Consider the following 72,089-nt stretch of genomic DNA (forward strand, 5'->3'; position numbering starts at 1 on the left):
TCCTGTAAGTCATTACCACCACAACTGCTCGTTGCATACCATGTTACAAATTTGAGGGTATATAACTTCATTGAAAAGTTTAAAATAACCAGATGCAGAATTTAAAAATAATTTCCCCAGAAATTCCTAATTTCTGTATATCCAGACAAATGGACGTGTGTTTGGCCTGCCCATACTGTGACATGAAGTATAACATTCATTACTTCTTTCTTTCGCCTCAATTACACCATCACCAAGCTTTATCATTTGTTTGAGAAAGCAAACAAAAATGGTTACATGTATAAAACAATTTTAGTTCAACTGAAATTAAGTATAATCTAAAAACCCCTAAAACTATATATGTATATATCAAAAATAAGTGACTGACAACAAACAAAAAGAATATGAATATCAGTTAAAAAATGGATATGTCTTGATATGAGGAAAATGAATGGGAAAACTCATCAATCATGTGACTCTTATGTGATCAACAGATTTACCACACTTGATTATAGAAGAAAGACATGCAGGCCCAAAATGCATTTCTCATTATGGAGATGGTTTATACTGGTGACACCAGTCTCCTGTGAGATGTGAGTCGCAGGTCAGAGTGGTCTTGAACTCATAACCGCCACTGTCAGCTGAACAGGAAAATATACGTGTCCCCTGAGTTGGACGCCGGGAACATGATCCCAGGAGATCATCATAGTACAGATCCTCATCCCATAATTCAACATACACATCAGTGTGTGTGTCCACCTTTTTAAGAAAAATAAGATTAAAAATAGGATTTAATATACTGTACTGTTGTCCTTTAAATAATAAGCTGGAGATTTTGTACCGTAAACAACAGTGACAACGGTAATTCCCTTCTAATTCATAAAATGTAAATTCTGGTAGCACTGTAGTGTTTTTCGTATATCAGTAGCTGTAGCAAAATTTGCATTCAGTACCCTTATATGTGTCACGGTTCACTGACCTGTCCAAGATTAAAATAAGCATTCCACCGGGGATCATTTGATTCAATCATACGAGTTTGCTCAATGATGGAACCAAACTTCACCTTGGCATAGCTGTGAGCAGGAGAAAGACACGAAGATGAATAATATTGCAGATTTAAATATACCATTTCTAAATCCTAATCCCTAACTATGCTCGTCTCACCTGTCAGTTGAGCCAAGATAATCTCCTGCCAGATTCCAGGCTCGGGTGATTTCCACAGTTAGCTTCCCCCTCCAGGCATTTCGAGGACAGCAGTTGAAATCTAGGTTAGGATTGCCCCGCCAACAATTATGTTCACTGTGTGATGTATGCACAGTGTTGTCTGTTATGTACTGCTCTATGGCAGCCTTCATCCCTGCCTTCTTTGTGCCTTTCGGTATCAGCTGATACATTGGGCGAAGGAAGTAGGAAGCAACATCTGGATGATCCTTCAGGCTGTTCAGCCAGTTTTTAAAATCCAGGGAGTCATCATATGCAAGCGAAAACTCTCCCAACCACCCATTACCTCCTACCACATCCGTGTAGTGTTGGTGGAGACCAGAGCTATACCTAGTGGCAACGTCATGGTTTCCCAGCATGTTTTTGCAAGATTGCGCAACAGAAGATGGATTAAGCTTTCCCAAGCCAATGGAGACACCTATCGACAGGCAGGAGTGGAACTAGAAGACAGGGAGGCAAGTGGGAGGATGACTTATTAGGAACAAGCAAATTTTACGAACATGGTGGAAAGAATGATAAGCTTTTGGGTAATCAGCTGTGCAGAATGAGGGCTAAAACAAATCATAAAAGGAGTGAGGGCGGACAAACGAGAGATGACTACAGATCAGAACGCAATTAATGATTACTGTAAATTCTATACAGAATCTACAGTTTTTGATACGGGCGACACGGGCGGTTGCCCGCGGCGGCATCACGGGCATCGGCAAAAAAATTTGCTCGTACTCATGCTGTCCCGACATCAGCGAGCGCATATTGGGAATGGCATAGCATAGGCACCGATTGGCTTTCTATCGCCCATTTGATGGGAGTAAGGGCGCCCTCCGTTTGCGAGGTGCACCCGCTGCTTGTGGCACAGGGAGGAGAGGGCGGGGCAGCGGGGGATTCTCAAAATAAAATAAAAATAAAAACAAAACAGCAAACACGAAAACACCAGACATTATGATACAGAACTATAATTTGCACCGATGTTTTTTTTGAAATTCTGTACGTGAAAAGTGAGCGCGAGAGCCCTCGGCGCGCCTGCTCGCTGCTGAAGTCAAAGTAAACTTTATTGTCATCTCGCTACATAGTTCAGTATATAGAGAGACGAGAAGACGAGGCTTCAGGTACAGCAGTGCAAGAAAACAAACAATAAATATAAGAAAGGTAAGAAAATAAATATGCACTTTAGGAATAGGGGTAAAGGGATCAATAACAATTTAAAATTTATAGTTTACAGTGTGATGATTTTCACACACAACCCGTCGAAAGGTGACAGAGCCGGCTGCTTCCAAATAGAGCACATTTCATTCATAATGTTGTAAATCCAAGACCATTATGTATTCATGTTTTGAATCCTGGGTTGTGTGAAATCCCAGAAATACACCTTAGACCAGTGGTTCCCAAACTTTTTTTGCTGGGCCCCCCTTTGTTTTACAGGAAAACTGTCCGCCCCCCCCTCCCCCCCCCTCCCCCCCCCTCCAACCACACACAGCCATATTTTGCTCCATTGCGGTTTATTTCACACCTCAAACGTTTAGTAAACAATTAAGCAAATACGATTAATCTGCAATAAATTACAGGTAGTAATAAAATACACTACGCTACGTCCGCACCTACACAGGTATTTTTGAAAACGCAGCTGTTTTGTCCACACGTAAACGGCGTTTCGAATCACCGAAAACTGAGATTTTTTTTAAAACTCCTTTTTTGCGTTTACGTGTGGACGAGGAATACAGAGTTCGTCAGGCAACGTCAAAGGTATGTGCCTTTTTTCACGTCATGCTGTGCGCCACGTTATTGTTTACATGAGATGAATTGCAGAATGGCAGATAGAGACGAAATACTGTTTCTGTTAATCTGACTATCTGCAGGTTTTACACGCTTACATATACACACGCAGTTGCTGTCCCTCCATTTAGAAAGGAGGGAGGCGTCATGCTGTGATTATTTTACGTGTAGTTGTTTTTTTCTTGTGTAATAATATTCAACATTGCTATCAATACATTTTTCAAAAAATGCCTCTCTGTGCAAAATGGGTTCAAAAACATAAACAACTGTGGGATACTGTTTGTCCGTGATTTGAACTGGGGAACAAATCATGGCAGGATCAGCCTGATATTATTTGTATCCCGCTGTAACTTTACTGTATAAAGAGCTAACATCTCCAAAATGTCAGGAGTAGTTAGTCATTACAACAAGTGTTTGTGAACTAAAAATCAAGAATGTGGGATACTGTTTGTCCGTGATGTGAAGAGCCCAGAGCGTGCTCCCGACGCAGGGAAAACCAATTCTGCAGGGGAGACCTACCTTGGCACTTGTGCAGGTGAAACCAAAGGGAAGATATGCTTCACCATATTTTCTAGTCTTTGGCTTAGAATGAAGTTGGTTTGGAAACATATTCAGCGATGCTTCATCTCCTGCTTTGTGTTTGTGTGGGCGCCCCATGCTAGCAGTGTCCAAGCGTTGCTTTTTTTTTTTTTTTTCGCTTTCCATACCGCGCCCCCCCTGCAATGGCTCTGCGCCCCCCCTGCAATGGCTCTGCGCCCCCCCTAGGGGGCGGCCCCCACACTTTGGGAAGGTCTGCTTTAACATATAGCGACTTTTTAATATTATTTATACCCCTAACCACGATGTGCCTGAATGCCTTATTACTATGAATGCGGAAAAAGCATTTGATAGAGTGGAGTGGGAATATTTGTTTTTCACTTTAGAAAGGTTTGGTATGGGCCCTTTAATTTGCTCCTGGATTAAACTTCTTTATGCCAGTCCCACGGCTTCAGTGATAACTAACTTTGCCACTCTGACTAGTTTAGGCTCTATTGTGGAAGGTGGCAGGGCTGTCCTTTAAGCCCTTTGTTTTTGCCCCGGTAATTGAGCCATTTGCAATTGCAGTCTCCGGCACTGGGGCCATACAAGGGATATGGAGGGGAGGCAATGAGCATAGAGTTTCACTGTATGCTGATGACCTTCTTCTATTTCTTTCCAAACCGCTTACCTCCTTACCTGCTGTACTTAATATAATAAATGGTTTCAGTTAACACTCGAGATATAAAACCAACATGAATAAGAGCGAATTGTTTATGATTAATGATAGGGCTTGAGATCAGGATCTTTTAAATGCCCCTTTTAAAACAGTTACTGATCCCTTTGTGTACCTTGGGATATGTGTCACAAAACACCTGAATCACTTGTTTAAAGAAGAATCTCCTTCCTCTGCTGAAATAGTGCAAGCATATATTGTCTAGATGGTCCCCCATTATCCTCATCTTTAATGGGCAGGATTAATTCCGTGAAAATTATGCTACTTTCAAAATTCCTATATGTATTTCAGTGCCTTCCCATTCTGATTCCGAAATCCTTTTTTAAAATCTCCAGATTCCTTAATCACTTCATTTAACATCCAAAATCGAGGAAAGCTATTCTTCGAAGTTTAGCCCTTCCCAATTTCCAAAACTACTATTAGGCCACCATTATCAAATGTATGTTGTATTGGAGACACTACCACCTTGAACCGTCATTACCAGTTTAGGTCACCATGAAGTTATATTCGACCAAGGTGATTTCTCTACCCGCGACTTTCGGCTCATCACTCCCTTTTGCCTTGCCTTTATCTAGTAATAATAGGGTAGCCCAGCAGTATCTCAGAATCTGATCTGATCTTGATCTTCAGCCTGTCTTACTTAAAAACCCAATTGCAGCAAACCACCTTTTTGTTCCTTTAGTGACAGATAGTGCTTTTCACATCTGGCACAGAAAGGGACTAAAATCTTTTGTAGACATTTTTACAAGTCAGACACTATGTGCAGACTATGACAGTAAAATTCCCCCCAAACCTCCAGACAATCCGGTAGATTTTTTTTTTTTAACGGTCAAGCCAACATCTAGGGGCATAGTATCAGCCTTGTATAATTTAATTTCCAACTTACAATGTTCTTCAGTAGATGCCTTCAAATCTTAAATGAAATCTAAACGGAACAGAACCTTAACTTTCATATCACAGATGAACTGTGTGACTCTAGCCTAGGCCAAGTTCACAACATATCAATATGTGCTTGACACATACTCATTTAATTTAAGTGTTCATCAGGTGCACTGGTCCAGGGCTAAGTTGGCACGCATATACTCAGCGGCGGACCTCCAACCTGTAGAAGGTGTGGAGGTGCTCCTGATACATTGCTTCATATGTACTGGTCCTGTCCTTTGTTGGCCAACTTTTTGGAACTCTGTTTTCCATACAATGTCTGAAGTCCCATCAAATTAAACCAGAGTCACTCTGTGCTATGTTTGGTGTGGCGCAGAACCTGAAGTTGCCTCCAGACTCAAAGCATTAAACTTTTCATTGCTACTGGCCAGACATGCTATTGTACTTAAGTGGAAAGACTCTTCTCCCCCATCGCATGTGCAATGGGTAAAAGATATAATGTCATGGATTTAGAAAAAAATAGATATACAATTTGTGGATCAAATAATAAATTTTATAAACTGTGGTCCCCATTTCTGGACTCCTTTGAAAGGCCCACAACTATTGGCTATGTCCACACGTGTACCCGGGTATTTTTGAAAATGGAGAGTTTTCTATGCGTTTGTACCTTTGGTCCACACGTAAACGGCGTTGTTGGTCACTGAAAACAGAGATTTTTTTTACCAGGGTGGATATTATCGAAAACTCAGTTTTTGCATTTACGTGTGGATGAGGAAAACGGCGAAAATGCAGCGTCAAAGGTAGGGCTGCACGATTAATCGTTAGAAAATCGCGATCTCAATTCATACTTATGTGCGATCTCATTTCCAAATGACAACGATTTAAAAAAAAAAAAAAAGACGACGATTGTACCGCATTTTGATCCGGGACGTAATCTGCATGAAAACAAGCGCTCACTCTTCCTGCTCAACAAATGACAAGGGCGGAGCCTTATACCACGTGATACAGAAGCTGGCTGCTAAAATTTGCAGGGAAAAAACAACGGAGAGCACGTCAGGGATGACGAGAAAGTGACTGGAGAAAATCCGTCCCGGTCAACCACCCAAACATCAATAACGGGAACCTTATACAGCGCTTCCCCATACCTGTCGAACTCCCGCAGGCACAAAGAAATTACGGAGGCTATTACTTATCACCTGACCAAAGATATGGCTCCCATCAACACTGTGCAAAACGAGGGATTTAGAAAAATGATCAACACCCTAGACAAACGCTACACAGTGCCGTCCCGCAACTATTTTTCTATTATTGCACTACCTGCTCTATACACGCAGTGTCGAGCAACGGTGGAGACGAAATTTCAAGCAGTACAACATCTTGCGGCAACGACAAAATGTGAGACATTTGTTGTTTTTATGTTCATTTATTGTTTTTATATTCATTCTCAAGTGTTACGAAGTTGATGTGCAGTTAATAAGTGCAATAAATATTTATATTGGAAAAGAAAATCGTGAGAGAATCGTGATCTCAATTCTAAGTAAAAAAATCGTGATTCTCATTTTATGCAAAATCGTGCAGCCCTAGTCAAAGGTGTGCGCCTTTTTTGACGTCACACTGTGCGCCACGTTATTGTTTCAGTGAAATGAATTTCTACAATGGGGGACTTAGACAAAATACTGTTACTGTTAATTGTACTCTCTGCAGTGTTTAAATGCTTACATATACACACACAGTTACTGTCCCTCCACATATAGGACTCAGTTCTGCTTCCATGCGCCATAGAAGCAGAACCCACCAAGGCCTCTAGACTTCTGATTGGCCAACATTTCTACACGGTTAGGAATATACCACCCCCTGTTGCTTTGGCATGTTCCTAGCAGCGTTTTTCCTTCATTTTTGCATTTACGTGTGGACAAGATTATTTTTTAAAACGAAAAATCTCCGTTTTTAAAAACACCCATGTACGTGTGAACGTAGCCATTGTCTCTGAGTAGCAGAATAAAAGTTTTGTTTTTGTTTGTTTTGTTTGATGTTTTGTTGTCTGTTTTTCTTTGTGTCTTGTTCTTGTGTCTTTGTTTAGTTAGGCAGCTGGCTGCCAGTTATTTAATGTTTAATGGTCAGGGAGGGAACCATAATGTGAAAATTCCGAAGTACTTTGTATTGTACGTTGTACGATATGAAACCTTTGCCTAACAAAGCAGACTTTTGAAAGAAAGGTACAATGGTTTCTTTCACTTTGATCAGTAGAACAACTGAGATGATACCCTTTGGAAGGGAGTAAGGACATTGCATTTATATAAAAATCTAATAAAAATTATATTACTATTCAATTGTTGAAAAAAAAAAAGAAATTATTAACACGTATCACTTTTACTCATATGGAGTACAAATATGCAGTCTGGTGACTGTGTATGGACATGTGTTCTATACCCCATCTGAGGAGAATCCATTCAGTCTGGACAAACAAGTTCGTACAGCTGTGACTCGCCTAAGACGACCCCCGAGATGAACCTGTAATGAAGCATAACATTTTAGTAAAGTGTTTTTGCTACTTAAATAATCTAATTAACAAGTTTGTGTGTGTGTGTGTGTGTGTGTGTGTGTGTGTGTGTGTGTTTTAACCTGGCGAATGTAATGTGTGCCGTAGGTATCTATGACCTCGTTGTACTGAGCTCTGGTGGAGGAGTTATAGTGACTTGGCAAACTGGCCACATCCCTGCTGAACTCAGAGCTAAGAATCGGTGTGCTTGATACCCGGTAACTAGACAGAAAGAAACTGATTAGTACATTATTAAAAACTGAAATTATACATTGTTAATCCAAACTTGTGGTATATGTGGTAATGCCAGGATTTTCACAGCTAACCGATAATGGCTACAGGTGACCGTGTGTGTGCTGAAGGAGTAGTGGTCCTCTCTGGTCCTTTTTGAAGCAAATGCATACGCCGTGGAGTGTGTTCCTCCCATCCCCACAGTAGTAGATACAAGCTTATTTATACTTAGTCCAACCTGATAAATAGAAATGTAATTTCATTACTATCTTTATTTGTTTATTTATTTTACAATATTCAAAATACACTCTTATGAATTATTCAGTCAAATGCTTTGAATTTAATACTTTTTTCAGCACTGGAGATAAAAAATACTAAATTGAAAAAAATGACTTAACAAGACGAGGAATTCCTATTTGATATATCAGTTTGTTTGATTCAATGCACATTCAGTTTGTAAAAGAACAAAATTAAGAAGTCAGCAACCAAAGTTGCTTATATCTTTTAATAACTAGTTATCACAGTAGCAGTATTTTTTAGTTTGAAACATTTATTTTGTTTCAAACAGTAAGTGCAAGATGTTTCCTACCTTCCAGTCGTTGATGTCCTGGGCAGTATAAGTGTTAAGTAGGGAACTGTGGACATAATTTGAAGGATAAGAATTATTTTCTTATGTAGTTGTTTCAGTTCTTTAATTTATTTACAGTCAAGCACATAGGTGGAACCATTATGTTTTGGGCATGTTTTTCTGTTAAAGGTATAGGATGATTACACTCAATTGCGGATCCAACAGACAGCGCCATTTACCACAAGATCTTGGATGAGAACCTCCTTCCATCAGCCAGAACACTTAAAGTGGGTCATGGATGGGCCTTCCAGCATGACAATGATCAGAAATATATATCGCCAAGGCAACAAAGGAGTGGCTAAAGAAGCCTTAAGGTCATGGAGTGGCCTAGCCCAATGGTTCTCCTACTTTTCACAACCACCTCATAAAATATATGGCTCTTGAAGTACCACCCTTATGACCGACATTAAAGTACAGTAGTATAGGCCTATTTAACACCATATACAATTTACACAAGACAATGTTATTTCTTATATGAATGTTATTTGTTTTAACTGTCATAAACAGGATGTGAAGAGTGATATAATAACTGTACTGCATTAAAACACAGCAGGTGGGATATCCGATCTTTAAGTCTGATGAAATCTGCTTCCGAGTCAAAACTACTCTGCATTTATCAAGGCAGTTATTAACATGTTTTAATGCTTTGTATCTTGCTCTATTTAATCTGAAAAAGCCCCTAAAAAAGTCATGTGATCACTGTCGGCCTCTCTCGTTTTTTTTCATCACTATTCATTTTAAAGCTCAGTTTTTAAAACTTCATGATGTTACTAATGCTCAGACCATGCAGAAGTATATTAATGACTAACCTCAAATGCAGTTGTTCTCCTGACTGAAGTTTTGTTCGTTTACAGCATGCTGACATGTAATTACATTTGTCCCTAACCATCGGGAAGCCTCATGTTAACGTTTATCATGTTGAAAAAAGTTAGTGTTCATCTCCAGCTTTACTGTGTTTATATTATGCTAACCATAGCTGTGTAGCTAGCCTCCATGCAGCACATCATTACATACCAGCTAGCCCAACTTCAGTAACTCTACAAACCCCACTGCTGTTTAGTTTTCTGTCTTCATTTATGTCGGAAGTGATAACAGAGCTGTACATTTTAATGTTTACTGTGGCGGTTAAGCTGCCGGATTTCTGGCTTCACAACCCTCCTTCATGGTTCGTGCACATCGAAGCTCAGTTTGCTCTTCGTGGCGTTTCAGCCGACAACACGAAATATCATCATGTGGTGGTCTTGCTGGATCCGCTGTCCACCCGCCGTGTGATGACCCTCCTCCTGTCCTTGCTAGGTACGGATTCCTCTTCACTCACGTCTTCCTCCGACAGTTGCCGGAGCGAGCTATCCTCGTCAACTCCCCGCTGCTGGCCGCGAAGGATTAATGCTCACTTACAGAAGACCAGGAGCTTCAGCATCCAGGCGATAGTTCCCGACTCATCGTCGGCATCTCCCGCGCCCCCACCGATTCTCCCAGGGGAATCCAACTCATGGATGGTGGCTAGGATCGCGGGACCATGGAAAAGGGCAGTGTTTTTACCATCAGCATGACAGTGCCGTGTTGCCTTTGGAGTTTTAATGTTATGAAATGGCTGTGTGCAGGCAGGAAAAGGACTCCGAAGACAAATGTGAACTCAAACAGCTTTAATGCTGAACTCAAAGTAACAAACTTCCAAATAAACTTCACTGGCAGGCAGACAGAACACACAACATGAATGAGGGTAGATAAGGGTAGATCGGTTCAGGGGGCCGACCCAGAGGTCGACAACACAAAAGACCAAAACAGTTTAGGTCAGGAGGCCGACCGCGCGAAAAGCAACGACGAAGAAGGTCCGGAGGCCCACCGCGCGTAATGCAACGGCGGTGACGAAGGCTGGGCAGGCCCCTCGGACCCTCGAGCGGGGGCAGAAGGCTGAACGAGCCCCTCGGACTCTCCAGCGGAGACAGAAGGCCGGACGGGCCCCTCGGACCCTCCAGCGGAGGCAGATGAAGGCTGGATGGGCCCCTCGGACCCTCCAGCAGGGGCAGAAGACTGAACGGGCCCCTCGGACCCTTCAAGGGAGACAGAAGACGACTGGAGCAGTTCTCCAGAACCCCCAGCGGGAACAATAGATGAAGGCCGGACGGGCCCCTCGGACCCTCCAGCAGGAACAGGTGGCAGAACAAATGACTGAGGAGAGGAGTGGCGGTGGCGAGGGTGCCGTTTCCTTCGGGATGAGGTAACAGGAACTGGTGGAGAAATGGAGATCTCCTCCTCATCCTCCGACCACAAAGCCACCAGGAAAAAGGCAGGCGAATGGACAGGTGAACGTGGTCCCGGCTGGCGTGGGGAGAGAGAGGAAGTCCGTGGCAGCATTGAGGCAGGTGGAAAGTGTGTGTTGTCCTGGGGCACCGGTAAAGAAGTGGAGGTGGAGATAGAGAGAGCAAGCTCGCCAGCTTTGACTTGCTCCCTCCAGGCAGCTATGGAGCTGCCCAGCACAGTGTCCGTAGAAAACGGAGTTAGCCGAGGGTTGCTCTGAATGACAGCATCTACTGCGCTTAGCCCAACCACCATGGTCCTCAAATCCTTGGCCTGGGCAATGCGGTCAAGAAGCTTAATCATCTGCTCCATCTCACTGTTAAACTCAAAGGCTGAAGAGTCTGCGGGGTCCATGTTCTGGTCAGGCACCCTAACATTTAATGCCCAGTGAAACAAGCCCATCAGCACTGTGTAGCGGCCACGACCAATGGCAATAAAGAAAGGCTGCTCTTCATCAAGGACTCAACCCGAGGATAATTTTTCTGATTGACTCGGGCTCCCAGAAGGGCCTTGGGAACTCGGGTATATTATTTAATCTTAAATTTTTTTGGGGAGATTTCCAGTGTACCACCAGAGAGAGCCCAAGTACCACTAGTGGCACAGTTTGAGAACCACTGGCCTAGCCAAACTCTAAACCTTACTCCTATAGAAAATCTGTGGAGTGAGCTGAAGCTTGGAGTTGCCAAGTCACATCCAAGAAACCTAAAGGATTCAGAGAGTTTCTATAGTGTGGCCCAGCAAATAAATATAAATCCAGTGTATGTAGTGAGATGTGGTTTCTATTCTGTCAGACTGTTGTTGTGCAATGGTGTATGTAGAAAAATACTAGTCACCCTCTCCATAAGATTTTGAACGGTCAGAAAATAGTGATGGGAATTCCGGCTCTTTTTAGAGAACCGGCTCTTTCGACCTGAAGAGCTCTTTCGGCTCCCAACCGGCTTTTCATGTTGTTTTGTTGCTTTAATTAATTTATTATCAACAACAATATAAAATTATGCACAAAAGAAATTACTAATGTAATAATGTGGATTTATTTATATGTTTACATATAAATATATATGGTGGCCCAAGAGACAAAGCATGTACAAACTCCAAAGAATGTACGAACTCCAAAACACATTTCTAGCGTTAACTGACTTTCCAAACAGAGCTACCTAGATAATATAAATTACACAATTGAAAGCATATGTACGTGCTTCTGAGTTTTTAGGTGTTTTGGAATTTGTACAGGCTTCGGAGTTTGTACGTATTTTGTCTCTAGGGGCCACCGTAAATATACTTTTATTTATTCACTCCTCATTAAATGTAATAAATAAATCATATAATACAAAAACCAACTATTTACATTTCAACTTTTAACTATTTAAATTTTCAGCTTTTTCCTTTTGAACAAAATTAAAGTGAAACAACACAAAACGCTGCAAACAACAACACAATTAAATATAAATCAAAATATGTAAAACAAAAAGAAGATGCACATTCTCTGTCATATAGACCTGCATGAATAAACTTTCTGAATCCTGATTACTATACCTTTCTAATGTGACAATGTTGTCTCCTCTTGTTGTCCCTGGCTCTCTTTCCCTCCTGCTCTGTTCCTGTGCTACTGCGAGTGTAACTGTCACTACCCGATCCGTACCGGAAACCCGATCGGTACCACGCATGTGTGAAAGGCTTCTACTTCCGGTCGAAGCATTTTACGATAGTTATGGGTCAGAGTATCTGTTAAGATGTTAAGAATAATAAGTATCTCTTAAAATGTTTGCAATAATGAAGTATTTCAGTACAATGTAGACAAAAACGAAAAATAAAAAGATAGTTACGGATCAGGGCTCCCCGATCCTTACTGCGCATGTGCAAAGTCGGACCGTGCAAATCAGGTCTACCCGATCCGTACCGCGCATGTGCAGATGTTTTCTTCTTCTTCTGTTTCGTTTAATGGCAGTTTACTCCCCAGTGTACGAGGATACCGCCACCTGCTGACCGAGCGAACAAACCCTATTGTAAACTGAATTAGCGTCATTTCAAATGCTTGTTAAATTTGATTTAGTGATAGTCGAGTGTGTTTATGCTTGTCTGTGAGGAGAGGATTGTTGGAATAGTGATGATGATGTCTGCTATTGCTGTCAATTGTCAGTAAACACTTAATCTGGCTGATGAATCTTCATGTGACACATTACTAAGTCAGTATTATTAAGTCTGTAATTAGGCGCCATTCTTCTTATTTTACGGTGCTGTTGTTCAATCGGGGGACGCTCTCTGTTGAGGAGAAAAGCACGAATTTGTTTGTATACGGATTATCCATTGTTTAAATGTCCCGGGCAGTCGAAAAGGAGGCAGAGCTGTTGAGAAATGCTAGGAGCTAACTGGGTGCTAACCATATCTTTCAAATATATTGAATGTCGCAATGTTGGCAAAGAGAGGAAGTGATGTAAGATTTGCGCATGCGGGGTACCGATCCGGTTTCCAGTACGGATCGGGTAGCGACAGTAACTACCGCCCCTCCCCCCTCTGCCCAGCGCAAAGCACAAGGCTCGCGTGCAGAGTGAAAAACGTGCGAGAGTACGGTGGCCCCTAGAGACAAAGCACGCACAAACTCCAAAACACATACAAAATCCAAAACACATGCAAACTCCAAAACACGTACAAAATCCAAAACACATGCAAACTCCAAAACACATGCAAACTCCAAAACACTTACAAACCCCAAAACACTTACAAAATACAAAACACGTACAAAATACAAAACACATGCAAAATACAAAACACGTACAAAATCCAAAACACATGCAAAATCCAAAACACATGTAAAATACAAAACACATGCAAACTCCAAAGCACATGCAAAATCCAAAACACATGCAAAATACAAAACACTTACAAAATACAAAACACGTACAAAATACAAAACACATGCAAAATACAAAACACGTACAAAATCCAAAACACATGCAAACTCCAAAGCACATGCAAAATCCAAAGCACGTACAAAATCCAAAACACGTACAAAATCCAAAACACATGCAAACTCCAAATCACAACGGAAGTGCTCCAGGACGCTAGGGGCAGTGTTGAGCTCGATTTCCAAATGGGACGGTCTAGTCTCCGTCGCGCTGCCCAGGTTGCCTAGCAACCATGATACTAACCGCTGGAAACGTGTCATACAACTTTGTTTGACAGAAATGAAGGAGAACATATTTTGTTCATGTGTTTGTTTATTTCTACAAGAGCTTTGTGTGATTTGATAAGTATCTGAGGCTGAGACCACAGGACTGTAAAACGTGATTTTTGGGCTTCATTTCTGTAGTGAACGGTCATTTTAAGATTAGCTAGTAAATAACAATTAGCTCATGTTTTTCATGAGACTAAAGTCATATCACTTTGGTAATGTAAATATAATATGGCCAATATTATAGTTATTCTATTAATCATTATTAGCTATTACAGCAGTGAACATGAACTCTGTGTCAAATACTGAGCCTCAGTACAGATTCAAGTTGCAGTTATTTATATGTCTTATCACCTTAAATCTTCACTCAAAGACAAGTATCTTTGACAGTGCATATATAGGTGTATCATATATAAGAGACAAATGTTGTTCCTTCAGTATGTTGGCATTACTAAATTTGGCTCATTGCTTACATATATTTATAAAAAGAAAATGTACAAGCTGTGATAACTGTTTCTGATAAAATGAAGAGTAGACTGATATATTGAATATTCCTTTATTGGGTGATAAAATCAGACCATGTCATAACTGCTTTAAGTCATACAGAATAGATATCAGAGCCTTAAACAGGCTGACTTCTGCTAAGATAAGATAAGATAAGATAAGATAACCTTTATTAGTCCCACACGTGGGAAATTTGTTTTGTCACAGCAGGAAGTGGACAGTGCAAAAGTTATGAAGCAAAAATTTGAATAAAATAAAATAAGAATAAATACAGTACACAACTGTACAGAATAGAATAAAATAGAATACTATATACACTAGAATAAAATAGAATAAAATATACAATAAGATAAAAATGCTATATACAACTGAGTAAAAATACAACGATGCCAGAAAAGATTATTGCACTTAGTGTTATTGCACATTTGTGGATGTGTGTGTTTGATCAGTTAAAGTCTTTGTTGTGGAGTCAAATGGGTCAAACTGGGCAGAAAGTATACAAACACATAACATCCTTATAGAATATGATGTAACACTATATATGAGGGGCCGTACAAGCCAAAATTCATTCTTTCACTCTCACACACATACATTCTTCTTTCACATACATATATTTTCACTCTCACATACATATATTTTCACTCTCACATACATACATTCTTCTTTCACACACATATATTCTCACTCTCACACATATATTTTCTCACATACATATATTTTCACTCTCACATACATATATTCTTCTTTCACATACATATACTTTCACTCTCACGTAGTTTTATTTTAATTTTTATATTTAGATATTTTATTCTCATGTTTACACATATTTAACACACACATTGCAATATTGTGCTCTCTTATACATGTATTCTAATCTACATATTTACACATTTGCACTCTAATATACATGCATTTTCATTTATGCATTCCTACATTTTGCTCTCATTTACATGCATTCAATATGCATTTAATCTTACAAATAATATATGTATGTAAGAAGAGAATGCATACATGTCTGAAGAAAATATATGTATGCAAGAGAATAATGTATGTGAATGAAAGAGTATAGTGGAAACGGAAGGAGTTTAATGGAAACGGAAGGCTGGGTGTCTGTACTGCTGTGATTGGCTGAGAAGCACGCGCGGGTCACTTTCAAGTGTCTGACAGCATGGAGGGGGGAGAAGAAACTCGAGTTCTTCAGCAAGCTATCGGGGTGTTAAGAAATATTTTATCATCTCCTGAAACAGTCACATCGTTGTCCTCGTCCTTTGATTGAGATGGGACGGGCTCAACTGCACCCAGTGTTACCCACAGCACGGTGGAAAGTGAGATGAGGGAACTTTTTAGACCAGCTAACACCCGGGTAGCTTCAACGTGCCAACTAGCTACACGGAGTTCGACTGGAGTGCGGCAATCTTTGCTATATCAGACCCAGAAACACTTTGGCAACTGGAACTGCAGATCAAGGAAAAGGTAAGAACAAAACAGATTGCCACTTAACTGTACAACTGCGAAATACAAAATACGAAATGTGCTTTGCTGATTTAGCAACGCACTTTGTTACCCTTATAAAATTTTAGCCCTAGCTAATTTATTCAGCAGCATCCACATTAAAAACAGTAAAGACCGTGGCATTTATTTCAATATTAGTGGCTGTTTGTACTTGTGACCCGAGTGTAAGTTGATGCTTACTTTAAGATTACTTTATACTAAATCTTCTTTATTAATGTGGGAGGTGGTAGCTACAGTAGCCTGCTAAATAAAAGGTTGGGTTAATTTTCTTGTTATTTTTGTTTAGTTTTGTATTTATTTATTTATTTTTTGGGGTAGAATTTTAATCTTGCTAGAAGACATCAATCCAACTCTGTGTTGTGAGTGGATCAATATCTGTACCACTGTAGAGGTAGATAAACATGGATGCCAAGTCATGCCTTCAGTCCAGTTTCTACAGTGTGTGTTTGAAATAAGAAAAAAAAGAAATATGATTGGTGTCTTTTTTGTTCTTTACTCAAATTAAAAAGTAATAGCAAATGTTTCTTTGTATGCCTCTTTGTAGGCGTATTTCATTTTAAAGAGCATTAAAAAAAAATTCCTTATGCAGTTTATTTTTTGAGCTTTTGTGATTGAGGGGGCCGCACTGTAATTGAACTGGAGCATTTAGATTTTCTTTCATTGTACTAATATATATATATATATATTTTTTTTTTAATTCAAGCTTCAGTGAATTAAAATGGTCAAGCCCCAAAACATTTTCTATATTACGTACATTTTCCATTTTTTCAAAGGCAATTTAAATGCATGCTATTACTTTATGCATTTTTTTCTTTCAAATTATGTTTCTGTTATTTGTGTTTGCTATTATACTCAACTCTTACATACACGAGCAACTTTAAACATATTCAAGTGGGCTAAATTGCTAGCTGTGATACTGTTTTTTTAATATGAACTGTGTAACATTTTATTTTATTTATAAAAGCTTAGCAACAGTTTAACGTGTAAGCTGGTCACTACCAAGTAGGGATGGGTATTGATAAGATTTTCACGATTCCGATTCCATTTTCGATTCTGTTTAACGATTCGATTCTTTATCGATTCTTTATCGATTCTCTTATCGATTCTTATTTTTTTTTAAAAAGAGAACACTAAGGTCGATTAGCTTAGAACTTTGTTTTATATCTTCTCTTTGAACAAGATAGAAATTTAGGAGTAACATGGCCTTACAAGCCCAACAGTGAGATCTTAAGAGATCCACAGCCTATGGCTCTTCAATGGGGTGTCACAGGGTCCCCGGGGAAAAAATTGTAAATGTAAAATAAAATAAATATTCTTCTGTAGCAATAACAAAGTATAACATAAATTATTCTGTAGCAATTACACAAGAATATCCAGTAATCTCCCTGCCTACAATTAAACACATTTACTTACCGAAAATCGGGGGCATCTGCTGTGGCAAATGGGTGCAAGCCTTTTACCACAAACTTAGTCACTGCTCGGTGACATTTGTCTATCCTGGCCTGAAAGGAGACGCTACCGGTAGACTGCAGCGAGAACTGCCAGCATCTGAGCCAGCCAGACTCTGTCTGTCTCTCTCATCATGGTCACCTAAATGCAGCGCACAGTAATGGCAGGTTTTGTAATAAGGCAGATCGCGCTAACATAATATGCACTGTTAGTTGATTATTTACCTGCCGCATTAACGGGAGAGGACGTGCAGACGTTACCGCTGCTGCTGGGTTGAGATTCACGAGTCCGGAGCGGAATTCATTTGAGGTTATCGCGTGTTTTGTGAGCAAATGCTTTTGCATATTCGTAGTGTTTCCTCCCTTAAATGAAATATCTACTTTGCAAGTATTGCAAGTTGCCCTGTTGTCATCCGTTCTCGTAAAGTATAACCAAACTTTTGAGTGTTTGAGCCGCTTAGGCGCCATGTTTCCTGCCAGGTAAATGACGCTCCGCAAAGTGGTGACGTCATTCGGGGCGACTGGAATCGATAAGGGAATCGTTTGCAAAAATGGCAAACAATTCCAAGGAATTGAAACAGTGGGAACCGGTTCCCAACAAGAACCGGTTTTCGATACCCATCCCTACTACCAAGTGACATTAGCAACTTTCTTAAGGAACTGATAGTGGTCTAAGTATAGGTAAATAAAACAAAGGATACATAAATCTGAATATAGTTTCTGTTTTGTTTTATAGGGCCAAGACACGTTATCATGATACTTTCAACAAAGATGTCATCCTTCTTCCATGGCCATCAAGCAGTGTTGTTGTCAAGCATCGCACAAAACAACATTTACATGAACAAGGGCATATATTGAATGGATTTGAATTCCAAAAATCCTGGGACCAGAAAACTGTCTCTGAACAAATAAGGGACGCCTTTGGAGATAAACTTTCTGTTGATGTAAGGTAGGTTGTGCTGGCAGTCAAAACCTAATGCGACACAGCTTTTGTCAGTAGTCTTTTCGATATCTAGGCATTTCAAAGCTTTACATAACGATTTAAGTCAGAGAACAGGTAGACATGAATCAGTAAACTAAACTAAAAGAACTAAAGCAGTTATCCTTTCTTGAACACTCCATTTTTGGCATACCTTTTTGACATTTGTATAAAGTTTACTTCTGTTACTACTGGTCTGATTCAAAGAGGAAAACAAGATTAGCTCTAAAAAAGTTATTGGAACAGTTTTGCAACAATTTTTTAAACATTTTACAACTTAACTGTTTTCCAGCCTGGAGTTTCTGATGGCTTGTGGCAACAGACTGATTGCGCCCAAACTGCGAGCAGGACAGGAGCTGGATACAAATCTCATACATAAAATTTATAAATCGAAAGCCCTATACATCAGACCATCAAAACCAATTTTGGTACGTTATTTGACTTTTGAATGAATCTACTTAGCACTGTACAGTAATAATATTAAGACCAAAAAGTGGTGCATAAACAACCTTTGAACTTTCTCATCTCTGTTCTTTTTAAACTTGCCTTTCACCTTTTGTAGTTGGATAGAATAGGTAGAATTTTTAAAATGTTAATCCTAAGCTCTGGTATTGACTAAATTTACAGCTGCTCTGTTGGACTGTTTGTGAATTATAGAACGTAAGACTACTGCTGTTCAGGAGATGTGTTACAATTTTGTCTGCCTAGTATGTAAAAGTAATTGTGAGAAAGATCTATTAACTCTTGAAATTTCTCACCCTATGGTAGCTGGGATAGGCTCCAACCACCCCACCTCTGATAAAAATAAGCAGAAGAGGTTGGATAGATGGTATTTAATGTTCAAATTCAATATATGTGAATTATCATTATTATTATTTTATTTCTAAGGATGATATTACAAGCTACAGCAGTGAAGAAAACTGTGAAGAAAACCCTGTTTCATCAAGGCAGCTGCGCTCATCATCTTCAGACAGTTTTGCCAGTTCAACAGCTGCCTTCCAACCAATCTCTGCTCCTACGCAATCTCCTGCCTCATCAGTTGGTAATGGAACATTATTAACGGAAACTCCTGCCTTGACCCATGAAAGTAGTATCTCACACAAGTACAGCAGCGCTTCAACAAACATTTCCTTCAGCCAGGTTACCAGTGTCTTCATTGGAAATCTACCCTTCCACTAGTCAGCCTTCTACCTCATCATCTGCATCTTTAAGGGATCCAGTTCTGGTCCTGACGTGCCAAAATACCTCAAGCTCACCCTACCAGACCAGGAATCCAGAGAATCATTGTTCAGCATTACCCTCTACATCAACACACAGTCAATCTGTAAACTACGATAACTACCTTTCAATCATGACTCCACTATCTGACATGTCTTCTGATGATGAGGAACTTAACCAGGCTATACTAGCAAGCCTGCAGATCGAAAGGTTAATTTCAAATACAAATGTTTTACAGTAGCCAATTAAACACACCATATTTGTTGCAATCCAATTCTGTAACCAGTGTTGTGATGCATATAAATATCCTCAGATATTTATATGCATATATGATATTTATATTTGCTGTTAACAAAACAGTTTTTTGAATAATGTCTACAGAGTCAAATGATAATGCTGTAATGCTGGCAAATTTTATTTTATTTGAAATAGGCAGCGAATTTTTAACAGAGCTAATCTGACAATGAAATTTACTTATTGTGCATTGAAACTCAAAAATATCATATGTTTCTTTGCTCTAGTGCTTTCTAGTTCTCCAAAACATATAAACAATATAAAAAGCCACAGAGCAATATACTCCTTTGTACATTTTGCTTATGATTATGATAATTTCCTTTAGGGATTGATAAAGTATGCTGATTCTGATTTTGACAAAACTTTATATGTCCTTGTAGCCCTTGTATGTGAATGTTTTTACTGATGTTCTTTTCAATATTTTTTCTTTTTTTTAATCCTACAGGACTTCAAGTTGTTTGGTATCAGCAAAAGATATTTTGGAGGAACTTTCTGCAAAAATAAACCAACAGAAGAAATGCAAGTTCAACATTAATAGATCATCAGTCCTTAATGGAGCAATTAGAGGTTTTAAACGAGCGACATATGATCCATGCCACACAATTTCTGTCAGGTTTTCTGACGATATGGGAGTACCTGAAGAGGCTGTTGACTTGGGTGGACCAAGAAGAGAATTTCTAAGACTTCTGATCGAAGCTTTGCCCCTGTCTCCAATGTTTGAGGGTGAAGAAGGCAAAATGAACTTGGCGCTTGATAGTGCTGGTATGTATTGATTTTAGGCTGATATCCCTGGAGTAATGCAATAAAAAAAATCATTTTTATGAAGTTCTTGTCAAGCGCTTTCATGCATCTATTGACGTGTAATGTTTTTCATTATTTCTAGCCATGAGGGAGGACAGGTACTTCATTGCAGGCAGAGCCATTGCAGTAAGCCTTGTACATGGTGGTCCACCAGCAGGCTTTCTGTCTCCAACACTCTTGCCTTGCCTTGTTGATGGCCCAGGTTTGGCTAAACCAGTTTTAGAAGATGTTGCCGATAGTGACCTGCATGAAAAAATTAAAAGGGTAAAACTGATTTGTCAGTTGTTGGATAATGTTTTAGTATTGTGTGCATTTCGTTCTACTCCATGTATTAATTGGGGCCCATTAATTTTTTATTTTTTTATTTGAAGGTTAAAGAGTGTAAATCCTTTGAAGATCTGATAGTAGCAACTGAGTGACTTCAGGAATACTTAGCCAATGCTGGCTGCCTGAGGCCGCTGCGGAGGCTGGAAGACAAGGATCTGCTTATACATGACATTCTTATGTTCCAAGTAATACACAGAGTCCGTGGTCCATGTGAAAGGTATGTATGTATGTATGTATTTATTATTGTCCAATAAGTAACTCAAACCCATGCTGATTGCCTTGTATTCTGGGAATTTTGTGTGACATTTCTTTATGTGTAGGTACACCATGCCTCCAAAGGTGCCAGCATCACATGAAAAATGCAGATTTGGGATATACACTTTTGATGATGTGAATAATCTGAAGTAAAAATTATTGTGTCTATGGCTATTGATGGAATTTTGGAATGTTTGACTATTGAGATCATGAATGAAAAAAAGAGAAATGTTATAATAAGTTGTATATATCGGACACCCAGTTCAAGTATTGACACTTTTAATGAATGGATAGAAAAAATGTTTGCTTCGGTGAACCAAAAATTACTATTCATCTGTGGTGATTTTAATATTGATTTGCTAAACCCAACAAGGTTAAAAGCCATTGATGACTTTACTGACACGATGTACAGCTTATCACTATATCCAACAATAACAAAGCCAAGCAGAATAACATCACATAGCGCCACTATTATTGACAACATTTTTACTAATGTCATGGATTTCCAAATTAATAGTGGCCTGCTTGTCTGTGACATAACTGACCACTTACCAGTTTTTACTTTGTGTGACTGTGATTTAAAAAAAATAGATACCAAGATTACGATAGCAAAGCGAACAATAAATGAAGAAGCAATTCATGCCTTCAATTTCGATTTCGCACAACAAGATTGGAGTTCGGTGTATGAAGAGTCAGATGTGGACAAGGCTTATGACAATTTCCTAGATATTTTCACTATGTTGTACAATAAACATTGTCCTGTAAACGAACATAAGACAAAGAAAAAAAAGATAAAAAGTCCTTGGCTCACAAAAGGAATTATCAATGCTTGCAAAAAGAAAAACAATCTGTATAAACAGTTCATCAAAGTAAAAACAAAAGAAGTGGAACAAAGATATAAAGCATATAGAAATAAATTGACTGATATTATAAGAACGAGTAAACAACTTTATTATAGAAGAAGATTATATGAAAATAAAAACAATATAAAAGGAACTTGGGATGTGTTAAATAACTTAATTAAACAAGGATCTTCTGTAACATCATATCCTGAATATTTCATTGATGCAAATGGTGAAAATCACAACATGAGTAACATTGTTGATGGGTTCAATAAATTTTTTATAAATGTTGGCCCTGAACTAGCAGCGGACATCCCGTGTCAAAAAAATGAAAATATCAGTAATATAAAATCAAATCCCTTTTCACTGTTCCTCTCAGCTACAAATGAGCAAGAAGTAATAAATATCACATTAAAATGTAAAAGTAAGTCTTCAATGGATTATCATGACATAAATATGTCTGTAGTTAAACAGGTTATTCTGAATATTGCTAGTCCCTTAACATATGTCTGTAATTTATCATTTAAGTCCGGTTGTTTTCCAAAAAAAATGAAAATTGCGAAAGTAATACCACTATACAAAAGTAATGACAAACACAGTTTTACCAGTTATAGGCCTATTTCTCTACTGCCTCAATTCTCAAAAATTTTAGAAAAACTTTTTAATTCAAGATTAAAAAAATTCCTTGAAAAACATCAAATAATAAATGTTGGTCAGTATGGTTTCAGACCGCAAAGAACCACTTCAATGGCGATAATTGAGGCAGTAGAAGAAATTACTGATGCACTGGATAAAAATAAATACGCAGTTGGTATTTTTGTTGATCTCAAAAAGGCCTTCGACACAATCAATCACTCAATTTTATTGGATAAATTGGAAAGATATGGTATTCGAGGGAAAGCTGGTAACTGGTTAAAAAGTTACCTAACGGGTCGGGAACAATATGTTAGCATAGGGCATTACCATTCAGAGAAACTTGGTATTACATGTGGTGTTCCCCAAGGGTCAGTGTTGGGACCAAAACTTTTCAATGTATATATAAATGATATTTTTGATGTTTCTCAAGTACTTAAACTGATACTGTTCGCAGATGACACCAACATATTTTTCAGTAGCGATGATTATACTGATCTTGTAATGACCGTAAACAGGGAGCTAAAATTAATAAAAAAAATGGATGGATATATGGGGAAACACAAATACTATGTAATTATTATTGCCTGTTACCTGTGGTAACGCAATTTATAATTAATATATTCTGTATTCAGTTATGAAGGTTCTATTTGTTGTTTGCGAGCTGCCGTTGAGATGCTTGCTTGTGCCCGGGGCTGTTGATGGGTTTGTTTGGTTTGCAACGATGGGCGTAGCTGTGGGAAGCTTATTGTTTTTTGTTGATGAGTGAGTATAGGGGTGGGATTTAATAAGTTTTCTTCGTCCCACTCCTTTTCAAGTAATTTTTGTTTTTTTGTTTTGTGCACTTTATGCTCAATATATGTATTGTTGTGCCTGAAATGAACAAATAAATGAATGAATGAATGAATTGTATATATAATTCATATGTTTTAGATTATACTTCTTGGATCCATTCATTTTTTATGTGATTTGTGATTTTAAAGGTAATTCTGATTATCATTTAGATTTCAGGATGGACTACGGACACTTGAGGTGCTGGACAAAATCCAAGCTCACCCAGAGAGTTTTCGCACCCTTCTATGCTGGTCACCTTCAGTGCTTACAGCTGACCTTCTTGACAGCCTCTTTACCATCCGCCTTTCTCCAGCTGGGAGCAATAAAAGGCATGCTGAAGCAGTTGTCATTAGTTTCTGGAGAGACTACCTAACAGATGCAGAAGGTAAATTTAGCGTTTTAAGCATTCTGTGTTCAATTTATAATGCAGTGCATCTTTTCATTGAATCAGTTAAAAGTAGAAATGCTTGCTGTGTTTTTTGTCTTTAATGCCATTTTTGACAGTATTGCTTTTCCTTTAGATCAAGACGGAACACAGAAGCTGGGGACAATTCTTGCCTTCGCCACTGGAGCCAACACTGTTCCACCAATTGGCTTCTCTCCACAACCGTCCATTGAATTTCTTAACCAAGAGCCTGATGCACAAACCATGTCTAAACTACCCATTGCAAACACGTGCATCAATTGTTTAAAGTTACCACTTCATACCTCTTACAAAGACTTTCAGGAGAATATGGACTTTGGATTAGGTAATACACATGGTTTTGGAATAGCTTAATTCCTGGTCAGGTTAGTATGCTAATCTGAGCTTTGCACTCAGTTAAATTAATGAGTGTCAATCATTAAGTAATTCTAAGGGGGTTTTTTTTGGTTTGAATATCATTGCATTTTCTTTCCCAGAAATCAAACAAAAAATGTTCCACCTAAAACACCAACTAATACACTTGAGACCAAGCTGAATTTACTTTATGTTGCCATATTTCATATTTCACCCACCTATTTTGTGATTGGAGGCTCTGTTTTTGCGTTGACCTTTTAACAAATGTTCATTTGCTTCAAGTCTTTTTGCTTGTCAGGGTACCTTTCTACAAGTATACAATAGTTATAAGGACTAACATAATTCAATTCAGTTTTTTTTTTCATTGCATTAATTTATGTGCATTGTGATTATTTTTGTTTTCTAGCTTTGTACTTGTTTGTTGCTTTTATTCTCTGGTGTTCTTCAATATTGTTTGTCTGACACTTCTATTCTATTTGATCAGTGATCCATGTTTGATGTATTTACTGACTGTATTAATGTTAATATTATCAGTTTCAGTCATCTTGTTCCAAGACAATACATCTGGTGATTGTGATTACCAAAAACCTCAATAAAATGTGGTTGCACAAATTTATTTTTTCTTTTAACAAGGTGTTTTAAAACAAAACATGGTTGTAAAATCTCAACACACTCACATAATACAACTCATAAATTCTTTAAAATTGTATACAAACCGTCAACATGCATGTAAAGGTTGATAGTAGCATTCTTGAAATTTAAAGCTGTGACTAAACTTCTAATAATACTGAACTAACAACAGTCTTGGCACTGTATTCTTTTTAAGCTGCACAACCACAATTACAGTAAATGAAATTTCTCCAGAGGCCTTATTGATATTTTAGGATTGTCTCTCAAGAAAACGAACAAGGTTGCAAAATAAATCTATACCGTTATTGCCATCGTCTTCAAATGGATCAAAGGTCTGTTGAAGTGTAACCATCATGGTGTCACTGATGGAAATGTTAATTGATGGAACAACGACATTATTGTTTGTCTCCAGCTCTGGCAGTGGTCTGCAATCATCAATACCAAAGTCATTTTCACAAATACCATTCATATTTGGGTTATGTATTCCTGCATTGTTGATAATGCCCCTTTGCCACAGCTGAAGAGGGGTTTGCCCTCCTTGTGTTGAAAGTCCATGGTTATTCCACTGGTTCTGAAATTCTGTGGCAGCTCTTTGAATACGTGGCAAATATATATAATGAAGACAAAATAAATGGACCTCATTAAGTGAATCTAATACACCATGCTCCTCCATAAAATTGAAAAGATTAACAAAATGATACGAGACCACTCGATTTAATTCTGCCCATAATCGCTCAATTCTTTGATTATGCACAGACCTGCCAGTGATAACACTATGCCTGTTCAGTCCTTGCCTGTAAAGCATGAAACGGGCAACACCAGTGTTTTCTAGTCCATGATCACATCTCACTCTGGATGGCATTCCAAAGTTCTGAACACCAACCATGAACAGTGACAAAACACTTGATGCCCTGTTGTTATCTAAACACGCAAGGTAGATGATGGTTCTACTGAAACCATCCACACAGCCATGGAACACCATCCTCCATCTCACAAGTTTGTGGTTTTCATCTATATGCCTATAGAAAAATGAAATAAGTATAAGTTATGTATGGGGAAACTATGACATGGTCAAGGATATGCACAAGTTTGAGTAAATAAAACAATGAGTTATTTTGCTTTAGATAATCCATTTCGCTATAGACTTAGAATCAGGACTGTTTTTCTGTTAGAATTTTCTCACCATAACTGATTGGGGAAAGGAACACTGTACAGTCGTCGAGGTATTGCATTGCGTCTTCTGAGGGAACGTCCAAAGGGGTCAATTTCTTATAGACTTTGTCTTACACGCCACCTTTGAATGCGTAACCCACGTGACCTCAAGCTGCCATGCACATATCGTTCACCTGCATTTGTGGTATACTGAAGAATTTCCCTAACAACCCTGTTCAGGTTTTCATCGGATAATGTTGCATAAGTCAGTGGCTCAATGCCAAGCTCCTCTCTGTGCCTGTACAGAGTACGGGAGCCAACCCCTAAGCATGTTGCAATGCTTTCCCAGTTCATTCCAAGAGATACTAAATGAGATATTTGCTCTCTTGAAATGCTGTATCGCAGTCTACCTTGAGAGTAAGTCATGAGAGGTGGAGGTAGCAAGACAAGTCTGTTCTCAGATGTAGTTCCTTGTCTGGTTTCATAAGCAGTCAGTAAAAAATTTAACCATCCATTTAAGGACTGTAATGTATTCACTGCTTCTCTATTTCTTGCATCGTCAACAAATCTTGAGATGGACAAAATTCCAGATAAGGTTTGAATGTGATCACCAAGTTCTCTATGGAGCCTCTGACGAACAAAAGAATCTGTAGCTTCTCTTTGAATTTGTTCCAAACATTCTAATACATTATTTTAAAAAGTTCTAACGTCATTTTCATTACTACTTACTCGACAAATTAACTGCAATACTAGCAAAGAAAGCAGGATGACTTTGAACAGCTTCATTGCTTGGTTCTTCTGGTTTAGGTCTGGGTATGTCAAGTAAGTTCTCCAAGTGTATTACATTTCCTGGTTTAAGAGTGACTTCCTGCTTAAAGGATGAACTTCCTGTGTTAGGAAATGCAGACGTGAATGTCAGAGTGTATGTATGCAAGGGTAAAGGATAAACACTGGGATTGTATGTATATATGAGTATAGGAGTACAAATATATATGTGTTGAAAGGTAAAGGGTATGTATATATATATGACTAGAAAGGGCTGCACCTGCAAGGAGAATAAATATATGTCAGCATAAAAATATGTAGCATTAAGAAAAATAGAATACATGTGTGTGAAAGGAAGATTAATGGATGTATGTGAGAGTGAATATACATGGATATGAAATAAGAATAAAGATGTGTGAGATGACAATATATGTATGTGAGAGTGAAAATATATGTATGTATGTGAGAGTGACAATACATGTGTCTGAAAGAAGAATATATGTATGTGAGAGTGACAATACATGTATGTGAGAGTGAAAGTATATGTGTGTGAAAGAAGAATGTATGTATGTGAGAGTGAAAGAATGAATTTTGGCTTGTACGGCCCCTCATAACTATAGATCAACTTACCTCAGAATATATAAAGCATATAAACAATTACAGCAATATGATGCAACAAACACAGCAGTACTACTAATCCAAAATACTCAAAGCTTCATAGAACTGAAACAAACATTTATTTTTAGGTCCATTCTGCTGCTGATACATACTTAAGGTTTCTGAACATTAAACTTTCTCCCTTTCATAGTGTTTAACTTGAAGGCCCTGAGTACTTTCTCCCACAATGAAAACACTCGAATGATAAAATTATTTGAACATTACCTAATAAGACTGATTCAGGACAGACAATTAGTTATTTTAAACTTTCCTAGCAGTCCTTCACAAACAGGGAACAGTCTGTCTATTCTCTCCATCTGTCAGCTGCTGCTGGCTCTTCCTCCTCCTCTTCCTCACACACTGCTGAGTTTGTCCTGGTGGATCATCAGGGGTGCAACGCCTCACAGATGATGTGCAGCAGTTAGTCCCTCAGTCTGTCCTCACACGACACTTGCAGTTGTCACACATGGAAATCAAATGTGTGATAAGCTGCAGGATTCAAACACAAGTGTAACTTATAAATACATGTTCATATTTTTATTACACAATCAGAGAGAAAGAAAAACAGAGAGAGTGCAGGACAGACAGACAGGTGACATTCTCAGGTGTATACACTGCTACAAAACAGCACAAGAGAAGGAGGATTTAGTGTTTGTGTTATTACGAGTGCTAAAAAAGAAGAGTTCCCAGATGGCACAGTGGACACATGTGTGACTCCTGTGATTAAAGCATCTTTCTTTCAGCTTAACGAGTGAACCGTCAGCTCGTTCAAACACACGTTAAAGTGCGTTTGGCTCAACACCACCGAACAGAGGCAGCACTATAACATAGCTAACATTAACAGTGCAGTGAATCCTGCTTGTGCCGTGATATTCAGGACTGCAAACTGAGCAGCATCACTGACTTTCAGCTTGTTGTGTTTGTGGATATATGACTGACTTTAATTTTCCATAAAATCATCACATTCTCTGTAAGATTAAAGTCAACTATTGAACGGCGTATATTTTGAAGTAAAGGCTTTAAAACCAAGTTAGTACAAACATCGCTAATGTCACATAACTTTGCCAACATGTGGCCAACAGTAATGTTTTAATGTTCTTCATTATTAAACATTTGCGCATAAATAAGTGACATAATATTCAGTACTTACTTTTGAAAGTTTACTCTTCGGCCGCTCCGCTTCCACCGTTTTTTTCGGCAAAATTATCCACACCACCGCCGTGCTATGAAGTCTGGGATATGTTTGGCCATGAAGGCTACACCGACCCATCCTTAAAATTCAGGGAAATGAAGGACGCATTTGAGGGCCGCATTTCGAGCAGCCTTCGTCACGTTGCTGTGACGTAATCGGCCTTAAAATGCGGCCTGTCACGGCCTTTAAGGCTGCAGACCCTGAACTGGGATACAGCCCAAATCCAGTCATTGGCACTTCCTGGCTTGTGTAGTTACTAGGTAACAAAAGCTCAACACTGCCCCTAGCGTCCTGGAGCACTTCCGTTGTGATTTGGAGTTTGCATGTGTTTTGTATTTTGCATGTGTTTTGTATTTTGTAAGTGTTTTGGAGTTTGCATGTGTTTTGGATTTTGCATGTGTTTTGTATTTTGTACGTGTTTTGTATTTTGCATGTGTTTTGTATTTTGTACGTGTTTTGGATTTTGCATGTGTTTTGGATTTTGTACGTGTTTTGTATTTTGCCTGTGTTTTGGATTCTGTACGTGTTTTGGATTTTGTACGTGTTTTGGATTTTGCATGTGTTTTGGATTTTGTACGTGTTTTGGAGTTTGCATGTGTTTTGTATTTTGTACGTGTTTTGTATTTTGCATGTGTTTTGGATTCTGTATGTGTTTTGTATTTTGCATGTGTTTTGTATTTTGTACGTGTTTTGTATTTTGCATGTGTTTTGGATTCTGTAAGTGTTTTGTATTTTGCATGTGTTTTGGATTTTGTATATGTTTTGTATTTTGCATGTGTTTTGGATTTTGTACATGTTTTGGATTTTGCATGTGTTTTGGATTTTGCATGTGTTTTCGATTTTGTACGTGTTTTGTATTTTGCCTGTGTTTTGGATTCTGTACGTGTTTTGGATTTTGTACGTGTTTTGGATTTTGCATGTGTTTTGGATTTTGTACGTGTTTTGGAGTTTGCATGTGTTTTGGATTTTGTACGTGTTTTGTATTTTGCATGTGTTTTGGATTCTGTATGTGTTTTGGATTTTGCATGTGTTTTGTATTTTGTACGTGTTTTGGATTTTGCATGTGTTTTGGATTCTGTAAGTGTTTTGGATTTTGCATGTGTTTTGGATTTTGTACGTGTTTTGGATTTTGTACGTGTTTTGGAGTTTGTGCGTGCTATTTGGAATTTGTAAGGGTTTTGGAGTTTGTACATGCTTTGTCTCTATGGGCCACCGTACGAGAGAGAGAGGGTGAGAGAAAGAAAAGAAAAACAAAAACATGAGCCAACTTGCATCGTTCATTTCAAAGAGTCGGCTCTAAGAGCCATTTTGTTCGCGACCAACACATCACTATCAGAAATAGTGATGGGATTTTCGACTCACTAAAAAGAGCCGGCTCTTTCGGCTCCGAACCGGCTCTTCAGGTTGTTTTGTTGCTTTAATTAATTTATTATTAACAATAATATAAAATTATGCACAAAAGGAATTACTAATGTAACAAAAGAAAGTGGTTTTATTTATATATGTTTATATATAAATATATGCGGTGGCCTCTAGAGACAAAACACGTACAAACTCCAAAGCACGAATAAACTCCAAAACACATTTCTAGCATGAACTGAACTTCCAAAACAGAGCTACCTAGATCACTTAAATTACACAACTGAAAGCATATGTGTATTGTTTGTGTATTTATACACAAACATTCATATATATTCAAATAATTTTTTTTAAAAAAGTTCATTTACCTGTTATTACCACACACCAAATCCGGTCGTTGGTACTTGCTGGCTTGTGTAGCCACTAGGTAACAAAAGCTCAACACTGAGCCTAGCATCCTGGAGAACTTCTGTTGTCTTTTGTACGTGTTTTGAGTTTTTACGTGCTTCTGAGTTTTTACGTGTTTTGGAGTTTGTACGTGCTTCATGGTTTGTACGTGCTATGGAGTTTGTACGTGTTTTGAAGTTTGTACGTGCTTTGTCTGTAGAGGCCACCGTTAATATACTTTTATTTATTCACTCCACATAAAATGTAATAAATAAATCATATAATACAAAAACCAACTAGTCACATTTCAACTTTTAACTATTTAAATTTTCAGCTTTTTCCTTTTACAAATTTAAAGTGAAACAACACAAAACACTGCAAACCACAAGAAATTAAATATAAATTAAGATATGAAAACAAAAAGAAGATGCATATTCTCTGTCATATGGGCCTGCATGAATAAACTTTCTGAATACTTTATCATCTGCAACTGAAAATAGTGATTACCTTTCTAATGTGACGTTGTTGTCCCTGGCTCTTTCTCTCTCTCTCCCTCCCGCTCTGTTCCTGCGCTACTGAGTGTAACTACTGCCCCTCCCCCCTCATCAAGGCTCGCATGCGGAGTGAAGCGGAAAAAAAGTGCGAGAAAGAGTGTAAGAGAAAGAAAAAAAAAAACATGGCTCGCGTCGTTCAAGTCAAAGATCCGGCTCTAAGCCATTTCTTTCGCGACCGACACATCACTAATCAGAAAAGTAAGCAGCAGGCTTACAAAACAATTAATAGTCTTTGATTTTTATTATAGCTTTCTTTAGTTGGAGAGCAATACAAAGCACCAACCAAAAATTTTTTTGTCTATCATGGCTAACCAGTATAGCGACAGACTAAGTAATAAGACTGAAATGTGATAGTACATAGGTTATTCTTTGCATCTAAAACACTGACTTTTATTTTCTTGGACAACTAAACAACTATTAATAATACTTTTGAATCAAAATATTGTTGCAGGCAGCACTAAAAAAAGGCAGGGAATATATTGTTATCATAGCTAAAGATAGTATGAATACACGTGATACTTGGTGTGTCTATTTCACGCTTTGCCTCTTCTCTTTGATTGGTCTCAGAGAATTTGAAGCAAAGAAAGAAAGGGAGGACTTGTTCTTTGATGTGTTCAGCTCACGTTCAGCTGAGTTAAACCGTTAAGTTTGGCTATTGGGGTTGATCTCTGTGATGAAATGCTTTCAGCAACAAATGTACTACACTATACTGTACCTAACAGTGGTGTGTGCACTGCTGAAGATATCGGCATTGCATCGGCTGATTGCACGCCAGTCCAGAACAGAGGCCGGCAGCTGAAGACAAAAAACAGAACACCATGATTAAGATGTGCACATAACCTATCTACTATAGTTTGCTGGTGATCACTGTTTATGTATTTACTTTTTGTACAGTTTTGTTTTGATGGCGGTTGGTGCAGAGAGTACATGTGCCATCTGGTTTGCGGTAAGTAGCTACATCAATCATGTAGGCTCCTTTTCGGCGCAGGGTGATGACATCAAATCCCTCCCCAATCAGGTTGTGGCCTGGTACAAATGGAGCAGACTCACACTTGCTGTTGTTCACAGCCTTACAGGAAAGAACAGGGGAGTTCCATGACAGAAAGAGAAGGAGGCTCAGGTAAAGGAGAGGTGGGGTTGGAATGGAGCGCATGGCTGAAGTCAAAGACAAAACAGACAAAATGTAGTAGGTAAGGATATCATTGATCACAGTAGGCAAAAAAACTTCCAAAGTAACAAGAGCTGCAAGGTTTTGTCTGGGTATCACAACAGGGGTTATCAAATCTCTTTATTTTATCTATCATTGTTCTGGACAAGATTAATTGACTGAGTGTTGCATACTTCAGTCAAGAAGAAAATGAAGCCACGAAAAATTCATTTAAAATATTGGTAGCACTTTCTATTACAGCTTGGTAATAATGTGGTAATAGTGAGGTCCTTTGTCAGAGAACAAGCACTCTGTGCTTTCTCCGCTAGACCTCAGTGCAGTGTTGAACACTGTTGAGCATAATACTTTATTACAGAGACTGAACACTTAATTACAAAAAATATTCAATAATACCAAAGTAGTTCTTGTACATCAACAGTGGTTATAGCTAAGAAATATTACACTGAAACGTATGTAATTGGGCAAAAACTGGAGACGATAATGTGGAAACAAATTCTTGCCTATGAGGCAAAACCCATTTGTAATAGTTTAGCAATATATGGGCAACAATATGACAACCTGCTGGGAATAAAATGGTCAAATCTATGCGTTAGAATTTTTGTATACTGACTTATGGTAGTAGCCCACAATAATAAGGTAATATTGGTTTATACTTACATAAGGATGCTATTACCGTATTATAATGCCGGCCAGCATTCTTTTTTGTTTGAAGCTAGCAATGTAAATATTATGTTTAATGTTGTGGCTTATTGTGTAAATATGTGTGGAAGTTTATGTGTAATAACCAGCAAACAGGGCTAAAAATTGCACAACAATTTTATTTGTGTAATGAAACAAAAATGATATATTGCAGTATCATGGGGTTTGGTTCTGGGTCATCACATGTGGCGACTAATTGCCAATATTATATCAGTCTCCATTTTAATATATAAATTTTTTACTTTTTCTCCTGCAATTTAATAAATAAATGCTCACTGTTGTTCATTTCTTACTGGGGTAAACTGATAAGGTAATTTATGCTATGCTAACCTGATCCGGAGCAGGTTGGGTTGCAGATTAGAGATTGACAGGTCATACCACTGCATAGAGAGTACGAGTAGGACAAAAGACACAAACACAACCAAACAATTTTATTTCACTGGCACAGGTATTCAAAGAATTCCACTCACTTAAACTCAACAACTCACACACACCTAAGTCAGCAGCCTCATACACAAAGAAGCCATCACACATGCGTGAGTGTCTGTTTTGCAGACATTGCAGCAGTTTCATGCTCTTACAGGTAACTCATAGATCAGTTCTTGAAACAAAGAACTTTTGACGGTCTGGAGGGCAGAGCCCAAAAGAAGAGGTCTGGTCTGTTTCACAGGTTCAGTTTACTGTGTTAAACTGAGTTTAACGTATCAATTGCTTCTTTGTCTGAGTGGCTGCTGCTGTGTTCCTGAATAAATCAAAGGTCAGAATTTCTGGAGCACCCTCTCAACTCACATTTCCCACACTGAAAGTTAGAGCAACATGTACAACCCCGAGTTAACGAAGATGGCGGCATTGAACGTCAACGGTAAAAGTGCAAACTTTTAATCTGTACTGCCACTGTTGTGCCTTTTCGACTCACTAATTAAGATATATGCAGAGGACCATATTCATGAATGTGCTTTTTAAGTGCAAGAAAAGGATACCTGAATGGTTCCACCTTGCCAAGGACCAAAGCAAATGTTGTTTTTCCTTGCTTTTCCTGGAACAATTCTCTCCTGAGTTACTAGATCTGAGTTCCGGGGTATCTGGAATGAGGAATTAGTTCTATTTGCGCAGGTTGTTGATTTTGCAAAACTGAAACTGTTCTGTTCAGTAGGGGTGGGTGGATCAATCCAAATATCGATAGTATCGATTTAATGCTGGTACTGACATTGAATTGTTACTAATGTGATCGGCTCGATGCGGTTCGTTTGTTTCTTTTATGTAAGTTCAGCATATTGCTCCTGATCATCAGAAAGGAGACATGTCTGTGCAAACTGCTCCCCTCTAATTCAGGCACACATTTGTCCGCTCCCTCCTCTCTGCCCAGTTGTTGCAAGCTTCAAGCTGCAGTGAGAAAAGCAGGAAAATGTATAGAGCTACTTTACAGTTGTGTTGTATTTAAAGATTATGGTGGAACGTAAAAATCACAGGGATTTATTGGTCACTACAATTTGACAAATTGATGAACTGCTTTCTACATACTCTGCCTTTATAAGTTGAAAGTGCTAGTATAGGTTTTAGTATCGGTAATACTGGCAACACTTGTGTAGCTGTTGGCATGATAACATTGATTATACATTTTGGATCACTATCAGGGTTCATGTCATTGTTGTAAATTCCCATATGGAAAAGAAATAGTAAAAACTTATATGATTTACTCATGAAAGTGGCCACTTTCATGAGTAAATCATATAAGGCTTACATGATTTACTCATGAAAGTGGCCACTTTCTCATTACTTTCATATATTGTTTTAGTAAGTATCCAAAACATACAAGTTTCATTTATATAATTTTTCAAGGGATCTTATATCTGTTTTCACTCTTGTATGCTTTTCATACAAGTTTCACACAAGACAGATACAAACTTTATAAGATTAATATATATCTTTTCCATATGGGTTGTTTAAGGTTTACATTATTTATGTTATGTTATTTTATGCAGTTCAAGTTATGGTGCTTTTATTTTTTTTATTAAGTCAAGCTTGCGAAGTCCCACTGTTTCCTTTTCAGAAGAAAAAAGAAAACCTGTAAGCGCGTAGCAAGAATGAACTTGTAAGGCTCTTTGTTAAAAGTCATGTTAAGTGGCATGGAGTTGAACTAGACACTTATAAGGAAACGTCAGAAGAATGATGACTAATTCCTTTTTTGCAGCATACAGCCAGCGAGGTATTTACTGATTTATCTTGTTTCGTTTTACAGTGTTATTTTAGGTGCTTTTAGTCTTTATTTTATTAATGCTATGTAGTTTTCACGGTGGCTTTGGAGAGAAGTGTTCAAATAAACCAGTGACAGAAAACCAATTGTGTCTGCCTGTGCTGCGAGGGAATTATAACCTGTATTTACTTTGCAGCATCACAGAACCCTATAGGAATTTCGTCTTAAAATTGGCTTGAAGTGTGACGTTTCCACTGAGTTCTTACTGTGTTTTTTAAAGTGCGCTGCAGATTCTCTGCAAATATGTTTAATATGTGCAACTTGTTAAGCCGTACCATACAAAAACTACCAAATGAAGTGTAAACTGTGTGTTGAATTTTCACAGGAATGTGCATGTATTCGTTTGGTGATTTAAAACATATATAAAATGTGATTATACTTGATTTTTATATAGTGTTTTTTTTCTTTTTAAATTTTTAATCTACTGGAATTTCAGAACACGCACCAAGAACACCTGTTCAGTCAATAAAGCAAATTTCAATTTTCGACAAATTAAAGCATAGTTACGCAGAGTTCTAATGTGCACACATCCCCTCAGGGGGAAAAAGTAGCACTGAGCGTGCTAAAATAATTAACTGATTTAAAATGTTTATTTAATCCAGTATTTCTCAATTATTATTATGCCCCCCCCCCCCAGGAAGAAAAAAACATTTCACGCCCCCCGCAACTTACGTACAACTTAAGTACACCTCTGTTTAACACTTTATCCTTATTTACATTAAAGAAAACAAAAAAGAAAGAAATATAGATCACTTTACAACAAAGAATAATATTATTAACATGTTTTTTAACAATAATAATAATAAATTCAAACTAAACAGCAACATTAACTCAGGAGCACAATATATTAAACACTTTAACCTACAAAACAAAAATGAATAAAACAATTTGCTGATTTTTTTCTTTTATCAAAATAACAAAGTCAGGATTAATGGCTACAATGAGCATGTTTTGTAGTGCACAGCTTTTCAAAGTGGGGTTTGAAGCAGGATATTGCAACTCTCAGCTCCTGCTCAATGTGAACTGCAGTCTCAATGTGGAGTCAGATGTCATGTCAATGAATTGGTTCTCCTCTGCAAAGCTGAAACCAGTTGGTGCTGGTCCTTTGAAAGGATCTCTCACCCAGTCATACTGGGAACTGTTTTCATGGAAGTATTTTTTGAAGTATCCGATCAATGATGAAATATGCTGCTTGATTTATGGAGTCACTGAGGTGGCATCATAGTCAGTAGTGTCAACAAATTCATGCAGGTTCTCGAATGAATTTGTGTTTCCTTCATCGAGTCGCCTGCCCCACATTGCAAGCTTTCGAGTGAAAGAACTGATCTTGTCTGTGACTTGAGGGAGGTTTTTATCTTTCCCTTGAAGCTATAGATTTCTTTCATTTAGCTTTCCAAATATGTCACTCAGGTAGGCCAGTTTTGCCAGGAAGCTCTCATCACTAAAATTTTCTGAGACTTCGTACTTGTGCTCCTGCTCCAAAAACATTCTTATCTGCTCTCTGAGCTCAAAAACTCGGGACAAGACTTTTCCTTGTGACAGCCACTTTGTGTCACTGTGAAACAGCACAGCTTGCTGTTCGGCTCCCATCTCCTCACAGATAGCAGAGAACACTCTTGTTTTTAGTGGTCTGGTCTTTATAAAATTGACTACACCAATACTTTCAGTCATAACCTCACTTAATTCAGAGGAAAGGTGCTTTGAGGGCAGTACTTCTCTGTGTATAATACAGTGTGTCCTCTCAGCTTTAGGTAAGACCTTGATGAGTGCCTGAAGTCATTTTGTCATCCCTGCCATGGTTTGTGCACCATCACTGCAAATACCAATGCAGTTCTCCCACTTTAGCCCATTCTCAACCAGGAAGCAGTCCAGCATTTGGAATAATTCTTTAGCTGTGGCTCTGTCTATGACGTATTTACAAAAAAGTTTATTTACTCCAAGTCATATCTCCCACTCTGTGCAGTATGTGTGCATACTCAGTGCAATAACATCATAGAGCTAATAGACCCGTCACTACCCGATCCGTACCAGAAACCCAATCGGTACCACGCATGTGCATAAGGTGTCTACTTCCGGTCGAAGCATTTTACGATAGTTACGGGTCAGAGTATCTGTTAAGATGTTAAGAATAATAATAGTCTTGAAATGTTTGCAATAATGAAACATTTCAAAATAATGTAGACAAAAACGAAAAATAAAAAGATAGTTACGGATCATGACTCCCCGATCCTTACTGCGCATGTGCAAAGTCGGACCGTAGAAATCGGGTCTACCCGATCCGTACCGCGCATGTGCAGATGTTTTCTTCTTCTTCTCTTTCGTTTAATGGCAGTTTACTCCCCAGTGTACGAGGATACCACCACCTGCTGACTGAGCGAATGAGCCCTATTTTAAACTAGAGATGGACCGATCCGATATTACGTATCGGTATCGGTCCGATACTGACCTAAATTACTGGATCGGATATCGGAGAGAAATAAAAAATGTAATCCGATCCATTAAATATCAAAAAAGCACCTCACAAAACTTGCGACATGGCGTAACTCGGCTCATAACCGTAGCACGTCGGAGCAGTATGCATCACGTGATAGAGCGGCTGTGGCGTGCGGGACCTGTCGGCGGTCTGGTTGAGCATTTGGAGCCTCACTACCAAACCGGCATTTCATCCCCAAACCAACACATAACAACACCTGCAGTGGTTGGGTTGCATATTTATGACCACAATTTGAGCCCATAGGGAACATTCACCATTGCTGTGTCATAAAAAAATCAAATGATCAATTTTGACGTTTGAAGAGTGTAGATCGATTGGTTCTTTACATCACTCAACACAAGCAGAACTGCATTACAAAATCAGAAGACTCATCGTCCACATTCAGAAGCACATCTCTGTATAGTGACAGTTCTTATGATTTAAACAGGCAAATGTTCAGCATTCAAACTACAGATGAACAATAGTCAAAGCTAGATGTTTCCCCCGTTATGTCGGTATCAGCTAGTCAAGTACACACCTACACAGTATGTCAACAAACCTTGAAAAAAAGCCACAGAAAAAAATAAACGAATGATTACTGGTAAGGGTCTCTATATATTAGTATGTACAACGGGTATGTTGTGACGTACCTTCAAAATTACAGTGGTCCCTAGCTATGACGCGGTTCACTTTTCGCGACCTCACTGTTTTGCAGATTTTTTTAGTGCAATTTTGCATGCTTTTTTAAAAAAAAAAATTATTTTTTACAGCGCATTGTGTTCTGCGTCCTGATCGGCTGTAGGCCATTGTCGATCTCCTCCGTGCCCTCTCTCATGTACAGTACCGCTGTATCAGAACCGCTACATCGACCGCTAGCGGTGTGACTGTGCTGTACTGTATGTTTGTAAGTTTTCTCCCCAACAAACACAGCAATGTCAATGAAACATTTTGCACTGTCAAAGGCACCTGCAGTAGCACTCAAAAGGCAGAGGAAGATAGCCATTGCACAAAAAGTTGGACTTCTGATTCATTGATTCATTAAGGATTTATTAATGTTGAATTCTCTGGCAGCTGCTCTATTCCCATGTTCTGGACCTGAAAGCAGGGTTTGATCTTTGTTTTCATTCTATAATACTGGACTTATTTTTCTACAAAGGTTTGAACTTTGAGAGTGTTTAAACAAGAGAGAAAAGTGTGAAAATGTTCATGCCTGTCTGAGAAAAGTGTATAAAGTGTGTAGTGAGGGGTTTTACACCCTTAACACATCTATAATAATTGTAAAAAATAAAGTTGGCTAGTTCACAGATTTCACCTATCGCTGGTTATTTTTAGAACATAACACCCGCGATAAACGAGGGACCACTGTATACAAATACTGAGAAATATAAAATTTGAATCCTTTCTCTCTTTTGCTCTGAGGCGCGGGGGAAAAAATATCAACAAGACGATGAACATCATCTACAGATATATTCGGTACATGCCCATCTTGAGAAATGATCGCCACTTGATTCATCCATTTGGTTGACTTGTTTTGGAAAACCCAACCATAAACAAGGAGTGAAACAAAGTGCTATACAGGAGTTTCCCCACCGGAAGTAGCGAAACATGCTAAGAGGAGAAATCCCGTATCCAAGGACAACGCCAGGCGCCATGCAGCCACTCAAATCACGTAATCAAGAATCGCGGAAAGTGTAGCGTTGGCTTATGGTTGGTTTAAAGAGTGTGCGCTTACACTGTGATAATATATTATCTATAAACTATATAGACTGTGCAAGAGACTTGAACTACACATATTTATATTCTATATAGATGCAATGATTTATTGAAACGTGTGCAAACATACATGGGCATACACCATATACTGTAAGGAAAAAACTAAGTTTGCAGAATTCCAGTGAGCTTGAAAGTCGACATTTAGTGTTCTGTCCTCACTAAGTATTGTCCTCATGAACGTAGACTCAGCTATACAGACAGCTAAACACTCTCCTAATTAAAATCCAATGAACAGGCTGATGTGTTGAGTTGGAAGATTTAATAAGGAAAAAGTGTGAAACTGTTGACAAAACCAGAAATAAACCAATAAAAATGTCGCATCAATATACAATATAACAAACACACCAGTAAGTCACATATTCAAAAATATGAGCACAATATTTATCTACTTAGTGAGTCCCTGAATAAAACATCAAATGAAATCACGCTCATGATCAAAATGTTAAAGAAACCACATGGCATAGGAGCTAGCTTGACCTTACTAGCTTAGGTGATACACCCATTCAAATAAAATTCAAACTACAAACTATATCACACTTTCACAACAAATAATAATGAACACAAGTTGACTCAATGATAACAAACAATATTACTTACAGATGATGCCGTTTATTAACTTGTGAAGACATGGATGGCAACAGAGGTGAAACTGCCTGTGGCTAGATCTTGCAGAGTAAAAATACAACCACTACAACAACACAACAAAACAACCACTAGAGGGCAAACTGCAGAACAGAAAATACCTAATGCCAGCATATTTAGTGTCGCCACATTTATTCCTCAACACAGCCTGAGCTCCAGGCAAGCTTTCTTGTCATTTCTATAAGTAGATTTTAGAACCAGTCTTCTTGAAGTTCTCCTTTGGATGTTGGCTGCTTTCCAGTTTTCTGTCAAGTAGAGGTGAGGCGTATGTCATGTAGTTTTGAACTTATTCAAGCAGTTTTGCTGAGTTTACCAAATAAAAAGGATATAAAGGAAATGAAACACCATGTTGAATTTGTTTTGATAGTTTTGCAGTTCATCATGAACTCTTGTGACCATAAAAACACAGGAGGGCAGATGTTTCCTCTGGAAGTGTTTTTATATGTGCATATTTTCCCCATGGCAACTTGGAAAAAAAGCGCGCTGTCAGGCTTGTTCATCAGAAGTTCTTGTTGTGCACATGACTGTGGGGGATTACGCCATAAAGGAAAGGCCTGCTTTAATCGCAGCCTCACAGGAAAGCAATGCATTCCTTCCAAAGGGATTTAATTTCTGATTTTCAGAATGTCAAGCTACTTTAATGTGGTTGTACCTCAGGCGGCAAAGCAGGTCATCTACGAATCGGAAGGTTGGTGGTTTGATTCCTGGCTTCTCCCCAATCTGCATGCCAAATATCCTTGGGCAAGATACTAACCCAGGGGTCGGCAACCCTAGCCACGCGTTTTTTTTTTCTTCGTTTTTTTTAACGGTATAAACAATGAAAGGTGGTGGATTGGCCAGATGCTGGCCCGTGTGTAAAAATAACTCAGTTGTTTGATGGTGGCTATGGCAGAGCTTCCAAAGATTCAGTAACATTAGCAAGTGGTGGAGGCCAGCAGGTGAATGAAGGAAAGGGGAGGCAGGAGGAGGAGAGACCTGAGGCAGGGCCGGTCCGAGTGTCAGGTGAACTGAAGTTCAGGTAAGAAGTTATGACCTGCAGTCTATCTGGGTCAGATATAAACCAAGTTTAGGTGTAGTTTATTTTCGCTGTGCTGACTTTTTACAGTCAGCTACAATAACTCGTACTGCGTACTAGCTAGCATGATGGAGTTTCTATACAGCTCGGTGGGTGCTATGATCTTAGTGACAGTGAACTTTATTTTATTCATATCGTTAGGTTGTAGAGTTGCCAACCGTCCCATAAAAAGACGGAATCGTCTCGCATTCAGAGAAAATATTACGCGTTTCGTATTGAGGTGAAAAGGAACAGAGTTTGTCCCGGACTTCAGCTAGAATGGAAAAAGACACAAAGCTGGATTTATTCTGCGTCTTTACGCTGCAGCTGCCTCTTCTTCTCTCATTCTCTCCCCCTCCCTCTCCTGTTGCTACTTCAATCATGAAACTGATCAATGATCAGCTGATCGGCTTTTCTCTCTTGTTTGTTTATCACTTTGCACCAGAAAGAGGAAACCAGCGGAGGTTGCGCTAAACAACAGCAGCACGTTTAAGCTTGATCAGCTGTTGTTAGAATTTATTTAATATTAATTTCTAGTATTAGCTGATGTTTGCTGGAGCCACAGCTGTAAAAGCTGCTGGTCATGATATCGGTTTGGATATGTGGTGAGAGGGAAACATGAAGATGAAACCAGGAGATGTCCTTACTGAATCATCAGAGCTGAACAGGTGATGGAGAAACAGGTTTACCTTTTAGGTGACATGAATGAGTTGAAGGGAAGTTATGAACTGTTTCTGAGAGACAAATAACACCAGGATCGTTTTCTATGTAGCTGACAGCTGGTAACTGTGCAGGGGCGGGTCTAGCAAAGTTTTGCCAGGGGGCCAGGTAGGGCATTAACAGGGAAAGGGGGGCACAAAGAAATACTTTCTTATTCTCATTTAAAATGTCTGGCTGTTATTAAATCATTATCTGAAGCTTACAACCAAAGTTTTTATCTGACGTAAAATGTATAGAAATCATACATATACCAACAAGACAGTACATCACTGTCACAACAGCATTTGTTTTCATTCAAAGGCTTTATGACTTTAATACCTGGTGGGCCGGTCTCTAGTCAAAATGCCGGGGTGATTTTTTGTCCCAGTCCATTAAAAAATAAATGGCCGGGCCAGCGGTGCACATCGCAAATTAGCTCGCATAGACACATTAGTTGTGCTGCTTTTTAATGACGGTATCTTAGCTAACAACCCCAACTACCAGATTCAACTTGTAATTGGCTAAAAATAACTTAGCCTACTGGTGAGAGGGACGTTGCTAGCTGGCAGTTTTTTCAAGCGATGTTGAAATTTCCACATTCCAACACTTCAAATGCTTCAGGAGCTGTCCGCTCAGTGCAGCATCAGCACCATGGAAATACACGAATACATCCGTAGACTCGAGACTTCACAATGCGCTTTTGGAACTTTCAGGTGTATGGACCAATGTTTTCTTTTCTGATCAAACCAGAAAGCTTTAACGAGCAGCTAGATTTGTCTCGCATTAACTGGCTGAGTTAATGCCAGTTAATGCGACATCGACGCTGCTGGTATCCATAGCTGTGCATGTTCATGGAGCTTGCATTTTCACCTGCTGGACATCACTACCTGACAAATTTGACTGTCTTCAGAACATTGCAGAGGCCTTATTGACATTTGTGGGCTCTACATATCTGTGTGAGCAGATTTTCTCTCACATAAGGAGTGTCCTCATGGAGCTGTCTGAATGCTGGACACTCGGAGACCTGTGTCTCTAAGTGGGAGACCAGAGATCAGATTAACATGTGTATTAACAAACATGCCATATTGGCTCAGTTTATTTTTCTTCTCATTGTTGTGAGGAGACCATAAATAGCATTTGCATTTTCTGTTGTACAGTTCATTTGCTGTTATGGATAAAAAGTGTCTTTTTTTTGTTTCAAAATAGCTGATAACTATTCGCTGATAGCTGCCAACATCTGTGAACAAATATATTTCTATAAAGTGGCTCTATATAGTGTGTAACTGTTAATATAGAGTGTTACTAAATTTATTGCTAATGCAATCATATGGCACATTGACTTCTGAGGAAATTTTAGATGGAACTCGTTATCAGAAAGGTTGCCTACCCCTGTACTAACCCCATGCTGCTCTCCGATGCATTCATCGGAGTGTGAATGTGTATGAATGTTAGATGTTAGATAGGCACTAACAGCTTAGGAAAAGTGCTTGTGTGATTGGGTGAATGAATTAGTTGTATAAAGTGCTTTGAGTGCTCAGAAAGAGTAGAAAAGCGCTATATAAGAACCAGTCCATTTACCATTTCATGATTTATTAATTTGTTACATGGTAGCTATTTATAAACATTGGAGAAGAATATTGTTTTGCTGAGAAAAAATGGTTACATTTTATCCATTCATCCAGTAGCTCAAGATAATTGAGATCCTATCAGGCTTGCGGGTGACTGCTGGAGCCTATCTTAGCTTTCATGGGACGAGAAGCGGGGTACACCCTGAACACGCTGCCGGTGTATCGCAGGACTAAAAGTGTACAATATGAAAGATCCTTAAAGAACAGCTAACCAGCCAGGCCTCACACCCTGAAGTGATTCCAACAATAACAAACACAAGGGAGGGCATTAGACCATCCTTAATTATGTTTAACATGAGATAAATTTTAAGTGGTTTACATGCATTACTTATTTCATCAGCGGGGGAGAAGCACACTTTCTACTGGGGCTTACACAGGACTGAGACAAGTCTAATGTAAGAAGACAAGTTGGATGTTGAAGGAGGTTTGGGTGTTCTTTTTATCAGTTATGATGTTCTTTCAGTGAATAAGCATGACATGATAAGAAAAACCAGGCTTCGTGCCCTCTTTTTGTTTCTTCCTGTGAGGCTGTGTCTTCTTCTTCTTGTCCTTAGCGGGTGACCAGCGGCGGTGGTCTGCCGCGCAACCAGTACGCTGCTGTATGTGCCGCAGGTTCTCTTGCTTGACCAACGATTATCTTCCACGCTTTTCGATCTAAGGCGATGGTTCTTGCCTGCTCGAGGTCAAGTCGAAGGCGTGATTGAATTATTTTCATAAGGACCTTGCCGACGATGGACAGTAAGCTGATGCCCCGGTAGTTTTTACATTCTCGGTTGTCGCCTTTCTTTAGGATGGGAATGACAGTCGCCTTCTTACAATTTGCTGGTATCACATTTGATGTCCAGATCAGTTTGAATAACGAGTGTAGACGTATGACGAGGACTTCTCCTCCAGCTTTGAGGGCTTCTGCCGCCACATGATCAAGGTCAGCGGTCTTGTTGTTCTTTAGCGAATGGATTGCGAGTTTGACTTCTTCTACCGTTGGTTCTGCATCAGACATTGGTGCCGCAGGAGGGTCGATGATGGGCGGCGCTGCGGCATCATCAGCATAAAAAAACTGAACTCAAGACTAAACTGAATAAAATTGAACTTAAAACATCTTCACGATGTAACGGAAGGAAACATGAACACAAAATAACACAAAACATTAGAGGAGCAAAACTCAGACCTAAATATCCTGATAAAGCAAAGCATCACAAATCAATAGGAAAACTCAAAACGCTCAAAACACTCAAACCATGACATGTGAATGTGCAAATTGAAACATGATGCAGAGCCTGCCTGAAGTAGCTCTCAGGCTTTGTTCCATTAGCTAAGAAAGTGGTTAATACTGTAATATATAGTTAAAGTATATCACTTCATATGTTATGCACTGTCTGAACCTTAAAAGGATATAGATGATAACTATTACAAGAAAAATAAGTAAGGCACAATACTGAGAAAAGTAAATTAAGAAAATTACAATAGAAATATATATATTGTGAAACAATACATGAAAAAAATCACATAATTGAATCAATTAATATAATGTACTGTATATAAGATCATTACAAAAAATAGAACTGCCATTTATAACAAACAGTAACAAAACTCCACATGTTTGAGAACTTACCGTAGCCTGACACATGGAAGTGACACAGAGAATGCAACAAAGAAACAGCCAAAATATGCAACAGCAAAACATGATGTTCAGCTGGTGTCGTCTAAAAGTGAAGCTGATCAGCTCAGGTCTGAAATTTAAAGGAACTTCTACTGTGTGTGTGTGTGTGTGTGTGTGTGTGGTGGGGGGTGGGGGGGGGGGGTGAGACTGGGTGGAAATATCATAAACAAGTGATATTGAAGTGGTTTTACAAATACCAGATACAAAATGCAAACTAAACTTCTTCATCAAAATAATTTACATGATAAGTTTACACACACTAATCATGGGTGTGAAACTTGTGGTAATTTGTGGGTTTTTAATGATTTCTTTGGACTGTTCTTTTTCCAGGGTGCAATGATTGTCCAGCACACGCTGTTAAAAAACAAACAAACAAGAATTGGGTCACAAGTTTGAATTTATTTTAGACTTTATTCAGTCCGCACAGGACCAGAGTTTACATACAAACTGAAAAATACATATCTACATATCTCTGCACATCATTGCACAAGCACTCAGAAACAACAACAACAACAACTATAATGTACTTCAGTAATATACCTCATAACTCATAACTGTTCAGTGTCAGTCTGCACACTGCTGATTTGCACACCTTTTTAATTTAGATTTTTAACTTTTATACTTGACTTTTAAATTTAGTTTTATTCTTTTATCTGGTCGGCAGTTGCACAGCAATAAGCATTTCACTGCATGTCATATTGTGTATGATTGTGTATATAACAAATTTTTTTTAATTTGATTTAATATATACACACTCACATCTGTAATAACTGGTTCTGAAGGTTATACAAAGTATTTTAACTTGACAAGGCCTATTAATGTCTCTGGAAAGGTCGTCATTTTGATGCAGGGAAAAAGAGCAGGTCAAAGAAATCGTTAAAAGCCCCAAAATACAATGGCATTAATGCTCATGATGAGTGCTGTTAGATGAGAGAAAGTAACATTTTATTAAATTAAAAATCACACAGAACAAAAACTAAGGTGATATATAAATATGTTTTATGTAAAAAAATAAAAAAGTTATTTAAGTTCAAACATTTTCACATTCTAAAAAGTGCGTTCTGTGAGCTGTCACACATGACTGAAGCTGATAAGGCAAAACCACAGGAAGGGTGTTTGTGTTCATGTACCAGTTTTGTCAGCATTTGAATTTATTTTTAGAGACAGCTCATGAAGTTCAAAAATATTTTAGGGAGGGCCAACACCAAAACAGCTAAGCAAACAAAACCAACCAAAACGTGCTAGAGCTCAGAGCAGAGGCCTGTACCATGAATCAGGATTTGGAGATTAGGGTAACATCAGCTTTAAGCCTGGGCAACTTTGCTGCAGACAGGCTGTACAAGTATTTTTAAGTATAATATAAAATGAACAAGAAAAATACATATATTGCAAACAGGTTAAATTGCGGTTTATCAGACATATATTATTTTCAAAATAGAACAATAATGTTGGTTTAACCTAATGTAAACCAAGGGAAGAAGGCTGTGACGGGTAAGGTAAGCGACCGACGGGTAAGGTAAGCGACCCATGTAGTAGGTGACGTCAGACGCCGGAGATTTGGCGGAAAAAGAACGAATGGTAGTGTAGAATTTAACAAAGTTTCTTTAGCTTCACTATTACCAGATATACTAATCAAATTGTCATATAACTAACCACTTCTGTCCTATCATCTCTAACACCCTGGAGGACAACGGGGAGAGTTTAGACGCTCTCCAAGATTACATCGACCGCTGTTTCCAAGATATAGTAATGAAGAAGGCCCAGAGTGCATCTTCCCCGGCCAAAAGTGAGACGCCGTCATCGAAGAGATGTCGCCCGGCAGACTCCCCCGGAACAACATCGCCTGCCGGCAAAGACATTGCAGACATCCTGGAGTCAATCGACAGGCGATTGTCCAGTTTCGATGCGAGGCTGTCCCTGGTGGAGATTTTACACCGGGAATTTAAATCTCTGAGAGAATCCCTGGAATTCAGTCAGCAGCAGGTGGAAACGCTTGCCGCTGAAAATGCCACGCTACGGGAGTCGGTCAAATCTCTCACTGATAACGTGACCCAGCTAAACATAGAAAACAAAAAAATAAAAGAATCCGTTATCGATCTACAAGCCCGTAGCATGAGAGATAATCTTGTGTTTTCTGGTATTCCAGAATCTCCCGGAGAGGACGCGGAGGCAACGGTGAAAAGCTTCATTAAAATCCACCTGAAGCTGCCGGAGGACACCGTAAAAAACATCGACTTCGATAGAGTGCATCGCTTGGGGGGCGTGAGGTCGCGGACCGGGAGACCACGTCCCATTGTGGCCAAATTCGGCCAATTCAAACAGAAGGAGCAGGTGAAGAGTCGCGGCAGGGAGCTGAAAGGAACGGACTTCAGCGTGAACGACCAGTTCCCCAAAGAGATCCTGGAACGACGCATGGCCTTTGCGATGCATGGCGCTCCCTCCACCCCAACAGTAAGGAATATTCTTTTTTCTCACATGTTCATCACTCCTATTCTCGTCTGGATTATTTTTTGGTCAGCAGCTCACTGCTGAGTGACATTTCAGACACTGAGATTCACCCTATAGCTGTCAGCGATCATGCTCCTGTATCTTTAACATTGATGCACAAGAATAATACTACACCAAGTAAAAACTGGAGATTTAACACATCACTGCTCAAAGATGAAGACTTTATTAAATATTTTAAAAAAGAATGGACTTTATATTTAGACTTTAACGACACTCCCGGAACATCTGCTTCTGTTCTATGGGAAGCAGGGAAAGCTGTGATGAGAGGTAGAATAATTTCTTTCTCATCACATAAAAAGAAAGAAGAAAACAAAAATATTCAGGAATTAGAAAAAAACATCAAATCCTTAGAAGAAGCCTACGCGTCCCACCAAGATCAAGAAATAATGAACAAAATATGCAAAACAAAACTAGAATTAAATGAAATTATTAATAAAAAAACAGAATTCCTAGTACAAAGACTTCGCTTGCAGAATTTTGAACACAGTAACAAATCCGGTCGATTTCTAGCTAACCAGTTAAAAATAAATAAAGAAAAAACAATTATATGTGCTGTTAAAGATCTATCGGGGAACACAATATATGACCCGGGAAGAATAAACAACATTTTTAGGGATTTCTATGAAACTTTATATTCACCACAAATAAACCCATCTAATAATGAAATTGATCAGTTTCTTGACAACGTAAATCTTCCGAAATTACTAGACAGTCAAGCAATGGCACTGGATTCGCCACTGACGCCAGGTGAACTCCAGGAAGCCCTGATAAGTATGCCCAATAATAAGGCTCCAGGTCCCGACGGCTTTCCTGCAGAATTCTACAAAGAATTCTGGACAATTTTGGCACCAGTATTCCGCGGAATGTTGCAGGAAATCAAGGAAAATGGCAGACTTCCATCAAATATGAATTCTGCCAACATTAGTCTCCTACTAAAACCAGGCAAGGACCCTTTATTTCCCTCAAGCTATCGTCCAATATCTCTTATAAATGTAGACCTCAAAATAATCTGCAAAGCTCTCTCAAAGAGACTAGAGAAAATAACCCCCCTTTTAATTCATCCTGACCAAACTGGTTTCATAAAAGGTAGACACTCATCAACAAACACTCGTAGATTACTTAATTTGATAGACTACTCATGCAGTAAAAACATTGAAACCATAATATTATCTCTAGATGCAGAAAAAGCATTTGACAGAGTAAACTGGAAATTTCTATTTGCAACTTTACACAAATTTGGAACCTCTTTCATAAACTGGATAAGAATATTATACAATTCTCCAACAGCTTGTATCAGGACAAATGACCAGACATCCTCCAGCTTCTGTCTCCTGAGGGGCACCAGGCAGGGATGCCCACTCTCCCCTTCACTTTTTGCAATTTTTATCGAACCACTAGCGGCAGCATTTAGACAGGCCACAAAAATTAAGGGCATAAAATGTAAGAACGTAGAACATAAAATCAGTCTCTATGCAGATGATGTGTTGCTTTTTCTGCAAAACTCACAAACCAACCTTTCTGAGGTAATTACTCTAATAAACTGGTTTTCAAGAGTTTCAGATTATTCAATTAACTGGTCAAAATCTGCAGTTCTTCCCATTAACTGCTCCTTCCATAACTCTTCTTCTGCCCCACTACAATCTGGAAACATTAAATATTTGGGTATTAATGTTTCTCCTAAGCTTTCAGACTTAACTAAATTAAACCACATCCCACTTCTAAAGAAAGTAGAAGGCGATCTGACTAGATGGAAATCTTTACCCATATCACTCATGGGAAGGGTCGCCACTATAAAAATGATGATCTTGCCAAAAATAAATTACTTATTTTTAATGATCCCTAACAAACCATCACAAGATTGGTTCAGATCTCTGGATTCATATATTTCTAAAGTCCTTTGGAAAGATAAACCCCAGCGTATCAGCTTAAAAACGCTACAAAGAACTAAGGATAAAGGAGGATTAGATCTGCCTAATTTTCAACAATACTTTTTAGCCAACAGGCTTCAGTTCATTTCAGAATGGTTAAAACATACTGTCATGGCCTGGGTCTAGGGACCCAGGGCTCATGTATTTTCAGTGTATGTTTATGTTTATGTTTTCCCGTGTGGTGTTTTGGTTTGCTCTCCGTTTCTCCATGTGTCTCCCCGTGAGCTTCCGGAGGTGTGGGTTCGCTGAGGAGACTGCGAACCCGGAAGTGTTTCTGCTCCAGAGACAGCCGCACCTGCCGCTCGTCGTCCTCTGCCAGCTGCAGCAGATTACGCTCGTCAAGGGAACGGCATTTAAGACTGCAGCTGAGCTGAGGCCGACGCTGGATCCTTGAGTCAGAACTCGTCAGTACCGCCGTGGGCTTTTGTTAAACCTCCTAGTTAATAGATTTCCTCCTAACCTTCTGTTTGTTTGTGTTACCAGGAATCTGGAGCGGAGTGTGCTTTAAAGTCACGGTGTGGGAATTGGAGTTTTTTGGAGTCGCAACTTTTCACCTTTCACGGACATCTGCACTGTGTGGGATTCAGGGAGAATCACCACGGGACCACAGTGCCTGGATTTTTGTATATAGTTGTGTGTTTTTCACCTCCTGTAAATAAATCCACTGTCCTTCACTAAGAGTCTCGCGTTTGGGCCCTACTTTCACTGCCACTCCACGGTCTGCCACCGCAGCCCGTGACAGAAGGATCCAGCCATTATGGGCCCAGCGGACACAGGGACCGTCTCACAGGAGGAGTTGCTTGCCCGGCTCTGGAGTTACTGTCGGAGCATTCTCCAGAGGGCAGATCCTCATCAGAGACACTTACAGGTCGTATTTTTCGATTCCTTCCTTTCATCAACCACCTTATCTGTGAGCTTTTTGGACATTAAAAGACTAATTTCGATTATAACCACGCTGAGGGCAAGTTCCTGCTTTGAGCTGTTTGGTTTGGGCTGTCCGGGCGAGGAGGATGTGGCGACCTCCCTGGGAGCCCTTGCTGCCTATTTCTTTTGTTATGGGCAGATAGCCTCCCCACCGTCGCTTGCAGCTCACTTGTTGGACCCTCCATTGCGGGGGAAACGTTTTACACGCCCTCTGCACCTCACCACATCTCCACTCACCTCCGCGGCATGTGCTGAGTCAGCAGACCAAGGACCGGCAGCTCAAAACCACACAGCTGCTTTCCTGTCCGGCCGGCTGGTGGAACCTCAGCCTGACACGCTGGCCCCGGCATCGTTAAAGAAGCGACGCTTGCGCCGCCGGCGCTCCTCACCGCAGCCAGACTCTAAAACTTTCCAACAGCCGGCTGTGGTGAGTCATATGGACAATTCATCTTCACTCACCTCATCTGTTTATTCACTGGACTGTGTGAAAGCTAACCCCGTAGCACCGCCAGCCGCCCAGCCTGTAGCCGTAGCACAGCCAGCCCCCCAGCCTGTAGCCGTAGCACAGCCAGCCGCCCAGCCTGTAGCCGTAGCACAGCCAGCCGCCCAGCCTGTAGCCGTAGCACAGCCAGCCGCCCAGCCTGTAGCCGTAGCACAGCCAGCCGCCCAGCTGGTGGCTCAGTCTTCGGTCCGGTCGGCCTCTCGTCCTCATCCTCAGTTGGAGGCTGATGTGCCTGCTGGAACAACCCTGCCATTATTTCACCCGCCTGTTGTTTCTACATCGCTGTCCAGTCCACCACGAGTAGCTGCCACACCATCATCACCATCCGCATCACCTGCTCGACCGTCATCTTCACCACCTGCAGCTGCCGCATCGCCATCTCCACCTCCGGATCGGCCATCTGTGGCTGCGCTGCAGCCGGAGGAGCTCAGCGAGCCCGAGGAGCTCAGCGAGCCAGAGGAGCCCGCACCGCCAGCTGCGGAGCCCAGCGAGCTAATGCCGGAGGAACTCAGCGAGCCGGAGGAGCCCGCACCGCCAGCTGCGGAGCCCAGCGAGCCGGAGGAGCCCGCACCGCCAGCTGCGGAGCCCAGCGAGCCGGAGGAGCCCGCACCGCCAGCTGCGGAGCCCAGCGAGCCGGAGCTCGAAGAGACTGGTGAGCCCGCGCTGCCACCGGAGGAGCTCGGAGGTCCGGAGGGATCCGCTGAACCAGAGCTGGAGGTCGGCGTGCCGGAGGGGCTGCCACGTCCAGCAGCCCGGCCGCCACGTCCAGCAGCCCGGCCGCCACGTCCTGCAGCCCGGCCGCCACGTCCTGCAGCCCGGCCGCCACGTCCTGCAGCCCGGCCGCCACGTCCTGCAGCCCGGCCGCCACGTCCAGCAGCCCGGCCGCCACGTCCTGCAGCCCGGCCGCCACGTCCTGCAGCCCGGCCGCCACGTCCTGCAGCCCGGCCGCCACGTCCTGCAGCCCGGCCGCCACGTCCTGCAGCCCGGCCGCCACGTCGGGAATCGTGGGTTGTGCTGGGGAGGGAGCTGCAACGCCGCCGCCACCGGACCCTTGGCCGCCCGCCGGAGCTGCAGCGCCGCCGCCATGGCACCCGTGGCAGGCCGCCTGAAGCGTTCTGCTTCCATCACGGGGTTGGAGGTAGGCCGCCAGAACTGTTTTCCCACCACTGCCTGACCTATAGCGGGTTTTGCCTGTTTTCCGGTCCACTGGGTCGGCCGCCAGAACTGTTGCTGCCACCATGGCAGTGGTTGGACTATTGAACTGGGTTTTTTCTTTTTTGTTGTCTAGTGTTGACGGAGTGGTTTTGGGGCCCTCCGTCCTGGACCCCCCACCACCCGCCCGGGGTTGGTTGTACTGTGGGTTTTGTTTTGTGTTTGGTTTCTTTTGGGTCGTCGGGAGCCGACCCTTAGAGGGGGGGTACTGTCATGGCCTGGGTCTAGGGACCCAGGGCTCATGTATTTTCAGTGTATGTTTATGTTTTCCCGTGTGGTGTTTTGGTTTGCTCTCCGTTTCTCCATGTGTCTCCCCGTGAGCTTCCGGAGGTGTGGGTTCGCTGAGGAGACTGCGAACCCGGAAGTGTTTCTGCTCCAGAGACAGCCGCACCTGCCGCTCGTCGTCCTCTGCCAGCTGCAGCAGATTACGCTCGTCAAGGGAACGGCATTTAAGACTGCAGCTGAGCTGAGGCCGACGCTGGATCCTTGAGTCAGAACTCGTCAGTACCGCCGTGGGCTTTTGTTAAACCTCCTAGTTAATAGATTTCCTCCTAACCTTCTGTTTGTTTGTGTTACCAGGAATCTGGAGCGGAGTGTGCTTTAAAGTCACGGTGTGGGAATTGGAGTTTTTTGGAGTCGCAACTTTTCACCTTTCACGGACATCTGCACTGTGTGGGATTCAGGGAGAATCACCACGGGACCACAGTGCCTGGATTTTTGTATATAGTTGTGTTTTTCACCTCCTGTAAATAAATCCACTGTCCTTCACTAAGAGTCTCGCGTTTGGGCCCTACTTTCACTGCCACTCCACGGTCTGCCACCGCAGCCCGTGACACATACCCTCTTAGATGAGCCCTGGCTAGATGTTGAACAGGCACTATGCAATGACCTAGAGATTTCAGACCTACCATTTATCAGCTCAAACATCAAAAGATATGAATGCTTCAAAAGTGTTAACATCAGCTCTTCTCTGACAGCATGGTGGGAGTTTCTAAAAATAACGGAGTCTTCATTAATCCCATGCAAACGTACACCTATCTGGAATAACCCTGACATATTACAAAACAATAATATGATTAATTTTCCAGAATGGAGTTGTAAAGGAATTAAATACTTAGAACATATATTAGAGGGAACAGAATTTATTTCATTTGACAGACTAGTTGCACAATATGGGATCAACAAGAAAAGGTTTTTAGAATATCAACAAATTAAATCCATAGTAAAAAAGAAATTTTACCCCAGTCAAGCTGAATTACAAACACCACCAAGTGTGGTACATTTTCTTACTCTTAAATCCCCCAAATTATTATCTAAAATATACAGAACACTTTCTAAAATAGATGAATCAGTATCCCTTCCTATTGCAAAGTGGGAAGCAGATTTATCAGTAAGCTTAGACCAAAACTTCTGGTCTCAGGTATGCTTAAAAACCTTTAAATTGATTAAAAATCCCAGTCTGCAATTAATACAATACAAAATACTACATAGAGTGCACTATACTGGTCATCGGATGTTCGAGATGGGCTTTACATCTTCCAACAACTGCTCACACTGTCAAGGCAATACACCAGACAATTACATCCACGCTCTTTGGTTCTGTTCACCAGTTCAGAAGTTTTGGCGTGAGATATGTGAAGACTTATCAAAGTGTCTGAAATGTAAAATTCCAGCCTCCCCTTTAGTGTGCTTCTTGGGAAAATTGGACGATGTCACTACAGAAACTAATACAGTCCACATGGTTTTTACTGCCCTATGCATCGCCAAGAAAACGATCCTCATGAACTGGAAAAATAAAAATAATCTTAATTCTAGCCAATATAGAAACCATCTAATAGATCACATTAGTCTTGATACAGCCTCTGCCACCACATTAGATCAATCCCTCTGGGCTCCTTTGATCGGCTCCGTCACCTAGAGGGGGTGGGGGGTCGTGGTTTGGTCCCGTCTTAGCTATTGTGGTTGATGTGGAGGTTGGGACGGGCTTAGGGCGCCTGGAGGACCCCTAGAGACGTTATCCCGGGAGGGCTCAACCCGGGGGGCTGTGGTCATAACCTGGTCAGTGGCTCTGGTCGCTCTTAGAGGGTGTTCTCCTCGTGGCTGCGTGCAGCGGGGGTTGGGGGATGGTCTGTGCTGGCGGACGTAGGTTACTGGCCTGGTGGCCTGGCTGCCCCAGAGTGGATCCGGGGCAGGCGGGGGGGCTTGGGGTTCGGGGGTGCTTCGTCTCCGTGATGGGGCTCTGGCTGGGCCTTGGGGCTTTGGTCCTAGTCGGTGTGTCGCCGAGGTTGTGGGCGGGTGGGTGCACGGGGGCTCAGCCCTGGCGCAGGGGGCCTCTGGTGCATCGGCCTAACTGGGGGGCTCTTTAACTGGCGGGGAGGTTGTTCCATCCTTGCAGAAGTCCACTCTGCAGGTGGGGGAGAGACATAGGAGAGGTGGAGAACAAACCTAACCTGGGTGTCTGTTGTCTTGTGTAGTCTGGGAGATGATTGAATGTTAGGGTGGGTACAGTTTCCTCTGCGGTGGGGTAGGGTGGGCTTCCCTGGGTCCTGTGGGGCTTGGCGGTGCTGCTGCCGTAGGCCCCGGACTGGATGGGCCTGGACTCCCTTGCCTTGGTGGGTGCCAGAGGACGGGGGTGCCTACTGGGGTCAGCGGGGGAGCTGGCCCTAGGGAGGAGCATCTTGCCCCTCCTTTCTTTTCCTCCCCATCCCCGGCTGCCTCCCTCTTCCCGCTCCACCACACCCACCCACACAGGTAGGGCCTTGGGGTGTGGGTGTGTCACCAGGGTGCAGGGGAGACATCCCCCCCCTCTGTCCCCTTCTGGCCACCTGTGCCTCAATTTTATTCCACAACTTAGACATCCACATTATTCACACTGTCATAACACACACATATATATAGGGCCTTGAGGGTGACCACGCCAACGGCGTCCAGTGAATGGTCTGAGTATTCAACCCTACCTCTGGCGCCGGTGCCCACCTCTCAATTTTAAATCCATGTAGACATTGAGGGTTCTCGGGAGGGGCCGTGCTAACACCTGCTGCTCTCCGGCAGCAGCACCATGCCCTCCCCTGTTTTAAATGCACTTTAGAACAACACGCAGCAACACTACACATGAGCGGGAGGAGGGAGGTATGGGGTCTTCACACACCCCCGTTCTCTGCCAGCCATCGGGGCGGGGGGCTGGGAGGAGGTGTTGGCTGACAGATTGGCCTCCCTGCTTCTGCGAGGCCTGGGGCGGTCTGCTTGCCTCCACCCCGGGGGAAAGGGTCACATCTCTTGGGTCTGGGTGCCGTTTCCCCCTCTGGGGGCGAGGGTACCTGGACCCGGGGTATAGAGTATGTTTGGGGAGTGCGATTGTGTGTACATGTGCATATATGTCTATTCCTACATTGGATGAGTGCTGAGTGTTTGTATATGTGTGTTTGTGTCTGTGTGTGCCTGTTTGTCTGTGTTTATATGTCAGGTCAGGTCTTAGACTCCACCTCCCTGGGAACACCCAGGCCCTCCAAAGTGTGGAGGCCTATCTCCCCTCACCACACTCCCTGCCGGTAACTGATGCACTCAGGGGTCGGTGCATTGGTGGTTCTTGGTGTCCGGGGCTGGGCGCTCAGGTATACACCAGCTCACTCCCGGTGGCTACTTGGCGGGGCCTGGTGCTTGTCGCTCGGTCAGGCCTCTTCCGGGGCAAAGGGGGCCCTCGAACCTCCGGCCTCGGGGCCTGCAGCTCGGTTCACTCTGGCACAGCTGGCTGCCGGCAGAGCCGGCGGGCGCGCCAGTGCAGCCCCCTCTGGCTTCTGCTCCGTGGCTACTGGGTGACCCCTCGTCTGGGGATCTCCTCAGCCCTTCCCAGGAGGGTGGCACGGATGCCCCTCCGGTGGTACTCCTTGGGCTCTCGCACTCTGGGGTCCCTGGATGTCTGGAGCCTGGATCTCCTCCATGCCTGCTTCATGCCCTGGGGGACGGGGCTATGGCCCTCCACACCCTCTAGCAGACCGTTACATGGGGAAACCTTCTGTATACAAGCGCGCTGATCCACACGGGTGTTCACTGTTTGTAGACATAAACTACACCTTTCTTAGCTGCTACTTCAAAGCACATTGTGCGCTGTCTGTGCTGCACAACAACATTCAATATTTAGTATTTATTACTGTTTACACTTACCTAGATTAACATGATGGTGTTGCGTTTAGTATGTTGCTTTGTTTTTTTTTTTGCTTGTTTTCTCTTCTTTTTCTCTCAACAGGTGATCCAGGAGATTTTTTTTTTCTCTTTGTCTTTGTAAGTGCCCTTTCTCACTGTCCCTCTTCCCTTCTGTTTTTCTTTTCCTTCCTCTCTTTCTTTCTCCCTTTCCTATCCCCCAATCATGTCTGTCTCATCTGTAACTACTGAAAATAAAAAAAATAAATAAATAAATAAAAAAAAAAAAACCTAATGTAACTAAATACACTCAACATAATAAGTTTAATGAATTGTCTTAATCTTATCTAAGTACCAACAACACTGTACATGGAAAGTGCCTTGAGGCGACTTTTGTTGTGATTTGGTGCTATATAAATAAAATTGAATTGAATTGAAATCTACACCTATTCAAACACATATTCAGTGGAAAATACACTCACATCCACACCCTTCTTCAAAGGTCGTATGTATGCAAATGCGTAGGACTGCTGTCTTACATTTGGGCAATATCTCTAAAATTAGAAACATCCTGTAGCAGAGTGAGGCTGAAAAACTAGTTTCATTATTATCAAGTTGTCCTAAAATCAGCTGAAAAGTCTTCAGTTGATCCAAAATGCTGCAGTAAGAGTCCTTCTCATCAAATAATCAGGCCCCATCTTTTCTTAAAAACCTTATAGTACTGTATCACCCCATTACAGCACTTGCTCTAAGACTTACTTCTGGTTCCTCGAGTATTTAAAAGTAAAATGGGAGGCAGAGCATTCAGCTTTCAGGCCCCTCTTCTGTGGAACCAGATTCCAGTTTGGATCTGGGAGAGAGACACTATCTCTACTTTTTAAGATTAGGCTTAAAAGTTTCATATAGTTAGGACTGGATCAGGTGACCCTGAAGCCCCCGTTAGTTATGCTGCAATAGGTCTAGGCTGATGGGGGATTCCCATGATGCATTGAATGATTTTCCTTCTCTCACCCATTTTACTCTCACTATGTGTTTCTACACCTCTTTGCATTTCATTATGAGTTATTGTTAATCTCTGAGTCTCTTCCACAGCATGTTATTTGTCTTGTCTCCCTCTCCCCAAACGCAACTGGCTCCTGAGCCTGGTTCTGCTGGAGGTTTCTTCCTGTTAAAAGGCAGTTTTTCCTTGCCACTGTCACCCAAGTGCTTGCTCATAGGGACTCATAGGAAGTCTTATGATTGTTGGGGGGTTTTTTTGTGTTGTTTAGAGTTTTATCATAAAATATAAAACTCTAAACAAAACTCAATTAAAAAAATGAAAAACGAAAAGAAGAAAGAAAAAAATTGCTGTGTATATAAGTGTAAGTTGTCTTTGCACAAAAAGACAGATAGAAAACCTGTTGATTTAAGATTATTTTATTTGTCACTTTGCAAAGCTAGGTTGTATAGACCATGGCAGATTGTAGCAGTGTGAACAGGATATGATTGAGGTATTGTCTATAGTATCATCTAGAGTATGCTTACTGAGCTTTCTGGTCTTGATAGACTGTTGAACTATGAAAAACCAACCTTCTGAGCATACTCCAGGCACGGGGATGGACCACACAGTAGTGAAATTCGTCCTGATCTGTGATTGGTCAAAAGTCTAGAGTGGAAGAAGGGGGAAAACGGGGACTTCTCATTGATCAAAAATGTGCAATGAAGGACACTTCTTTTTTCATTCGGTCTGTTGTCTTTTTTTCCCCTCTATCAGGTGATGTTTCCAGCTCCTTTGTCCCACCTGATGCCTCGGCTGTTGTCTGCGGTCTTCAGCATGATCCCAATGTGTTATTTATTTATTTTTACTGGTGTACAGTGACACGACAGTAAGTATTATTAGTGTACAAACAATAAAAGTATAAATAAATAGTATAGTAAGTATAAATAAAAATAATAGTTTTTACTCCATTATTGATGAGGATTTTCCTTTGGCTCCTTTGAACCAAAACAGGTTGGAAAATCCCCTGAAGTTAACAGCAATTGAGAATGAATTGCTTTCTTTTCTTCTGTGTTATTATGATGTGCAAAGACTAGCCATAAGAGGAGTCTTTTAGGTTGCCCCGATGAGACAGTGTAATTGTTTTACTTTTATACTGTTAAAATGTAAATGATTATTTACACCATTACACTGTCATTTACAGACAGGCAAGAAATTAAAGGCATACCCTGAACTCTTGACCCCTACACGGAGAGACGTTGTTGCACTTTGCTTACATGTTAGGGTCCACTTGTCAAAGGTAAAAGAGTCGTAAAATCAGTGTAAAGGGCCAACCATTTTATGAAAATGGTGTAATCATATACCATGGCTTTCACAGTCACCAGATCTCAACCAAGACTATCTGGGGGAAATTTGACTGACATAATAGATAGATTATCAATTTCAGGAAACACTGAAGCTGTTGTGGAGGCATGTGTTGTACAAATACTTCACAAACTTGTCTTTGCCACCTGCTTGTACACATTGCTTGTTTGTGTTCTGGTCTGTTATGTGTTTCTACATAGTTGTGTCTTCTGAGCCTTTTGGCAGAGAATGCTATTTGTGTGTAACTTAATAAAAAAAAACATATCAAGCATGTTTCTCCTTCTATAAATTGTATTTATTTATACTTGTATGTTTTGTCAGTGGCCTTAGGACTATTGTGATGATGATTCAAAGAAGGTCAGTAAGTCTAAGGCAGATTAAAGCCCAACTTAGGCATTCATTAAGTGAATCCACAACTCACTGTTACTGTAACACAGGACACTTTATTAAAGTGGATGAAACAGGTATACAGCACTGCAGGATAGTCAATCAGTGAACTTGAATTATGAATGCAATGCGAGGGACTTTACAAAATTAAACTGAGGCTTATTTGTGTTAATGTAGACTTTGTGCAGAATTTAACTGTTTTGATGCCATAAACTTTGTTTAACGTTCTTATGGCATGCATGTTATGTTTATATTAGGTGTAAAACTAGTGGCTATCTTTACGTAACTTAATTAACTAGCAACTTACTTAGTCATGACAGAAGCTAATATTTCTGTCCTTACACTGTTTAAATTGTAACCATTTTATTACAACATAAAGCTAACCTTTACACTGTAACTGTAAGCTAGCGCCATAAAGACGGTTAACACACAATATCTACAAATGCATCAGCACTCGCTGTATTACTAACACAACCACATTAACATTACTGACACTCACTGAGTTATTATAGTCACTCTATAAATGCGCTACATTGTATGTTGTTAATGTACATGCTATTTCCTTGTTCATTTACTTTCAGAATATATTCCCACATTGTGATTCCTACTGCTGCCATGGCGCTGTACAAATGCTGGATCATAAATAAATTCTCAGACTGCATTTGACAGGTGGTATGTGTTCTAACTGACATGCCAGGAAGACACTATTTGAGCTTCAGCCCTGTAGCAGACCCTTTGGCTCAAATGTGCATTGTCCCACCATCTGCCTGGTGGGACAATGCCAGTATGGCAGATTACCAGTCCAGCCCTGCCCACGACTGATAAGCTGACATGAGAAAACCACAGGAAGGGTGCGTGTAGTCAGGTACCAGTTTTTTCAGCATCTGAATGTATTTTTATTTATTTATTTTTTATTTTTTTATTATGTGGTGGCAGATTTCTTCTCATGTATTAATCACATATTTTAACCATATCACTCTAGTATAGTAAGAGCACTCCTGCCACCAGTTTGCATGCATGTGGAATGTGATCACAAGTGGGGCCCAAGTTTTATTGCACCTTCACAGCAGACTCATTTTCCTCTTGAGGTTCTCTGCGCATCCTGTTGTAAGGGGGTGACGTTTGGTCGGAGCTTTCCTTGGACTGAAAAGATAAGGATTTGTTTAGAATTGATCTGCCGTGGAATGTTCTTTGTTTAAGAGTGTCTTTGTTTGCGTATATAAGATGTAAGGGTGGTGTCCACAATTCAGAGATCACCCTAGTTGTTGAGAGAAAACTCAGGAGGCAAGAAACACAGACTCAGCGATATTGCATGTACATGGACGAATGTCCCAACACAGCCTCACACAGTGACGTGTATGAGACGAGTCACGGAGGATTCGTGCCGGAGCATCAGCTTGCCCTTTATTATATAGTCAGTTCTTACATAGCATATTTCAGGGCGCCACCCCTTGTGAGTACGGAAACAACTCCTTACAAGGCACTGGAGTGATAACCATAAAACATATATGTTCAACTGTCACAACAGGAACTGGTCAAGCTTATCTCAGCAAACTCAGTAAGGGTGAGGCTTCCTATAGCAGCTTCCTCATGCAAGCTTTGTCAGCAAACACAGTATATGCAGGAGTTTAAATGAGGCTAAACAACTAGGGATTTTTAACTACAATAAAGCATAATACATATAAAAGTTCTTTAACACTAGTGTTTGCCTGGAGTGGGTCTCTCCATATTGCAATATGTTTATTAAATCATTTCAAAATGCTCACTGGGTATGTTGCAGGTTATTGTTAACATTTCCCTAAAAATGATATTATGTATTAATATATATAATAATATATTATTATTATTTATTATAATTTATTATTTATTGGCAAACAGGCAAAGTATTCACATGAAGGTGGATACCAGCTTGAAGATTTGGGAAACTCAGAACCCTGAGTTTTCCAAATGAAAGGTATTGGCAGCATTCATTATGACCAGTCACAACTAGGGATGGGTATCGTTTAGGTTTTATCCGATACCGATGCCAAACCGGTACTTTTGAAACGATGCCGGTGCTTAAACGGTGCTACAAGAATGGAGAACACAAACTTTGTCCAAAAACAAAGTTTATGCTTTTGTTTTTAGCAGTCTCTTTTTTCCCCCTGCAAAATGATAACCAAGTTAGCCTTTTCTGTTAATACAACATACCTCCTTTGGTTGGAACCGGTGCTTAAACAATGAAAAACACAAACTTTGTCCTAAAACCTCTCATGTTTAGCTGTTTTTTTTGTAAAAAGATAACAATGTTAGCCTTTTCTGCAGCTATAGGGCATATATGGTATCACTCTATCAAACAAGAAGACAGCCGCATGTAACTACGACGGTGTTTGCTAGTTCACCTTACGTGCATTAATTTAATAACGTGGTTAGCCTACTCAATGTAAATTAAACACGAACAACATTAAGCTACTCACGCAGAGAAGAATGGCTGCTGCTGCTGCTGCTATCATCATCCGTCATCATTTCTGCTACACTGGCAGGGCTAGGGGCCAGGACTCTCCTCTTCGGGTTCTTGGGGGATGTTGCTAACTCCGGGTCCGATAACAGGCACCACATCCGCAGTAGATGTTCTCGGTGTGAGGTCTTGCAGCAAGCTATCAAATACGGTGCATTTCTCGGCTTTTAAAACATACGCTATGCGTTGCCAGGTGTTTCATCAGATTCGAGGTGTTACCTCCTTTGCACAGTATCACTTTAAAGCACTTGTTGCAGGCTGCTGAGTTTGCATTTTTTGCTGTGAAGTACAGCAAGATTTTTGACCGCTTCGCCTTGGGCATTTTTAATCTGTAGATCTGCTCTAAAAGAACGTACGTACCCGGGTCCGCCTACTATCCTTGGAAAGGTAAAATGATTGGCTAGAATCCAAAGTGTATGACATCTCAAGAAAACAAACAAACAAACAAACAAAAAAAAAAGCACCAAAATGTGCACTGCTTTTCGGTCTGGTTACTACCGTTTATGTCAGAACCGGTGTCATAATGGCACCGGATACCGGTACCCATCCCTAGTCACAACCATGGACAGGTCTACAGCACATTTGACAAAGAACACCCCACTAAATGAAGGTTAGTGGAACATACTACATCTTGCAGTCAAAGCAGCAGTGTGTGAGTATTTGTGTTGGGAAAAGTGCTACTCAGTGTGTAAGCTATAGAAACCTATTACTGCAAAAAGTGCTGTGTGTACTTGAAGCCTTTCAACGTCATGATCACCTCACCACATGGATCTTGGATTACTTTACCAAAGTATGTGAGGATCCAGAACTGTGTGTCTGATAGGGTTGTCTCAGTACAGGCAGCCCACAGGGATCAGTTCTGGCACCATTTGCTTTCACCACATACACCACAGACTTCTCCTACAACTCTGCTATCTGCTTCCTGCAAAACCTCTCTAATGACTCAGCAGTTGTTGGTCTCATTGCTGATGGAGATGACAGGGAGTCCAGAGGACTGACCGAGGACTTTGTTAACTGGTGCCAGCAGAATCGCCTCCAGATCTACACTGGAAAAATGAAGGAGCCTCTGGTTTATGTTTATAGGCACAAACACCTGTACCTCCTCTGCTTATACCAATAAACAACAGAGTTCATGGATTGATATAAATACCTGGGTGTCCACCTGACCAATGTTGGATAAGTTGCATTTATATACTTACAACTTATATATAGTTGTATTTATATGTATTTTACTGATCAGTTACATGTGTTTGTATTTCTCATGTCTCTCTCTGAAGCATCATGATCAGTCCTAGCCCAACTTTACTAAGACAAATTTGAGTAATTATTATTTTATTATTGTTATTATTTTTCCTGTGGTGTTGTATTAGAGGTCCATAGCACCTTTTTTCGGAGCTGTGTTTTATTACAGTTCAAACAGGTTTGTGTCATATGCTCTTTGTGCTTAATGGAAGTCCAGTTGTGTAATTTTAAAAACACAGATATGTGATTAAATAAGTATGTTCTTGTTTATTGCCTTACTGCCTTTAAATGTTGAATTGATAACTTAGATATTTGCGGTTAAATTATAAGGATGTACAAAATGCATTTATCATTGAGAGAAATCATTGTGTATCATGAAATGAACACTTTAAATAGCAGTTTATCAGACATATATGATTATCAAATAGATAATAATGTTAGTTTAAGGTATAAAACCCTATGATAATACAGAGACAGAAACAGGACTTAAAATTAACAGAATTAATTTAGTTACATTTTTGTTACATCTAATTATTTAATCCACAAGCAACGTGCAAGTATAATGTTTACTGCTTTTTAATATAGAACAAATAAATATTTTTAAAGTGTCAAATATTTCGATGACAAAAATGATTGTAAATATACACTACCAGTCAAAAGTTTGGACACACCTTCTCATTTAATGTTTTTTCTTTATTTTCATCATTATTTAAATTGTAGATTCTCAATGAGGACATCAAAACTATGAATGAACACATAGGGAATCATGTAGTAGTAAAGAAAGAAGTTTGAAATAAATCAAAACATGTTTAGCCACCCTTTCTGCACTCGTCACCTGAAATGGTTTTCCAACAGTTTCGAAGGAGTTCCCAGAGATGCTGAGCACTTGTTGGCCTTTTTGTCTTCACTCTGCGGTCCATCTCATCCCAAACCATCTTGATTGGGTTTAGGTCAGGTGACTATGGAGGTCAGGCCATCTGGCATAGCAATTCATCACTCTCCCCTTTTTGGTCAAATAGCCCTTATATAGCCTGGAGGTGTGTTTGGGGTTGTGATGGCTGCAGTTACAGCCACACATAATGGTAATATCTAACAAACATCAGTTTGTTAGATATTAGATATTACAAAGCAGCACATAATTGTGAAGTGGTATGAAAATGATACATGGTTTTCAGAAAAATCTGAACAATATCAAAAATATGGACTCGGATGATGAACAGGATGTTTGTGATAGTTTGATTCTGCTGTCATTTTAAGCCAAAAAATGGACTTCTTTGATAACAAATGTACACATAGTAGCCTTATTTACATTAAGAATGTGGATTAAGAATGTTGCGGTTTTACAACCCATGGACTGAGAAAGGACTCGATAAGTAATGTGTTCTCATATTCCAGGGTTAAACAGAAGTGAATCTCAATTTGATGTAAAGTGAAGCGCTGGTAACTGATGGCAAAATTTTTCTTCTTTCTCCCTGTTTAAATTCCATTCATATAAGGGACCGTAATTTTATTCTGACTACAAACATATTCACCCAGTGTTAGCTAAGTTTCCTTTAAACTACACATGTAAAGCAGATGTGAGAGAGGCTGTGATGAAGCCCTTAAGTTCTTAAGGACGTATGTGTGCCAGTCCAGAAATTTGTATGAGATACTGGAATGTATGAGATACACAGGTGTTAAACTGCTGTCAGACCCTGAATAAACTGTCCTCTGTTGTTACAGATATTGTCTCAGTTATTCTTTGGTAAGCTGACATATTGTTTATCAGAGGGGAAGTGTGAGTTTTAGAATACTGGAGCCTAAGGCTAAGTGGCATAATATTCAACTGTAATATTAGGTTGTAACTAGCTGTTGTTGGTTAGCCGGTGTTGTGCCAAAAAGTAATGTCTGCCATAAAGATAAAACAGGTAATTTAAAAATTTTATATATAACCCCTTTGTAAATCATGTTCACTAAAGTCTTTTTACCAATATAAGTAAAGACATTACACAATTTAAAAAATAAAAACCCAACCCCCCCCCCACATAAACATTGGAAATCAGTTTTTGGAACAACACTGGAGGTAAAACAGGTATGATCCTTCATATCTGGAGTCTGAAGGTGCAGACACAAATTCAAATATGCCTGGGATGTTTAAGAGTTTAGAATTTCTCTGATCATTCTCTTTAGTCAGAGAAGTCAGTAATCACTCATGATTAGTTCCCAAGTACTCCTGAATTAAAGAAATATTCAGGGTGTTCAGCGCTGTGCTTTCCCACAGGTGAACTCAGTTGAAATGAAAGAAGTAGTGGATGCCCTCCTGTCTAAGTATGTATATCTGTATTTATAAATTACATACTAAGGACGAGTAATGCTTAAAGAATGAGGAATTAAGCAGTGACCAATGACACATTTAACAATTTGTCATTATTATCCACTTTTCTATGTTTATGAGTACAAGATCATTTTTTTCTTTCAAATAACCTTAAAAAAATTACACCTTTAAATTTGCACCTATAAAAATACTAACTTAAAATGAATGTTTATTTATTTATTTATTCATTCAAAGATAATCCAGCAGTTCATAGCAAATAATGTGTGCACTATGTCACTAAAGTTACTTTAATTGCAAATTTAAAAGTAAACATAAATTAACAAAAGAGGAAGTGGCACGACTTTGAAGACGGATGTCACCAGGTGGAAAGTGCAGAATGCTGACTGATCTGTGGCTGCATTAAATGTTGGCCTGTCCTCAGGGCTGGACTGGGACAAAAAAAAAAAAAAAAAATCAGCCGGGGCATTTTGACTAGTGACCGGCCCTCCATGGTATTATAGGAAAAGCCAGAAAGCCTTTATAATAAACTTAAACCTACACCATCCTCCCTATTCTGGTATCCTAAACAGTACTTAGCAAAAATATAAAACAACCTAATTTATAATTACATATACCTAACTAATAGGGTTGCCATCTCCCAGCAAAAAAAAAAGAAACGAAAAACAATAGGGAACCACTCCCCCTCAAGATGCTTAATTGACAAAACTGATTTTAATTTAATGCATGTATAAAACAAATGCACAGAAATCTATTATTTTTCTCCAGTAATTAAATAGATTCAACATCCTTCTTCAACAGAATTGCAGACTGCACAGATGGTACCTTCCCAAAGGAAAGAATACTATAGCATATACTAGACTTAATATTTACTGAATACAATAATGGATTTCTATACATTTTACATCAGATGAGAACTTTGGTTGTAAGATTCAGATAATTATTTATTAAAAGTGAAACATTTTAAATGAGAATAAGAAAGAAAAGTATGTCTTTGTGCCCCCCTTTCCCTGTTAATGCCCTACCTGGCCCCCCCGACAAAACTTTGCTAGACCCGCCCCTGCACACGTAGCTGTCAGCTACGTAGAAAAGGATCCTGGTGTTATTTGTGTCTCAGAAACAGTTCATGACTTCCCTTCAACTCATTCATGTGACCTAAAAGGTAAACCTGTTTCTCCATCACCTGTTCAGCTCTGATGATTCAGTAAGGCTAAGGAGCTTGGAAAGAAAAGCGTCTGGACTTCTTTGAGTTGCTTGAAGACGTTTCACCTCTCATCCGAGAAGCTTCTTCACTTCTAAGGTCAAATGGCCGAGAGTCCCAGATTTAAACCAAGTGGGAGTATCCCCCCAAAGAGGGACAAAGGACCCCCTGGTGATCCTCTAATCACATGAGCCAAGGTGTGAAAGCGGGTGTGGGACCTAATCAGCCAGGGTTTCAGGTGTGCTCATTGTGAAACCTGGCCCCACCTTGTCATGTGAATTCCTGAGGTCAGATGGCCCAGGATGTGAGTGGGCGTTAAGGCGTCTGGGGAGGGAACTCAAAACTGGGTTATAAATGGCAGACAGTTGATGTCGTAAACCACCGCCTCTGTTCAAAGATGGTTGCTCACAGTGGACATAGATGGCCTCTTTCACTCCTCTTTCAAACCATCTGTCCTCTCTGTCCAAAATGTGAACATTGGCATCCTCAAAAGAGTGTCCTTTATCCTTAAGATGCAGATGGACTGCTGAGTCTTGTCCTGTGGAGGTGGCTCTTCTATGTTGTGCCATGCGCTTGTGAAGTGGCTGTTTGGTCTCTCCGATGTAGAGGTCTGGGCATTCCTCGCTGCACTGTACAGCATACACCACGTTGTTAAGTCTGTGTTTTGGAGTTTTGTCTTTCGGGTGAACCAGTTTCTGTCTGAGTGTGTTGCTGGGTCTGAAGTACACTGGGATGTCGTGCTTGGAGAAAACTCTCCTGAGTTTCTCTGATACACCGGCTACATAGGGGATGACAATGTTGTTGCGTCTGTCTTTCTTATCCTCCCTCGCTGGTGTCTGATCTTCTTTTCTGTGCATCTTTGCTGACTTTATAAACGCCCAGTTAGGATAGTCACATGTTTTAAGTGCTTCCTTTACATGTGTGTGTTCCTTCTTTTTCCCTTCTGGCTTAGAGGGAACATGTTCTGCTCGGTGGTGTAGGGTCCTAATTACTCCAAGTTTGTGTTCCAGAGGGTGATGTGAGTCAAAGAGGAGGTACTGGTCCGTGTGTGTGGGCTTCCGGTACACTTCAATGTTGAGGTTGCCATTTTCTTCAATGTGCACAGCGCAGTCCAGGAAAGGCAAGCAGTTGTCCTTTGTGTCTTCCCTGGTGAACTTGATGTTTTTGTCCACGTCGTTGATGTGCGCAGTGAAGGGTTCCACTTCTCGTGTCTTGATTTTGACCCAGGTGTCGTCTACATATCTGTACCAGTGGCTGGGTACTCTTCCTTTGAAAGAGCCAAGAGCCTTCCTTTCCACTTCCTCCATGTAAAGGTTGGCTACAATAGGTGACACAGGGGAGCCCATGGCGCAGCCATGTTTTTGTCTGTAGAAACCTTCGTTGTATTTGAAATATGTAGTGGTGAGGCAGAGGTCTAACAGTGTGCAAATCTGATCGGGTGTGAAGTTGGTCCTGTGACCTGGATGACTGAGAACCTTCACAGACATGATTCAGTAAGGACATCTCCAGGTTTCATCTTCATGTTTCCCTCTCACCAGATAACCAAACCAATATCATGACCAGCAGCTTTTACAGCTGTGGCTCCAGCAAACATCAGCTGATACTAGAAAGTAATATTAAAAAAATTCTAACAGCAGCTGATCAAGCTTAAATGTGCTGCTGTTGTTTAGCGCGGGATCCGCTGGTTTCCTCTTCCTGGTGCAGAAAGAAAAGCCAATCAGCTGATCATTGATCAGTTTCATGATTCAATTGGCAAATTTCTAGCATCGCATTCCTTTTTACCTCAGCTTTAAAGTTCGACCTCCTCGGCTGTAATTGGTCTAGCCCAAAGTCAATCATGACCAACTGGCCAATCCACCACCATTCATTTATACCGTTAAAAAAAAAGAAGAAATGAAATAAAACCCCATCGGCCCATAAAAACGAAAAATCACGAGGGGCCCACTGGGCAAATGCCCGATGGCCAGTCCAGCCCTGCCTGTCTTTCAGTATTTTCTTTGATGACCATTTAGCTCTTATGGCAGGAAATTGCTTAGTGGATTATTATTTGCCTTTCTACAGTCTGATATTTGTTCTATAATTGATTGATACAGTGTATAAAATAAGTTAGAATAGAATAGAATAAAATAGAATAGATTTTGTATTCTCACTGTTCTTGTAACAGTGAGAACAGCTCCGTTGGGAGCATGTAGATTTATATTCAGACTCCTTTAGGATAGGATAAAAAGATATAGACGTAAGTTTCTACACAAAAAAAAGATATGAGGTTTCTCGGTGCTGAATCACAGGGACCTCTTTAGTTAATTGAAACTTTAATGTGATTTTAGTTTAGACGTTAAACTGGCCACATCTTGAATAAAATTTATAATAACAGATCTATGCTGGACATTAGCAACTGGGTTAGTGTGACGCTCTGCATGTTTTAAGGATTATGATGAACTTCAGTTCTTACTGAATCTGTAACATGGCCTTGATCTGCCTACATTATTTTAAAATGCTTTTTTTAATAGTTTGTTGTTAAATGAGTTGTGTCACTGTGCACAGCGAAAAACTCACCTGATGTCGTGGTAAGACGATGTTCACCACTAGATGGTGACAAGGACAAATGAGTGACTGGCACAGGTATTTTCTATACAAACAAAATGTCAAACTGAAAAGCCTCGGTGGGAATTTTCGTTTACATGGAAAGTAAAGGGAAAAAAAATGCCTTGAGGTCTTTCCAGCGTTTTTAGATACACATCAAAACTTCACACCAACAAACACACACAAAACAACAAAAATATGTAAATGGGTAGTAAAAGGCAGTACAGGCAGTAAAAGTCACCAAGGCTCTGCAGACCTCAAACCTCCACTGCCACTGACATAAGCATAAAAAATGTGCACTGGGAGCTTCATGGCACAGATTTTTTATAGCCAAGAAAATCAATATGTATGTGGCCAAGAACTTTAGTGCATGTAGGGAATCTTACCACAGTTCACTGGTGTGGATGGCAGAGGGGGCAGCATTTACATTGTAGAAAGAGTCACATTATTTTATTGTAGATTGACAGTAACTGCCCATGAGCTTCTAACCAGGCATAAATATTGACATAAAATATATAAAAGGAAATACATTCATGAAACCGTCAAAGTTGCTGTAAACTGAGCGGAAGAGAAATATTTAGAGAAATATTTTCCTGAGAACTGACTGGCTGTGATGACTCCTCCATGTGCTACATGCTATTTGGTCCTGCTAGTCAACCCTGCTGTCTGTTCTCAGTCCTCCTGTTTCACTGATATATATCCACTCCACCGACCTGCCTGTTGACATCAGAGCAAACCCCTGTGTCATGTGACCTGGCTGGAGTTGCAAAGCTGGACTCAGACGTGGCCCAGGCAAGGTCAAAGGGAGTTGTGGAAAAGAGAGCAGGGAGTATGCTAATGCACTGGAAGGATGAAGTGGAAACAGGAAGCATGTAGATTCAGTGGACTTGGCATCCTCTACGACCTCATCATGACTTAGCTGCTGCTTTTCCTCACTGCTGAATCCACCTGAATCCAAGCTGGAAAGGTCCATGCTGTCAGTCTCCTGTTTCATATTGAGAACAAACCTGAATAAACTTGCTAAACACACCTCTGCTGCTTCCAAACAGCCTCTGAAAATCTGCTTTTTGTTTATTCCCTCTCTCATTCTCATCCTTGCCTTCAGGCGTCTCATCATGGCTATCAGTCATATTGATGCCATCTGTCTCCATGTTCTCTTTACTGGCCTCTTCACAACTGGACATGCCTGAATCTAGATTGTGGAGCCTAAATTGATCTGTGTTGAGCCTCTCAGATTCCCTCATAGTGGTTACAAAAAAAATGGACTGCACACAAACTCGTGCGTCCATGACTGATCCTGCTGCTTCCACTGCAGTTCACTTTTGTATGAATTGATCTTTTCATGACTGTTCACTTTGGACAACCAGGAAACAGAGGTGAAGATGATTCCTGGCTTCGCAGGATGATTCCCCTTAACAACAAGAGCATGCACACAGGTTGTTTTAGGCCACCATGAATAGCTCACATTGTAAATCACAAAGAGCCAGTATTATACTGTAGATTATACTCATGGCTCATAGGAGGTGATTACACTCCGCTTCATTTGGTCAGTTCAGATTGAGGAACAACATATGGAAAGACAGAAACTGGAAAAAAATGTTTGAAAAATATTTACTGTTAGAAAACATTCATTTTTCAAATGTGATTTAAAGTTTTAAAAAAAAAAAAAAAAAAAAAAAAAAAAAAAAAATCGGAGTCACCAAAAGCCAATCAGATAATAGAGTTGGTATAAACAGAGAGCAGCCATAAAGACAGTGGAGATGAAACTTCCTTTAGACAGAATTTTTTTTTTTTTAAGCAAGAAACAAGATAAATAGATGCACTTAAAAGGATAATTCTTTGTTTCTAACACATTCCAGTTTCACTTTCTTGCCATTAGTAGGAAGCTGGACAGGAGCTATAATTAGCTTTTAATTTCACTTAAAATACATTAACACTGAAAAGTAAAATAGTCTTTTTCTCGCAAAAGATAAAATTTAGCATTTTTAAAGGTCCCTGCTCACTGACCCCTCTGTCTCTTTTCTGTAGATGTATCTATAGCATTCTGCAACTACGACTAACCTTGGATCTGGCTGCAGGTATCCCTGTACATCCTTCTTATCATCATCATCCACCTGCAGAAGAAACATTTACAGTCATTCTGGGGTTTTTTCTGATGCTGTAAAAAGACAGGCCAGCAAAGCCCAGAGAACACAAGAAACATAGGGTGTTAGATTTGTATTGTGATAGTCATTTATGCCTAGAAATATCTACTCATATATATGCTTAGAGTTTTATAATCAGTTGTAGATTATTAGGGATCAAACCTCTACCAGTCTGCAAACTTTGTGTGCATTCCAGAGCACTCTGGGAGCATGGGAGAGGTCGTGCCTTGTCTTATGGTAGGATAAACATATCTATATCTGTTTTAGGCTAAGTGCCTTTTGTTTAGATGAACTGCTGGACTTCCAGACCAGCAGGTTTAGGGAAGTCATTTCTGGGGTCATGCTTTACACACACACACACACACACACACACACACACACACACACTATTCTTTGTTCTCATGTATACCTATGTAAGATGTCATATGTTAATGAACCTATGCATATTCATGTAACCACAATAAAAGAGCAGTGTTACGGGGGAGCGGACGAGAGCTACTGGGGTCAAGCGAAGGAACTGCGTTTGTTCAGTTCTCTCCCGTGCACGTAAAACATAAAGAACGTTGCCTACTCGTGTCTTGCTTTGCTGTGTAATTACATTGTCTTCAACGTTCCAGCGAATCGGTTTAAGCTACAAACCTATCACAAGGCCCAACATTCCCTAAGTGTAAGCAGTTAACATGTGATTTGATTTACATCCCTCACCCAGCACATTTGTCAGCACCTTCAGGTAAATAAAGGAATAATTTCAGGTAACGTGGCTCATAGTAGGGATTCTGTAAGAAAGATTGCTAGCTCTAATAATACCACACAATTCAACCAACAGCTCATATATCTGGAATAATTTAAAAAAAAAAAAAAAAAAAAAAAATAATACATCAGTTGATGCATCTTATTTCTTCTGCCTATTCAATACAGGGTCAGAGGGGGAGGGTGGGGGGGCTGGAGTCTGTCCCAGCAGTCATAGGTAGATCAGCAGTCTCTGTATTACTAACACAACCACATTAACATTACTGACACTCACTGACT

The 72,089-nt window shown here is 40.3% G+C and overlaps 1 protein-coding gene and 1 pseudogene across 1 annotated transcript; one reads left to right on the forward strand and one right to left on the reverse strand.

Moving 5' to 3' along the window:
* Positions 1-528: 528 nt before the first annotated feature.
* Positions 529-40,828, reverse strand: LOC134629683 (perforin-1-like). Its single transcript, XM_063477208.1, has 11 exons — positions 40,739-40,828; positions 40,510-40,568; positions 31,977-32,208; positions 31,809-31,888; positions 8,464-8,509; positions 7,970-8,112; positions 7,727-7,865; positions 7,535-7,615; positions 1,144-1,640; positions 959-1,052; positions 529-738 (listed from the first exon to the last, which is right to left on the reverse strand). Exons 1-11 carry the CDS (start codon positions 40,826-40,828, stop codon positions 529-531), a joined length of 1,671 nt encoding a protein of 556 aa, XP_063333278.1.
* LOC135933185 (uncharacterized) lies at positions 15,645-24,397 on the forward strand (annotated as a pseudogene).
* Positions 40,829-72,089: the final 31,261 nt, after the last annotated feature.

This window comes from Pelmatolapia mariae, linkage group LG6 (genome assembly GCF_036321145.2).
Source record: "Pelmatolapia mariae isolate MD_Pm_ZW linkage group LG6, Pm_UMD_F_2, whole genome shotgun sequence".
Taxonomy (NCBI): Eukaryota; Metazoa; Chordata; class Actinopteri; order Cichliformes; family Cichlidae; genus Pelmatolapia; species Pelmatolapia mariae.

Coding starts and splice junctions, on each gene's coding strand:
- LOC134629683 (XM_063477208.1), bottom strand. CDS start 40,828: ATGCAGATTGGGGAGAAGCCAGGAATCAAACCACCAACCTTCCGATTC. Junction 31,889..31,976: donor AAAACAAAACTGTACAAAAA/GTAAATACATAA, acceptor TTTTGTCTTCAG/CTGCCGGCCTCTGTTCTGGA. Junction 1,641..7,534: donor ATGGATTCTCCTCAGATGGG/GTATAGAACACA, acceptor CCTGTCTTCTAG/TTCCACTCCTGCCTGTCGAT.